Raw genomic sequence first — 72,089 nt, 5'->3', positions numbered from 1 at the left:
AAAGGCTATAATAACGCTATGCAGAGTGCAATTCAAAAACTTACTTAAGATTCAATGTAACGCCGCGCGTTACTAACAGGTTCAGGATTCAAACAAGAACGCTAAGGCACAATGTCGGAAATGACGAACATGAAGAGAGGCGAAAGGTGTAAACATGAAAAACGGACTCAACTAAGGATGAAAAAAAGGATGAAAAAAAGGGGTGTTTAGGCGCCATGATGGAATGGTGAAAATAAACCACCAAAGAAGGTACTAGAGGACGTTAATGGTAATGAAAGGGTAAAAGATGACAGAAAAATAAATGTAAAGAATCAAAAATGTAAAGACACACGCGGCAAGAGGACAATGTAGCATGATACAAACATTATAAATAGCAACTAAATTCACAACGATCATTTAACCCAAAAGGCTTTTGGGTCTGGAGACGATATATCCATTCCAGTTCTCTTTTCAAAAGGAGTTTGTTATTGTCAGTTCCCTCCTTTTTGTTGACAATTTCCAAAATGATGTATTGCAATTGTGCAATGGAGTGACGAGCTTCATCAAAGTGAATGGCAATGTTGGACTTCACATTTTTTAATCGAATGTTCGATTTGTGCTCATTTAAGCGAATCTTTATTTTTCTTTCGGTCTTCCCCACATATAGTTTACCACACGGGCATTTTAATGCGTAGATTAGATTTGAGGAGTCGCATGTAGCGTTGACTCGAAGTTTGATAACCTTGCCTTTCATGGGGTGATGGATGAAGTTACCTTTGATGATGGAATTACAGTGTCTACAGTTCAAACAAGGTTGTGTGCCTTTGTGTTGTTGACCTGAGGTTGTAGGATTGGTCAATATTTCTTTGATGTTTCGACTTCGGGTGTGGGCAAACAAAGGTACAGATCTGAACATTTCCTCAAAGTCTGGTTCAATCTGAAGAATGGGCCAATGTTTCAGTATGATCTTTTTATAGACCTTGCTTACAGTTGAATGTTTAGAAACCAGGACGTTGCGTGGTTGTGCTGAGATCGGTTTTTTGGACAGAGCTTCTTGTCTAGTAATTTGTGCCACACGAGATTGTGCCTCATTGAGAACCTGTAAGGGGTAACCTCTGTCCAGAAATCGTTTATGCATTTCATTCATGCGAATTTCCATAGTGTGTTCATCAGAAACGATGCGTTTGACTCTCATAAGTTGAGAAAACGGCAAATGTCTTTTGAGTGACTCTTGATGATGACTTTTATAGTGTAGGGTGTTGTTGCGATCAGTCTTTTTCCTATAAAGATCAGTGATGAGCCCATTGATGGTGATTTTTATGTTGACGTCTAAAAATGTAATTTCCGAGTCGCTGATCTCCCATGTTAGTTTGATTCGATCATCCTTGGAATTGAGTTGACAAAGGAATTGTTCAAGAGAATCTTTGGAATCCATCCAGATGAAAAATAGGTCGTCGATATACCTGACGTACATTTTTATTTTTCCTTGATTGATATGGTCACCATATATGTGTGTTTTTTCAAAGTTTTCCATATAAATGTTGGCATATGAAGGGGCCGCACAATTTCCCATTGCCATTCCAGAAAGCTGTAGGAACCACTCATTATGAACTTGAAAGTAACTATGGTATAGGGTATATACCATCAATTCCATGAGGAAAGCTTGCATGGGACCGTCAATGTCACTGGTAAGTAAAGCTTGTTCAATAGCTTCGATGCCTCCCTGGTGAGGGATGGATGTATACAAGGAGCTGACATCAGCAGTGCACATTATATACTTGTTGTCATGGTCTATTTGAATGTTAGATAATTTGGTTAAAAACTCAGTAGTATCCTTGATGTAACTATGAGCTTTGATAACGATGGGTTGCAAATATTTATCAATTAGTTTCCCTGAGGCTTCGTGAATTGAACCTTTGGTGGACACAATAGGCCGAAAAGGTGGATTGTTAAGATCTTTGTGAATTTTAGGGCTCATTTGTAAAGTCGGGCTCCTTGGGTGCTGTGGTAAAAGAAAGTTCTTGGTGCGTTCCTGTATGACATTGTTTTGAAAGGCTTTCATGACGATGTCTTGAAGAGTGATATAAAATTCTCTTGTGGGATTGTTATCCAGTTGCATATACAAGGAAGCATCACGTATGTGTTCTTGTAGTCGCCGAGTGTACATGGAATTGTCAAGAATGACAAGAGCCCCTCCCTTGTCAGCTTTCATGCATTTAATTTCCTTATTGTTAGCCAATGATTGAAGGACATCACGATCTTTAGTTGTGAGGTTTGGGCGCCGGTTGTGGCGCTGGAAATTGATTTTTGACACGTCGTTGCGAACCAATTTTTCAAATAAATCAATTGACTTATGGCTGCAGGGGGCTTGAAATGTGCTTGCAGGTCTCAATCCTTTTAGTTCATCCGGTTTGTTGTCGATGGTAGGTGGTAAAACCTTTTCGAAAAAGTAACGTAACCTGAGTTTCCTTACAAATTTGAAGGTGCTAACCTCGAGTTCCAGTAAATTGGTGTCAGTGGTAGGGATGAACGATGTACCTTTTTCTAGTAGATTCATCTGATGTGGAGTAATGGTAGTGCTCGAAATGTTAATAACTAAGTGTTCTTTTTCGGTTTGGGATCTTTCGTTGTTGCCTTGCTCCGAGTGGTTGGAGCGGTTGAATCTTTTTCTTTTGCTCTGGCTCCTCCTGAGTCTTCGACGTTGTCCGTGTCTACCTCTAAAAAATGAACCGCAGAGGTTTGAATTTGTGAGGTGGCAGATGTGCTTGCAAGTTCATGGATTGGTCTAGGAGGTAAAGTGCTGCGGGGCGGTCGAGTTGAAGTGTCGCTACCAGAAGATGATGTATCAGTCTGTGTGTTGGTTGGTCGATTGCGTCGTCGTTGGGCGTACACGTCTGCCCACGAGTAAACCTCGTCAAGCTTGTAATCAAGCGTATCACGGCGAAAATTACGAATCTTCCGCTCGTTGATTTCTTTCTGGTGTTTGTCTAATGTGAGTTTTAAGTCAGCCAATGTGTTTGAAAGTTCTTCTGGGGTTAACATTTCTTTAAGTTCTTGATCAATTTCTTTAATTTCTTTTCAAGTTCTTTTAGAATGTCTGAGAGTTCTTCAACAATTAACAGGATGAGATCCAGGCTGCATTTATTCAATATTCTTTCCCATTTGTCTTTAAATGTTTTCGAATTCTTGCATAATGAGGGTTTCAAGGCGATCCGTAAAGCGCGAGGGATTCTGAGTGCCCTGTGATATTTAAGTAGTGTGCTCGCATGGAGCTTTTGGTTGATGTGTCTCTTCGATAGGTATAATAATTGCTTTATACATTGTTCCTTGTTGCGTGTGGTAGAAGATGGAGTGATGTCTTCCTCAATTAAAGCATAAATGCGTTGACGTTCCTCTTCGTCATACGCAAGAGTGTGTGCTCGGGCTTCAGTGCTACGGCTGATTTCTTCAAATTGCATTTTAAGGCGTGCAGTCGCTCAAGGCGGAGCGTTGTAGATAATAAATGGTGTGAAGCGATGCACAGCAGTGTTGTAAAACAGTTATAACGGTTGGAGAAAGTCTTGGGTGCACACGTGGGTAGTGTCTCCGTCCGAAACACATAAGGAAATAATCAAAAGGTTGTGTATGCATGGACCATGCTACTACATCCCCACAGGTGGCACACCGGGTAAAGAATGCTTCAATGACAGATTATCCATATAGTTGAATTTATTCAGGCGAGGATTAATCCTCAAAAACAAGTTGATATTTAATTCATATCAATTATGTATTCATATTCAATCAAATTCATTTTTCGAATGAGGAACAATCAAGAAATGCGACTCCAATGCATTTCGGGCGGAGCCCTTTATCAAGGAGTGCTGTAAAGAAGGAGACGGGTAACCATCAGGTCGAGTGTCATGAAAAAACTAAAGCAAAACAGCGCGTTAGGCTTAAATCATATGTGGGGACCAAGAAGAGGTTAACGATTAAGGTGCCGATCAAAGGGTGAAAAAATATCTAGGTAACGTGACTCATGGCTAAAGGCTAAATGCGGGGTCATGAACTAATGGTGCACTCGCAGCAAACAAAGTGCTCTTAGCTTTATCGGACGTGAAAGGCTATAATAACGCTATGCAGAGTGCAGTTCAAAAACTTACTTAAGATTCAATGTAACGCCGCGCGTTACTAACAGGTTCAGGATTCAAACAAGAACGCTAAGGCACAATGTCGGAAATGACGAACATGAAGAGAGGCGAAAGGTGTAAACATGAAAAACGGACTCAACTAAGGATGAAAAAAAGGATGAAAAAAAGGATGAAAAAAAGGGGTGTTTAGGCGCCATGATGGAATGGTGAAAATAAACTACCAAAGAAGGTACTAGAGGACGTTAATGGTAATGAAAGGGTAAAAGATGACAGAAAAATAAATGTAAAGAATCAAAAATGTAAAGACACACGCGGCAAGAGGACAATGTAGCATGATACAAACATTATAAATAGCAACTAAATTCACAACGAAATGCATTGGAGTCGCATTTCTTGATTGTTCCTCATTCGAAAAATGAATTTGATTGAATATGAATACATAATTGATATGAATTAAATATCAACTTGTTTTTGAGGATTAACCCTCGCCTGAATAAATTCAACTATATGGATAATCTGTCATTGAAGCATTCTTTACCCGGTGTGCCACCTGTGGGGATGTAGTAGCATTGTCCATGCATACACAACCTTTTGATTATTTCCTTATGTGTTTCGGACGGAGACACTACCCACGTGTGCACCCAAGACTTTCTCCAACCGTTATAACTGTTTTACAACACTGCTGTGCATCGCTTCACACCATTTATTATCTACAACGCTCCGCCTTGATCGACTGCACGCCTTAAAATGCAATTTGAAGAAATCAGCCGTAGCACTGAAGCCCGAGCACACACTCTTGCGTATGACGAAGAGGAACGTCAACGCATTTATGCTTTAATTGAGGAAGACATCACTCCATCTTCTACCACACGCAACAAGGAACAATGTATAAAGCAATTATTATACCTATCGAAGAGACACATCAACCAAAAGCTCCATGCGAGCACACTACTTAAATATCACAGGGCACTCAAAATCCCTCGCGGTTTACGGATCGCCTTGAAACCCTCATTATGCAAGAATTCGAAAACATTTAAAGACAAATGGGAAAGAATATTGAATAAATGCAGCCTGGATCTCATCCTGTTAATTGTTGAAGAACTCTCAGACATTCTAAAAGAACTTGAACAAGAAATTAAAGAAATTGATCAAGAACTTAAAGAAATGTTAACCCCAGAAGAACTTTCAAACACATTGGCTGACTTAAAAATCACATTAGACAAACACTAGAAAGAAATCAACGAGCGGAAGATTCGTAAATTTCGCCGTGACACGCTTGATTACAAGCTTGACGAGGTTTACTCGTGGGCAGACGTGTACGCCCAACGACGACGCAATCGACCAACCAACACACAGACTGATACATCATCTTCTGGTAGCGACACTTCAACTCGACCGCCCCGCAGCACTTTACCTCCTAGACCAATCCATGAACTTGCAAGCACATCTGCCACCTCACAAATTCAAACCTCTGCGGTTCATTTTTTAGAGGTAGACACGGACAACGTCGAAGACTCAGGAGGAGCCAGAGCAAAAGAAAAAGATTCAACCGCTCCAACCACTCGGAGCAAGGCAACAACGAAAGATCCCAAACCGAAAAAGAACACTTAGTTATTAACATTTCGAGCACTACCATTACTCCACATCAGATGAATCTACTAGAAAAAGGTACATCGTTCATCCCTACCACTGACACCAATTTACTGGAACTCGAGGTTAGCACCTTCAAATTTGTAAGGAAACTCAGGTTACGTTACTTTTTCGAAAAGGTTTTACCACCTACCATCGACAACAAACCGGATGAACTAAAAGGATTGAGACCTGCAAGCACATTTCAAGCCCCCTGCAGCCATAAGTCAATTGATTTATTTGAAAAATTGGTTCGCAACGACGTGTCAAAAATCAATTTCCAGCGCCACAACCGGCGCCCAAACCTCACAACTAAAGATCGTGATGTCCTTCAATCTTTGGCTAACAATAAGGAAATTAAATGCATGAAAGCTGACAAGGGAGGGGCTCTTGTCATTCTTGACAATTCCATGTACACTCGGCGACTACAAGAACACATACGTGATGCTTCCTTGTATATGCAACTGGATAACAATCCCACAAGAGAATTTTATATCACTCTTCAAGACATCGTCATGAAAGCCTTTCAAAACAATGTCATATAGGAACGCACCAAGAACTTTCTTTTACCACAGCACCCAAGGAGCCGACTTTACAAATGAGCCCTAAAATTCACAAAGATCTTAACAATCCACCTTTTCGGCCTATTGTGTCCACCAAAGGTTCAATTCACGAAGCCTCAGGGAAACTAATTGATAAATATTTGCAACCCATCGTTATCAAAGCTCATAGTTACATCAAGGATACTACTGAGTTTTTAACCAAATTATCTAACATTCAAATAGACCATGACAACAAGTATATAATGTGCACTGCTGATGTCAGCTCCTTGTATACATCCATCCCTCACCAGGGAGGCATCGAAGCTATTGAACAAGCTTTACTTACCAGTGACATTGACGGTCCCATGCAAGCTTTCCTCATGGAATTGATGGTATATACCCTATACCATAGTTACTTTCAAGTTCATAATGAGTGGTTCCTACAGCTTTCTGGAATGGCAATGGGAAATTGTGCGGCCCCTTCATATGCCAACGGTTATATGGAAAACTTTGAAAAAACACACATATATGGTGACCATATCAATCAAGGAAAAATAAAAATGTACGTCAGGTATATCGACGACCTATTTTTCATCTGGATGGATTCCAAAGATTCTCTTGAACAATTCCTTTGTCAACTCAATTCCAAGGATGATCGAATCAAACTAACATGGGAGATCAGCGACTCGCAAAGTACATTTTTAGACGTCAACATAAAAATCACCATCAATGGGCTCATCACTGATCTTTATAGGAAAAAGACTGATCGCAACAACACCCTACACTATAAAAGTCATCATCAAGAGTCACTCAAAAGACATTTGCCGTTTTCTCAACTTATGAGAGTCAAACGCATCGTTTCTGATGAACACACTATGGAAATTCGCATGAATGAAATGCATAAACGATTTCTGGACAGAGGTTACCCCTTACAGGTTCTCAATGAGGCACAATCTCGTGTGGCACAAATTACTAGACAAGAAGCTCTGTCCAAAAAACCGATCTCAGCACAACCACGCAACGTCCTGGTTTCTAAACATTCAACTGTAAGCAAGGTCTATAAAAAGATCATACTGAAACATTGGCCCATTCTTCAGATTGAACCAGACTTTGAGGAAATGTTCAGATCTGTACCTTTGTTTGCCCACACCCGAAGTCGAAACATCAAAGAAATATTGACCAATCCTACAACCTCAGGTCAACAACACAAAGGCACACAACCTTGTTTGAACTGTAGACACTGTAATTCCATCATCAAAGGTAACTTCATCCATCACCCCATGAAAGGCAAGGTTATCAAACTTCGAGTCAACGCTACATGCGACTCCTCAAATCTAATCTACGCATTAAAATGCCCGTGTGGTAAACTATATGTGGGGAAGAACGAAAGAAAAATAAAGATTCGCTTAAATGAGCACAAATCGAACATTCGATTAAAAAATGTGAAGTCCAACATTGCCATTCACTTTGATGAAGCTCGTCACTCCATTGCACAATTGCAATACATCATTTTGGAAATTGTCAACAAAAAGGAGGGAACTGACAATAACAAACTCCTTTTGAAAAGAGAACTGGAATGGATATATCGTCTCCAGACCCAAAAGCCTTTTGGGTTAAATGATCGTTGTGAATTTAGTTGCTATTTATAATGTTTGTATCATGCTACATTGTCCTCTTGCCGCGTGTGTCTTTACATTTTTGATTCTTTACATTTATTTTTCTGTCATCTTTTACCCTTTCATTACCATTAACGTCCTCTAGTACCTTCTTTGGTGGTTTATTTTCACCATTCCATCATGGCGCCTAAACACCCCTTTTTTTCATCCTTTTTTTCATCCTTAGTTGAGTCCATTTTTCATGTTTACACCTTTCGCCTCTCTTCATGTTCGTCATTTCCGACATTGTGCCTTAGCGTTCTTGTTTGAATCCTGAACCTGTTAGTAACGCGCGGCGTTACATTGAATCTTAAGTAAGTTTTTGAATTGCACTCTGCATAGCGTTATTATGGCCTTTCACGTCCGATAAAGCTAAGAGCACTTTGTTTGCTGCGAGTGCACCATTAGTTCATGACCCCGCATTTAGCCTTTAGCCATGAGTCACGTTACCTAGATATTTTTTCACCCTTTGATCGGCACCTTAATCGTTAACCTCTTCTTGGTCCCCACATATGATTTAAGCCTAACGCGCTGTTTTGCTTTAGTTTTTTCATGACACTCGACCTGATGGTTACCCGTCTCCTTCTTTACAGCACTCCTTGATAAAGGGCTCCGCCCGAAACGCATTGGAGTCGCATTTCTTGATTGTTCCTCATTCGAAAAATGAATTTGATTGAATATGAATACATAATTGATATGAATTAAATATCAACTTGTTTTTGAGGATTAACCCTCGCCTGAATAAATTCAACTATATGGATAATCTGTCATTGAAGCATTCTTTACCCGGTGTGCCACCTGTGGGGATGTAACAACAAGGGACCCCAATTAGTCTGCTCGGGACCTCGGGGAACAATTTTCTAAAACAACAGTGGTCCCATGCAAGGATAAAATGCAGTAACAATAAATATAGACGCGAATCCAATCTATATTTTAGAGTGACATGTCCAGCCGGACAGAGGTCATTCAAGTTTACTCAATAAACAAGTATCCAGCATATAACAAGAATACCTTCCACAATGCCCCTGTGAGGTACACAAGCAGCACGCCAGGGAATACTTCCATGAACGCCGTTTCAGGCTTACCCTGGCGCCGTCCGGTTGCGACTGAGTAACACGGACCTTGGCAGCCTTCATTCGAGGCATGCTGTACCGGACCATACTGAGCATCGACTCGCATGGGCCCAATTGTGTACTGCCTCGGCAATTTGAGGTTTAGTGCTATAAGGCAAATAATTTGTTTTTGTCCTGATGATGGTTCTAATTATTCTTTAAGGGAACCGAAACGCCGTCGACTTGCTCATGCACCATATACAAACATATTTGATTGTGAAATTAATGTAATGGTGTAATTTGATATTTTCTGTGCATTGAATGTGTAAGCAGAAAAACGTTGTTTTGCCTTTAAACTTTCACTACCACTTCTTCACCTGTACTTACCCCGCTAGTGTTGGGCACAGGCTTGTGTACCTCACAGGGGCATTGTGGAAGGTATTCTTGTTATATGCTGGATACTTGTTTATTGAGTAAACTTGAATGACCTCTGTCCGGCTGGACATGTCACTCTAAAATATAGATTGGATTCGCGTCTATATTTATTGTTACTGCATTTTATCCTTGCATGGGACCACTGTTGTTTTAGAAAACCTGTGGGGATGTAGTAGCATGGTCCATGCATACACAACCTTTTGATTATTTCCTTATGTGTTTCGGACAGAGACACTACCCACGTGTGCACCCAAGACTTTCTCCAACCGTTATAACTGTTTTACAACACTGCTGTGCATTGCTTCACACCATTTATCGTATAAATAATGTTGACATCATTTCAGATTTACATTGGCTACACTCCATGTTGTGATCAGCTGCTTTTACTAGCTTATTAAAAGAGACTGATTTACTGTCTGGCAAAGTTAAATATATAAATCTTTCTGAGTCTACACTAGTAGTACTTGATACCCTACAGTTCTCGCAGTCATGCTGCCATTGATAAGAAAGGCCAAACAGGTGATCTACATCTACACCTTCATCTTGCAATACATCAAGCATATACATTAAAAACTCCTGACAATCTTGCTGAATATTTTGAGAGAATTGCGTTTGACCTGAACATTTGTCTAACAGATTTCGAATTTCAGACACACTTTCTATTTTTGTTCTATCAGTGCTACATTTCTCTAACACAGAATTCAACAAACTGCAAAATCTTTGATCCGAATTGACCACAATCTCTTCTTTTAAAGTTTCTAGAGAAAAGACAACATTAACCACAACATTAGCATAGCAGTTGACACCAGAACTATTTTCAAATTGAAAACCAACAACATCTTCAACAGAATCCATTTTTTTTCTGCTTATAATTTTGGGTTCATCGACTTTTCGTCTTTTTGCTACAACCTCCCTACTATTGGTCACATTTCTTCGTTTCCGGCCTACCACACGTTTCTCAAACAAAGGATATTGAGGCAAATGTGGCGCATACTCTCTTCTTAACCTATTGTATTCCTTAACACAATCTAGATCCGCACAAATGTTTGTGACATCACACTCAATCAAGTACAATCCCGATAAAGTTCTGACTCGTGACAATGCCACATATGCCATACCTTCCTTGAACACAGAACTGCCAATATTCACCAATGCACTGTCTACACTTAAACCTTGCGATTTATGGATTGTCACCGCATATGCCAAGCAAACAGGAAACTGCTTACGGCGAACATATAGGTCTTTTACAAGCAAAAACCTAGCAGAGCAACGACCAATTAGCTGTACTTCCTCAATGCCATCAAATTTAATTTTTAAAAATTCAATTCCATCTCTATTTCTGTATTTCTCAAAATCAACAACATTACCCATTGATCCATTTACCAGACCTCTTTCAACATGTAAATTCCTTCTTAAAATTATACGGCAATTTAAGCACACATTCAGAGTCTTTTCAAAACCAGCAGTTTTAGATATAGTCTTCTCTAATGAATCCAATTTAGATTTCAAATTCTCAGACAAAATAATTGTTGCTCCCATATGCTCTATTCTGTCAATAGCTTCCAGTTTCACAATCTCTTGATTTTCTAAATTCAACATTTTGTTGTTAAAGATGGCACATTCTGCAAGAGTTGGCATCAAACATATTCCAGATTTCTTCTCAGTAATTTTCGAAAAAATATTCTCAGGCACAACGTCTTCTTCTGGATACAAATTTGATAGTAATCGTGCATGTAAAGCTTCTTTCCCATGCTCGGTCACTTTTACAATTCTAACATCTTGTAGAATATTCTTATAATCTTCATCCTTCGCTTGACGCATATTTTCACTCAGTTCAGCATAATTGAAGTTTAACCATATATTAACGTTGCCAATGCTCCCTAGGCACTTCCTGGTATCTTCATGCGTGAGCATTTTTAACACAGGTTGTCCTTTCACTGGTGTCAGCTGCAGAAGATCACCGAAAACAATGATGTGTTTGCCACCAAATAACACATCATACTCTGTTTTGAGAACTTCTTGCATTCTCAAATGCACAAAGGCATGCATGACATTGGAAACCATGCTTACTTCGTCAATGATAAGAAGTTTCATTTTCCTCAAGACTCTTGAAACTTCACAACAAGCATCTCCAGATAACTTGTGGTATTGTAATTTGTTATCATGCTCCACTGGCAGCATCAGTAGACGATGCAAAGTAATACCTTTAATGTTATGTGCTGCCAGTCCAGTTGGAGCGGTGACAACACAAGACAGCGATGACTCAGTCCTTTTCTGCAAATAACATGAAATTGCTTTAATGAGGAAACTTTTTCCAGTTCCCGCTTCTCCACTCACGTACAGTCGGACAGGCTTCAACGACGTACATGAGCACTCTTTCTTCTCATGACTTAATCCATGATCTATGTTGGTAACTTCGTCATATATTTTCGTCTGCTCAACGTTGTGTTGTCTTTCCAAGTCTTCTAAGTTAACCACATCCTCCTGAGCATGTGCCATGGCTCTTTCCACGTCAATCATGGCAGTGGCAGCTTTATTTTCGAAAACTGGTCCTCCTAGTGGATCCTGACTCAATGAAACAGAACTCTGACTGTCCTGAGAACTGTCTCTAGCAATCTCGGCTGCAATCGTTGCTTCCTGCTCGATTTCCGCATTCAACATTTCTAGATATTTGGGAAAAACAGGACATTCTATGGTGTCCTTGGCGGCATTGAAAGAGTCTTCGTAACAGAGGAAATCTCCAAGCAGTTCCTTTTCTGCACTCCAAGGCTTGAAAAGTTGCAAAAGTGCTAAATAGAAAAACTCTTTTCTTTCAGGAGATTCGCCACTCAATTTTCGATGGTTTACCAAGTGGCATTTTCTTTGCTTGACCAGACATCCCTCACTTCCAATTACAGCATACACTCCTTTATCAATATCTTCTTTGATGTTCCTCTTGAATATGTAATTTTGTAGAACCTCATATAGACAAACATTCTCGAGGTGACTGCTTCTATTTGGATAATATGTATCCAACATGTTGGTCTTCAAAATATCTGTACTGTTTGGCTCCTTTTCCGCCAAATACTCAATTTCCCGTACAGGTTTCAGAACTCGATTACGCGTTGCAGCAAGACCAAGACTCGCCCAAATGATACTCCTGGATTTGGCATAGAGACTTGCTGAAGACAACCGGTCAGAACATTCGTAAGCTCCGATTTCTCGATGCGACACATCTTCAGACTGAAACTGTAGAACTTCTTACTGAGGCTCTTTTCATGGGAAATGTCCTCCCACATATCCTTCAATTCTGTCTTTTCTTTTTTGGTGATGTAAGATGTCACATACCGAGCCACAGCCATACAGTTATCAGCCACAAACTGTATATCCATGTTAGCATTCCACATGGACAAAATCACAGGGTTGTAGTCGTTGATGTACTTGGACTCTTCGTTCCTTTTCAAATTGTAGGTATTTTTGGGTGATTTCTTCATCACATTATGTCGCAGCGAAGACATCAAACTGTTCACTCTTCCTTTAGAAATCACCGGTCGTGGAAAGGCGAAATGACATTTTGTGTTGAACTTGTCCTTGTTTCTGAATTTACGACGACAGTACTTTCCACAACGATGGCTTTGGAAGCGTAAAACTTGTTCTCTTAGGCTTTTGTCTTCCTTTGCCTTTGGAACAGCACATGTAGAATACTGTTCTATGAAACTCATCACTAAGTCATCCGGATCTGTTCCAAATTTGGGTGCATCTTTGATCCACAGCAGCATATGTATATGAGGAGCACCTCTTGCTTGGTACTCCTTTCTCCAGAAGAAATCCAACACCTCTCCAAGAGGTGGATTTTTCTTGTTCATGATGAAAGACATCATAGCTTCAAATCTATGATTGAAGTACCTGCATACATTCACTGGATCCAAAGAGCACAGTTCTCCGGGTGTCTTGAATTCGATATTTTCAATGTTTCCATTTGCCTCTCGTAGAAATTCAAGTAAGTCTTCCCAGCCATACTTGCCACAGCTGAGAGTGAGGAACCATGTGGGAGTTCCTAAGTTCCTCAGCATACATTTTAAATCACTATGACGACAGTACCAGTACTCATTAGTACCACGCTGACACGCCATGAGATTAATCAGGTGAGAATCCAAAATACTGTCTTGCACATTGACTTTATCCATAAAGTCCCTTGCCGAGATATTTTGCATGTGTACACCACTTTTCAAGATGTGGTTCACTGCATATGACAGTCCAGACAGATCGCTTTCAAACAGTAGATGAAACAAATAGGGAATGCATTGACGAAACCTAGGATCTTCTGCATACAATCGTAAAGTCCGCTATTCAGAAGCAGGAATTTGATCAGGTCGCTCATCATATCTTCCTCCTTGACCTGTTGGAAATAGCTGTGGGAAACACTGAGCTTCCAAACTTTCCTCCCAAACACTAATGGGACTTCCTTTGGCTTGTTTCATTTGAAACAACTCAATAGCATTCCCCATGACTTCCTTGGAATGCAAAGGATGAACACTATAATGTTCATATATTTCTTCATTTTTAGAGGCTTCTACTTTCTCAATTTGACCAGCACACAAATCGCTATCCTCTTCTTCACTTACTTCCTCTTCTGCAACATATACATTCTTGTAGTACTTATTGTTTTTCTTCAAATACAATGTTGCCTTTTTGACTTTCCTCACATCCACTAAATCTTGCCAGATTTTCTTACTCTTTGTCGGAACCCCATTAACTAAGATAACCAGAGGTTCCTCTTCCACTTTCTCTACTCCAATTGTATTAATGTTTTTCTTCAAATCTAGAGGCAAATAAACAACTCTTCCCTTTAATCCTCTCTGTAAATCTGATGGAGGCAATTTCCCTGTCTTTGGCTCCATTCGTACAATAGCCTGAAAGGGATGGATACTTTGAATCAAAATAGATTCATAAGTATTTAAATCCTTCAATTCAGAAGGAATCTCAACCAATTCCAGATTATTATGAACCGCTCTAGCAGGCATCCGGTTTTGATTTAATTTGTTACAACAATAAGTACACACATGTTGATCCGATCCCAAATCAAAACAATTTTCTACCATCAAGTATGTTGCAAAATCCTTCCATTCACTATTATTTTCCCTTTCACTTTTCGCATATAAATCCACTAACTTAGTCTGATTCTTATAATAAGTGCATCGACAACACACACAAGTGAAATTAGGCCTCTCACTTGATTTCACCTGAAACGTGGCAATTTCTTTCTGAAAATTATCTGTACTGGAAACCTGTACACTATCTTCCACATTACCTTCTTCTTCTGGGTCAATTTCAACATTCTCCTCTTTACTTGCAAAGTAACAAAACTCAATTTCTTCACAAATATTCTTCACATCTACTTCAGAACCATGCATACGAGCAGTGCATAATTGTTTAAGCATAATTGCTGGACTCTTAGCATAATACAACATTCTAACTAATTTCCTCACTTTATTATGATGCACTGCTAGCATCCTGAAATGATGAAAAACACTCTGGCATACTCTCCTGGAAAGACAAGCCAGTGAATGACCATGCAAACCTGTCACTTCTCTCACTCTGCAAGGATCTAATTCTTGCAACAACTTCATTTTCTGTTTTAAAGTTTTCTTATTAAATGTCCGTACAAAATCACAAAGCAAATTGATAGAATCCTGTCGCACACTGCAAATACTACTACACTTCCAGGTATACACTGGTCCCTTAGGACGTCTTCCTAAAACCTCATTACCTAACACCTCTTCTGCCTCTGTTGTCACAAGTTTTTCTTTTTCAACTGGACAACCATCTTTCACCTCATAAGCTCGACCACTGGTGTCAACTGCATGCACCAAATCATTATCCTGGAAATAACTCTCCTCATTAAAAAATGCCTCACAACTTGAACTATGCATCCATTCTCCTGAAAAAACTTCACAAAAATTACTACGATTAACTGTTCTCTTCCATCTACTATTTGTTTTGAAATCATAAATTGCCTTGTTTAGTTTCCTAATTCTATTGATTATCAAAATAAATAACTTTCGGTTAATTTCGAATGCCTGATCAATAATTTTCTCAACTTTTTTTTTTCTCTTATAAAAAACCACTTTCTGTTGACCTTTCTTAATATTTTTTAACAAATTGCCAATTATCCTGTTGCGGAACATTCGTCTACGAATGTCCCTAAACTGATTTTTCCTTCTACTACCATGCACAGAGTTATCTCCTGCTCTAGCAGTAACATTTTTGATTGGCCTTTCCTTTCCGTTTAAATTGGCTCTCTTTTTCTGGACTAAAACATATTCTGTAGTAATACTTTTTTTTCTACAAATGTTTCTTAGGAATGATTTTGTTGTCTTACCCGGAGCTTTCTTGGTGACTTGACGAGTTTTTATTGTAGAGGACTGCTGCAAGCATTTAGTAATCTGCTGTCTTTGACGTTTTGTAGTCTTTCGGCTTCTTTCTTTAGATGGCATATTGTACTTTTGAAATGATCTGCAGTTGAATCTGTGGTAAAATATAATAAAAAATGTTATTAACCACTATTACCAAACAGTAAATCAATAACAGTCGTCAAAAAATTAACACACTACTTGTCAATTTTACATACAATAATTTTTAGTGCATTGGCAAATTTAGTACTCACAAATAGTAGCAAAGAAATAGAATGCTTCTACATTTGACCTTTCCTCTTTTATATGTGAATCTGAACTAATTTTTATCAGCATATTTCCCTATTTTATTAAAGACACTTCACACAAGCTGTTTTTGAAGATGTGTTTAATTTTAAATTAAACGGTTAACATGGTTACTTTTCATTTCCAGTAACTTTTAAAAATAACTGTTTATAGTTCCATAGGCTCAAGCAGGTCAGCTTCCCACCCTATGTCATATAATTCTGACAAATCGGCATCCTCATCATGTTCTTCATCATCCTCAGTATTTAAATCATCCAAGGGATCTACTTCCACTGATGTTTCAATCACAATTTCAATGATAATATCGAGATCAACAGATTGCTCATTATCACTCATGCTTGATGTTGTCGTTATCTTTAAAGAAAGAGAACAACAATGAGATGTTGCAGAGTAAGACACAAATCTCAGAGACTATAATTGTAAAATTGTTTAACAAGAGTAACATTTTGCAGATATTATTTAACCATGTCCAGCGATGCCGAGGAGGTGAGGCCTATGTCCAATTTTTCAATGAACAGGACTCATCTCTTCTTAACCTTGGATAAGCCTCACCAACACTGTGTCCCCTGCTAATACTTAAATTTGAAGGAGCAGATTTATGTTAACTGGTGCATCCCCAGGGATGCACCAGTTAACGTGCGCCACTGCTCTGCCACCCATGATGTGCCGCATTTACAATGTAAATGTAAATGTAGTATACTTGTAAAGCGCACAGCTGCCCCAGCAACGGGGCGTCCCGGCGCTGTATAACTCTGGGGAACCCGTCCTGGCTTTCCCTGTGGGATGGTCCCTTGCTGGGAGTCCCCAAGGTGGAGCCAGGCATCCCCGGAATTGGTGGGGCCGTTGTGGAGATTAGGCAAGCTAATGCCCAGAGTTGCCGAGTGGAACCCCTGATTAGAGTAAGCACCGAAGCGAGAATTATCAAGTCCGCAGCCCAAGGTCCACGACCCTGCCGCGTCGGGAATTGAACCCTGGTCCCAGGCTGACTTCTGCTCTCAGGCCTGCCGCCTCTAACCAGTGAGCCACACTACAATGGAGAGCACCATTGAGCAAAAACAGCACAGATGCGTCACGCATCTGTTCCACAAAAACGGCGCATTGCAGGAATCACATCGTAAGCGCGACATATCTACTGCAATGCACAGGGGCAAGCCACACATTGCATGGTGCATCACTCCTTATGCCTGTTTCAAACAGGCGTAAGGATTTGATTCAGCAATGCCATAAATGTGACTCAGTGAAATCTTCTTAATTTTACTGTGTTAGTTTTACAGGGCTTTCATGCAAATGACTGCCCACCCTACAACAAAACGCTCACATGAAATCTGACGCAGGTTTCATGTGGCACAGGACTTGACAGCATGACACATCTGCCTAGATGCATCAAGTTGTAAATATGTCGCAACATAGCAAATCTTTTGCACCGCCGCTGCGTCACAAAAGTGACGCACAGCGGCGCAAAAGAGGCACACGGCTATCATAAATCTGTCCCTAACATTTTAAATGATTGATTCAGGATGACGATAAGGTGTGGCCTATCCAGAGGTTTGTTTGAGGTGAGGCCTACTCAGGGTTGCAGATGAAATTTAGGCTTGTTGAAGAGTACAGAGGAGATAATACATGTGCAGGCCTACCAAGGAAGTGAATCATGTCCACTGCACTCTTGAACAAAGGTCAGACCTCTTCTGTGTCCGTGAACAGGCCTAAACCTCATCTGCACAATGTGTTTCGTAATGTTAGGAAACACAGGTGATGTAATTGAAAAATGTGGAATTTCTTTTCCTCATTTCACAATCACATCACCTGTGTTTCCTTTGCTTAGGTATCTCATTGTGCAGATGGAGTCTAGCATATCAAAGAGTACGCAGAAGTTGAGCACTGTATGCAACAATTTTGACATTTACAGAAGATTCAGCTTCTCCATGCCCCCTACACAGTCCTAAATGTTTACAGTTTAAACTGACGGTATCTTGTTGGAGATGAAGTGAGGCCTATCTTGCAACATGGTGCATCTTTTGCATCACTGCTGCATCACAAAAGTGACGCAACAGCGGCACAAAAGAGGCACACGACCATCATAAATCTGCCCCTAACATTTTAAATGATTGATTCAGGATGACGATAAGGTGTGGACTATCCAGAGGTTTGTTTGATGTGAGGCCTACTCAGGGTTGCAGATGAAATTTAGGCTTGTTGAAGAGTACAGAGGAGATAATACATGTGCAGGCCTACCAATGAAGTGAGTCATGTCCACTTCACTCTTGAACAAAGGCCAGACCTCTTCTGTGTCCCTGGACAGGCCTAAACCTCAACTGCACAATGTGATTCATAATGTTAGGAAACACAGGTGATGTAATTGAAAAATGTGGAATTTATTTTCCTCATTTCAGAATCACATAACCTGTGTTTCCTTTGCTTAGCTATCTCATTGTGCAGATGGAAACTAACATATCAAAGACTACGCAGAAGTTGAGCACTGTATGCAACAATTTTGACATTTACAGAAGATTCAGCTTCTCCATGCCCCCTACACAGTCCTAAATGTGTACAGTTTAAACTGACGGTATCTTGTTGGAGATGAAGTGAGGCCTGTCTTGCAACATGGTGCATCTTTTGCATCACTGCTGCATCACAAAAGTGACGCAACAGCGGCACAAAAGAGGCGCACGGCCATCATAAATCTGCCCCTAACATTTTAAATGATTGATTCAGGATGACGATAATGTGTGGCCTATCCAGAGGTTTGTTTGAGGTGAGGCCTACTCAGTGTTGCAGATGAAATTTAGGCTTGTTGAAGAGTACAGAGGAGATAATGCATGTGCAGGCCTACCAATGAAGTGAGTCATGTCCACTACACTCTTGAACAAAGGCCAGACCTCTTCTGTGTCCGTGGACAGGCCTAAACCTCAACTGCACAATGTGATTCATAATGTTAGGAAACACAGGTGATGTAATTGAAAAATGTGGAATTTATTTTCCTCATTTCAGAATCACATAACCTGTGTTTCCTTTGCTTAGGTATCTCATTGTGCAGATGGAAACTAACATATCAAAGACTACGCAGAAGTGGAGCACTGTATGCAACAATTTTGACATTTACAGAAGATTCAGCTTCTCCATGCCCCCTACACAGTCCTAAATGTTTACAGTTTAAACTGACGGTATCTTGTTGGAGATGAAGTGAGGCCTGTCTTGCAACATGGTGCATCTTTTGCATCACTGCTGCATCACAAAAGTGACGAAACAGCGGCACAAAAGAGGCGCACGGCCAACATAAATCTGCCCCTAACATTTTAAATGATTGATTCAGGATGACGATAAGGTGTGGCCTATCCAGAGGTTTGTTTGAGGTGAGGCCTACTCAGTGTTGCAGATGAAATTTAGGCTTGTTGAAGAGTACAGAGGAGATAATACATATGCAGGCCTACCAATGAAGTGAATCATGTCCACTGCACTCTTGAACAAAGGTCAGACCTCTTCTGTGTCCGTGGACAGGCCTAAACATCATCTGCACAATGTGATTCGTAAAGTTAGGAAACACAGGTATGTAATTGAAAAATGTGGAATTTCTTTTCCTCATTTCACAATCACATCACCTGTGTTTCCTTTGCTTAGGTATCTCATTGTGCAGATGGAGTCTAGCATATCAAAGAGTACGCAGAAGTTGAGCACTGTATACAACAATTTTGACATTTACAGAAGATTCAGCTTCTCCATGCCCCCTACACAGTCCTAAATGTTTACAGTTTAAACTGACGGTATCTTGTTGGAGATGAAGTGAGGTCTATCTTGCAACATGGTGCATCTTTTGCATCACTGCTGCATCACAAAAGTGACGCAACAGCGGCGCAAAAGAGGCGCACGGCCATCATAAATCTGCCCCTAACATTTTAAATGATTTATTCAGGATGACGATAAGGTGTGGACTATCCAGAGGTTTGTTTGATGTGAGGGCTACTCAGGGTTGCAGATGACATTTAGGCTTGTTGAAGAGTACAGAGGAGATAATACATGTGCAGGCCTACCAATGAAGTGAGTAATGTCCACTTCACTCTTGAACAAAGGCCAGACCTCTTCTGTGTCCCTGGACAGGCCTAAACCTCAACTGCACAATGTGATTCATAATGTTAGGAAACACAGGTGATGTAATTGAAAAATGTGGAATTTATTTTCCTCATTTCAGAATCACATAACCTGTGTTTCCTTTGCTTAGGTATCTCATTGTGCAGATGGAAACTAACATATCAAAGACTACGCAGAAGTTGAGCACTGTATGCAACAATTTTGACATTTACAGAAGATTCAGCTTCTCCATGCCCCCTACACAGTCCTAAATGTTTACAGTTTAAACTGACGGTATCTTGTTGGAGATGAAGTGAGGCCTGTCTTGCAACATGGTGCATCTTTTGCATCACTGCTGCATCACAAAAGTGACGCAACAGCGGCACAAAAGAGGCGCACGGCCATCATAAATCTGCCCCTAACATTTTAAATGATTGATTCAGGATGACGATTAAGGTGTGGCCTATCCAGAGGTTTGTTTGAGGTGAGGCCTACTCAGGGTTGCAGATGAAATTTAGGCTTGTTGAAGAGTACAGAGGAGATAATACATGTGCAGGCCTACCAATGAAGTGAGTCATGTCCACTTCACTCTTGAACAAAGGCCAGACCTCTTCTGTGTCCCTGGACAGGCCTAAACCTCAACTGCACAATGTGATTCATAATGTTAGGAAACACAGGTGATGTAATTGAAAAATGTGGAATTTATTTTCCTCATTTCAGAATCACATAACATGTGTTTCCTTTGCTTAGGTATCTCATTGTGCAGATGGAAACTAACATATCAAAGACTACGCAGAAGTTGAGCACTGTATGCAACAATTTTGACATTTACAGAAGATTCAGCTTCTCCATGCCCCCTGCACAGTCCTAAATGTTTACAGTTTAAACAGACGGTATCTTGTTGGAGATGAAGTGAGGCCTGTCTTGCAACATGGTGCATCTTTTGCATCACTGCTGCATCACAAAAGTGATGCAACAGCGGCACAAAAGAGGCGCACGGCCATCATAAATCTGCCCCTAACATTTTAAATGATTGATTCAGGATGACGATAAGGTGTGGCCTATCCAGAGGTTTGTTTGAGGTGAGGCCTACTCAGTGTTGCAGATGAAATTTAGGCTTGTTGAAGAGTACAGAGCAGATAATACATGTGCAGGCCTACCAATGAAGTGAGTCATGTCCACTACACTCTTGAACAAAGGCCAGACCTCCTCTATCTCCATGGACAGTCCTAAACCTCATCTGCAATATGTGATTCGTAATGTTAGGAAACACAGGTGATGTAGTTGAAAAACGTGCAAATATTTATGCTCAATTCACAATCACATCACCTGTGTTTCCTCAGCTTAGTTATCTCATTGAGCAGATTTAGTCTAGCATATCCAAGAGTACGCAGAGGATGAGGACTGTATGCAACAGAGCAATGTACATTACTCACCTCCTTTGACACTTACAGAAGCCTCAGTTTAATATTTCTCAGTTCAATATTTATTTAAAGAAGCAGACACCAATATGACCTTCTCATAACTGTGAAAAGCGTGTTTTAAAAAAACAAAAAACGATTTTCTGGTCATAATTTGAAAACACAACACAGGTCCTATGTAGAAGCACATCCTATCAGTACTTAAATTAGCCAAGCACACATGGGGGCGTATTTACAAGGACCTTACACCACGGGGAAATAACTTAAATTAAAATGGGGAAAATAACATCAAAGGGACTCAAAGGCCTTTTAAATATGCCCCAAGCAGCCTATGAAACTCTAGCAGTACATATCAAGAAACTTAAATGACTTCAATAAACGTTTTTAAACACATCAAGTAAAGCAGTTATTCAACTACATTCAAGGGGAAGTGACTTAAAATGCCCTAACACACATTAAAGCGTATTTTGAAGGCCCTTGCACCATTTTTCCATCACTTTTAACATGGCTATGTAACTCAAAGAAACAAAATCTAAATTTGCCAAGCACACATGGGGGCGTATTTACAAGGACCTTGCACCACGGGGAAATGACTTAAATTAAAATGGGGAAAATAACATCAAAGGGACTCAAAGGCCTTGTAAATATGCCCCAAGCAGCCTATGAAACTCTAGCAGTACATATCAAGAAACTTAAATTACTTCAATAAACGTTTTTAAACACATCAAGTAAAGCAGTTATTCAACTACATTCAAGGGGAAGTGACTTAAAATGCCCTAACACACATGAAAGCGTATTTTGAAGGCCCTTGCACCATTTTTCCATCACTTTTAACATGGCTATGTAACTCAAAGAAACAAAATCTAAATTTGCCAAGCACACATGGGGGTGTATTTACAAGGACCTTGCACCACGGGGAAATGACTTAAATTAAAATGGGGAAAATAACATCAAAGGGACTCAAAGGCCTTGTAAATATGCCCCAAGCAGCCTATGAAACTTTAGCAGTACATATCAAGAAACTTAAATGACTTCAATAAACGTTTTTAAACACATCAAGTAAAGCAGTTATTCAACTACATTCATGGGGAAGTGACTTAAAATGCCCTAACACACATGAAAGCGTATTTTGAAGGCCCTTAAACCATTTTTGCATCACTTTTAACACAGCTATGTAACTCAAAGAAACAAAATCTAAATTTGCCAAGCACACATGGGGGCGTATTTACAAGGACCTTGCACCACGGGGAAATGTCTTAAATTAAAATGGGAAAAATAACATCAAAGGGACTCAAAGGCCTTGTAAATATGCCCCAAGCAACCTATGAAACAAAGCAACATTTTAAATACACAACTTTCTTCATAATTTTTTCCCTAAAGCATACTATTCTCTATCTAAATTAAATGAATCTTTTCTCACCTTAGCAAATACTTTTTGAGTTTCAAAACAGTCTCAGACACACACCAATTTGTCTTCAGCAGAGCAAAAGGTATGCACTCCAGAGGCTGCAACCAACAATGGCACAGAAATGCTGTAATTCATCACACATATCTCTCATGTCACCCAATCAAAACTCTTCCCTCACTTTTTTCAAATCAACACCCTTCCCCCTTCTGCCCCTTCTGCCTTTTTTCCATAGCAACCACCTCCTGAAAGACCTCTCATGTTTGCAAGTTCACACAACAATGTTTCAATTGAACTCTGAACTCTCAGTACACCTGCGTATCCAGTGCAATCTTTCATAAAATGATTTTTTCTTGACCATTCAAATTACATCTTTCAAAGAACTCATCCATGCACCCTAACTTTCTGTTTTCAGCAATCAAAATCCACCAATCACTGCTACTGATTAATTACCACAGAAACTCCACAGTTTTTTTCATTACATACTCCTACTGTTCCAACTGCCATTTCATTCCCACACTTCATCTGACTGCAGCAGAACCTCCTCTCACCATGTTTTCTGTCTGGATTGTTGGACATAGTTATATCCACTGGGCTCAAAGGTATGCTGATAACAGAAATTTACACAACCTCAATTTACAAAATGTGGAAATCAACTGGATTGGCCACAGAGGATTAAGATGTCACCAATTGATACCATTGGTGAAAACCTTTTTGCATTTGCCAAAACCTGACCTGTTAATTGTGCACTGTGGAGGAAATGACTTGGGCACTTTGACTGGGGTAGGTCTGGAAATGCTTTTAAAAGACACCTTTGACCAATTGATGGCACTTTTTCCTCAAACTGCCTTGGTATATTCAAATATATGCCAAAGACAGAAATGGAGGTGGTCCAACCAATTTTGTCCACAAATTGAGAAATCGAGGAAGCATGTAAATAGGTCTGTTTCAGCTTACATGAGAGACCATGGAATGGGCTCCATCTACAACAATAACTTGCCTTACTACATGCAAGATTCTACAGAAGAGATGGAGTTCACTTCTCAGATGAGGGGAACAGAATTTTCATCCTGAATTTAAGACTGTGCATTGGTACCTACTTGTAGGTACCTAAATCAGCCACAGGACCCAAAAGCTCTTTTCAGAGCTACCCTACATCTGATCACTCACAATTATTATTTTACTCTAACTTTTTTCACTAATTTTCACCAAAGTATGCTCCCTGGAGCGCTACCCGGGAAGGCGCACCGGACGCTAACCGTGCAAATTTTTTAAAAAAAGGGGTTTTTTCGCACATATGGGCCTCCTCAGCCACCCTCAGAAAACCTAGGGGGTCAGGATACGTCTACCGTGCCCCCTTCTACCCATTCTCAACATTATTTGCCCTCCATCTTGTATCTCAAATCTACCGAAACACAAAATGGAGGACTCCCGTAACGCTGCCGGTTCGCGTACCGGGGCGTGCACCGGGAAGCGCTCGCTCAAAAAAGGTGGGAAAGTAATATACAGAAAAACCACTGGAGACACTTTCACCAAATATAGATTAGCTCATACTACATACCAATCCCTACCATTTTCACAAATTTGGTTGGAATTCCATTTAGCCATTTAGCCTGTAGACCTCTCTAAATACCCTGAGGTAAATTACTTCACAAAACACATCTGAATTGTTGGAATTGACAACCAATTAAAATGTTACTTTCATTTTCTACTTTTTTTACCTGACATTTGATTGGTTATGTACCTGAATATATATAAAGAAAGAGAGAGAAACACAGCCATTTTGACTACTACTTCCTGAAGTACATTGCAAGAGCATTTTCACTGACAACTTAAACTTGTTTTTAAAAGGTAAGATGTTATTTTGTAAATTTGAAAGGAGAACTATGTCATGCACTTTAAATTAATTTGGGAAAACATTTTTAGATAGTTATATACTGTCCCTCTGTAAGAGTTAGACATTGAGAAAGGCTTGTTTATTATAATTATGGATTGATTTAGGTTTCTGTGGTATAATTATGAATTTATTAGGCTTCTTCACAGGCACTTTTTAATAGTACTACTTCACGCCTGAAACCATACAGTGCCCATAGATTACTTCTCTGTTATAAACTCACAAGTACCTGTCTGAACTTAAACCCAACAGTGCCCTATCTCTACTGATATATTTATTTTTTATGCAAATTACAGCAAGAAAATGGAAGGAGAGCAGAATATTTCCTTCAAAATTGTTCTGGAGAACAACACAGAAAAAGATATTGAGGACAATGATGACTCAGATTTCATGGATGAATCACGGGACCATGAATTAGTTCAATGTGTAGATGCAGTGGATTCGCTGATTGAAAATGAGGACATTTCCGACAATGTGTTGTTAAATGTTCTGTTAAATTTGGAAAAAGAATCACAAAAATAAATGTATATTTAATAAAAAAAAAAAAAAATGAACAATCAATAAACATACAATATTTAAAAAGTCTATCATTCTTTTTTCCTTATAGTACGCTCCCCAGACCGCTTCCTGGTGCGCGTACCGGGCGCTCCCCACCCAAAAAAAAAGGTTTTTTTTTTCCCCCCCCCCCGCGGGGCCCTTTTAAAGCCTCCACATCAAACCTAGGGGGTCAGGGAGGATCTGCTATGCCCCCTTATGGTCATTTACCCCTTTGTTTTGGCCTCCTCTTGTCTCTCGATCCTCCCGAGAGACAAGATGGCGGCCGCTCTGGACTGTTTAGAATGTTGACAGACACCGGAGAGCCAATCAGCTTCGCTTCGCGAAGTTCCGTTACGCGTCTGGTACGCGAACCGGGGCGCTGCCCGGAGCGCGCTTACAGATATATATATTTTTTTGAACGTTAATTTCTCAAAATCCACTGGAGCACATATATTGAGACCTAGCAAAGGCACATCGGGCTACCAGTCCCTACAATTTTGCCAAGTTTCGGGAAATCCATTCAGCCATTCGAGCTAAAAGTGAGTCCAACCGCCCTATGGAAAATTGCATGGGAAAAACACGTTTAGGGACCAACCTTTTTTCTCAGCCCCCCCTTGACGAAACCCCCCCAAATTTTCAGGGGCTGCTCAGAAACAAAATGTTCAATTTTCCTGAAAATTTCAGCCAATTCCGTCCTCAAACGCCAAAGTTATTCGACATAGAATTTTAAAAAATCCCATAGAGAAAAAATCCTAACTATATATACCTACTGGCGACCGCCAGTAGGTAATATATATATATATATATATATACAAGACTGAGTACGCGGTGTATGTGCTGGAGTGTCCGTGTGGCCTGCGTTATGTGGGCAGCACCAAGCTGCCAGTGCATAAGAAGATACTCCAGCACTTAAGAGCCATTACCAATGGCGACACCGCGTACCCAGTGGCTAGGCATTTTGAGGCGACTCACAATAAGAACCCCACCATTTTGAAGTACTTTGCCATCAATACTGTTCCTCCACTTAGAAGAGGTGGTGACCGTGAGGCACAACTGCGTAGATTGGAAACAAGACATATTATTTTACTCGATTGCAAGGTACCAAACGGAATGAATTCAAGCGAAGATTATTCTACTTGTTTGTAGTTGTTCCTGAGCATTCATTTGTATATATACATTGACTGTTGTTTGCTCTTCCAATCGTAATGCTGTTTTTTAATAACTTTTTTACGTATAATTTTTATGCACTGTAAGATTTACACTTAGTGGTTTTTAGCGTGTATGAAATTATTAATTTACGGAAATTTGCACAGTCAATTGCACATGATTGCTATTTTGCACATTGAATTTAGCCCACTTGGGCTGTATTTTTGAGTATTTGTGGTATATCGGACACATTGTTTGGACATAGAATGTCTGGTATTAACTTAGATATATGTCCATACTCAGCTATTTTTGAGGGTTTTAGCAGTATTTAATTGAATATTTATATTTTATAGGTATTTATTTTTAGTACTGTATAATCAATCATTCCCTGAATTATGCTCGTGTATTTATCGTATTTTACATATATTTATGAAGTCCATATATCGCATGGTTCAGATTCCGCATGAAGTAAGACGATATGGAAAAGTGTGGCTCACCAATTAGAGCGGCAGACCCTGAGGCATAGGTCTGGCCCGGGACCAGGGTTCAATTCCCGACGCGGCAGGGTCTTGGGCTCAATGTCCACGGACTCGATAATTCTCGCCTAGGTGCCTACTCTAATCACGGGTCCCACTCTGCAACTCTGGGCAATAGCTTGCTTAATCTCCACAACGGCCCTGAAAGCGCTAGGATGCCTGGCCTCACCTTGGGGGTGCCCAGTAAGGGGCATCTCACAGGGAAAGCCAGGAAGGGTTCCACAGCGGTATACAGCGCCAGGATGCCTGAAAGGTGATAGTGCGCTTTACAAGTATACATACATTTACATACATAGTATGTCTTTTGGTTTATGAATTCTTTCTGGCATGCTAGCACTTTAAAAATGTCACACCGCCTTCTCAGCGATGTCATGTGATCAAGGCCCTTTGCGGGCTGAAACGCGTAATGGCGGATTTGGTGTTGGGCTTTCAATAAACAAAATTTGCACCAGTTGCGGGTTCGTCTCGTCTTGTTCGACAAGCAGTTGAAGACGTTGTATGCCTCATATATATATATATATATATATATATATATATATATATACATATCAACAAACAAATACCAATATCCACGCTCTCAGAAAAACGCCACTTCACGCCAGAAAGTAAATCCAAGGGTGGTCTGGAAAGGATCAGAGAAGGATGCCAGAATTTTTATTGACCTCCTCAATATCAATGATAAGGACATTGTACTGATGAATAACATCAGCAAGGTAATGGCAGAGTACCTGGATGTCAGGATTGACATCCAGGACGGGCATATCTTGACATCCCTTCACAGGAAGGCCACCGCCGGCAACAGTATTCTCCATGCCCTCAGCAGTCACCCTAAAACTGTGAAGTGAAGTATTCCATTTGAAGAGCTGTTGAGGGCACGGAGAAACTGCAACACAGATGAGGCCTATCAACGTGAAAGCACAGTTATGCTTTCACGTTTTAAGAGCAGAGGATATCCGGCATGGGTGTTAAACAAAGCCAAAGCTAGAGCTGATACTATCTCTAGAGACACTACACTGGAGAATAAACCATCTGATGATGATGACAACAATGAAGATACCGCACGTCTCATTCTAACCTATAACACTGAGTCACATCAGGTACACAAAATACTGGGTAAGAACTGGGACATCCTTAAAAGCGACAACGTCATAGGTGAAACCATTCCGAATAGACCCAGCATCACGTACAGGAAAGGGAAAAATATCAGAGACCTTTCTGTACGTAGTGATATTACTATCTATCCTACTAACCAGGGACTGGGTCTTAAGGTTTTTTTTCCATGTGGCCATTGCAAGGCCTGTAAAAACAGCACACATGTTAAGAAAATCAAATACAATGGAGTAGAAAGGGAGATTACTCAATTTCTTACATGTAGTACCATGTTCGTTGTCTATGTTATAGTATGTCCTTGCATGCTTTGGTACATTGGCGGAACGACGGCTCATGCTAAAAAGCGCATGTTGGAACACTATCGTGCCATTGTACACAAAGATGAAAAGTACCCTGTGGCGAAACATTTCTATGATGTGCACTTCTCCAACCCTGCACTACTGAGCTATTTCAGTCTGGAGCAGATTGGGAGAAACCCCAGGGGCGGAAATAGAGTGCTAAAACCTAGACAGATTGAATCTAAATATATCATCAATTTCCAGTCTAAGGTACCAGGGGGGCTGAACCAGGATGAAGAACTGTCAGTCCACCTTAAAGAGAACTAATACACTGGTTCCATGCCACGTTCATTCCAATTCATTGGCCAACTGTCTATCTCCCTACATGGTGGGGATCAACAGATTTATGAACACTTTCTAAGGAGGCTGCTTTCTCCACTGTGAATAGCATCTCCTCATGTTTTTTCTATATGCTGTAATTAGTTTATTCATAGTGTGTACATATTATGATATGGTTTTTAACATTGTAATTTACATTTAACTTTTGTATGTTTTGTTTGACGGGAGCACAGATGGGGAACAGGGCCATGTCACTTCACTTTTCTACACGACCCTATTCAGTCCTCATCCTTTTCGTCACTTTTTGCACTGGGCACGGTTTATAAGGGCACCAGTTTCAGATACGGGAGAAGACAGGATTCCAACAGGTCCGGCCTACCAGGACCCTGTCCCTGAACCCGACGTTGTAAGGTATTTTACCTGTTAACTGGACTACACCACACTGGGACATTCCCCCCTTTAGCCCTGGCATCACACCTATACAGCTGTCATGATATTTAATCTCCACTGCCAGATATCCATTCGCAATCTGACAACATGTCTATGCCACCCAGTGGTTTTTATGACTACAATATACGAGTAATCTACTCATCATATATCCACTATTCTTAGTATTTGATTATGGTCAGCTGCAATTTGAATTATAGGCCATCACCATGGGGACTGTGGTCTTTACAACCCTTGAACTTGGACAGGTTCTTATTTCTCATTTCTTATGTGGTGAAACCATTTGATTTGTTTGGCTGTATTATGATGTGTATTTAACATCTTCACCATTCCAAGATGTCTGCCGTTCTTACGTAGGGACATTTGTTCTTTGTTTATGTTTATAGGATATTCACTATTGCCTGTATCTTTATTAACAAGTTGTGCACACACACTCACTTACGTAAACAAGGCTTGTTACAAGCCGAAACATGTTGTAGGTGTGATTAAACAACCTTGGATTTACTTGCTGGCGTGGAGTGGCGTTTTTCTGAGAGCGTGGATATTGGTATTTGCTGATTGAAGTACCGGCGTGCTCGGCCGGAGTACTCGCCACCTCCCACGGGGCCATCTGCAGCCTTTTCGGAGCATAATTGGGAAGGATATATATATACACATGAGAATGTACAACCCATTATTAAGAACAAAAATCTTTACAATTCATTTTGCACTTAGGAGGAAGGATAGATGGTATGACCAATACAATAATAAAGTGCATAGTCTCAGTTATTACCAAAATAGATCAAATACGGCAATCATAGTATCATAGTACAATCAGCTGATACAATAATAAAGTGCATAGTCTCAGTTATTTCGGAGATAGATCAGATACGGCAATATATAATAGTACAATCCGCTGGGCCGTAGTTGCGCATAATGATGAATAGCATATTCTCAATCATACCCATAAAAATCCATTTGAATACGTCACATAAAAAGGTACAAACCACTTTCAAAACCAGCATACTTTAAAATTCATGTAGCACTTAGCAGCAGAGTGGAGTGGTGTGGCTCACTGGTTAGAGGCGGCAGACCCGGAAGCAGAAGTCGGCTCGGGACCAGGGTTTGATTCCCGACGCGGCAGGGTCGTGGACCAGGGTCAGCGGACTCGACAATTCTCGCCTCGGTGCCCACTCTAACCAGGGGTCCCACTCGGCAACTCTGGGCATTAGCTTGCCTAATCTCCACACGGCCCCCTCAACGCCGGGGATGCCTGGCTCCACCTTGGGGATTCCCAGCAGGGACCATCCCACAGGGAAAGCCAGGACGGGTTCCCCAGCGGTATACAGCGCCAGGACGCTGGCTGGCAACAGTGCGCTTTACAAGTATACACATTACATTATTACATTAGAGATAGATGCAATGACCAATACATTAAAAAAAGTGCAAAATCTCAGGTATTACCAAAATAGATCAGATATGGCAATATATAATAGTACGAACAGATCATACATTAATAGAGTGCATAGTCTGGCTCAGTTATATCAAAATAGATATTCATATAGATCATATTGATAAAAAAATGTCTTACATTCCATGTAATATAACATTAGCAGGATACATTAAAGAGCCTAGGTTAGACAAAAAGAAAATAGCCTTGGTCCTCTACACCTTAGGTTGCACATAATATTACCAACAAGAACATAAACCCGACCCTTCAAGGAGGTTTAACATAGAGTATATATATTTCAGTGAAAATTCAGATCAAATTTTATGTCAAAAGTGTTAGAAATGGGATTTCTGGTTGGCTAAGGCTTTCACCAAAGCCAGGCAGAAACCTCCACTCTAGTTAGGGCAAGGAAGTTACACTCCAAAGATAACCCCTGCTCTCCCCTTTGGCAATGTGACACGAGCAGTAAGGCTGATCCCGGAGGCAATGTGTAAAGCATTTGCGCACGCACCCACCAGCAACAACATCCCAGGCCCCCCACAAAAGGAACTCCACACAAGGTTATATATAAAAATAGCCTTTGTATTACCATAAACACATTAGATCATAATCACATAATTACACTGTGCCAAATGGCACTGGGCAGTATTTACAGGGGATTATATACACCGGACAGGGCCACGTGGACCACTGTCAGGAATAGCACTTAGTAGAAATAGCACCTAGAACATAGGATAATTGTAGCACCAAATAACACTTGTAGAACACAACCAGTAACCACTGGTAACAGGTAGGTACACTCTATGCAATCCTAACCACCTTAGACATATATCACGCAGGGAAACATGAACTCACTAGCATAACTATACTAGGCAAAACAACCTCCTAAGCATATTAACATATTTAGAGGTATAGGCATAAAGGCATTGCATATTATGCATAAATCACATTCGGCAAGTAATCACCTTTACGCAAAAATCACATAAGGCATAACCATGTACCCCAAGCAAGGGCACAACACATGAACTGTCCCCAGGCCAGTTTGGCTTCTCAGGGGGCTGAAACGCTCTTTGTCCAAAATGTCAGGGCTGGGCTGCGCAGGCAGCCAAAGAAGACTGCGCAAGGGTTTAAGGGCCTAAACGATGCAGCGGCCCACTAAGTGCTGGGCAGCTGGGGAAACTGAGCCTGGCACCAGCGTACCTCCTGGCTCTCCTCTGGGCTCTTAGAGCAGCAACAGTGCCCAAAACAATGTGGGAGCCTCGTGTGCTCTGAAACAACTGTGCCTCAAACACGTCGGAGCCTCGTTGGCTCGAGAACAAGTATGCAGCCGCACAACGTTGGAGGCTCTCGGGCTCTAGATACAGAATGCCCCCGCAATCGTTGGAGTCTCATGGGCTCTGACTTCAACGATGCCCCCGCGTGCGTGGGAGCCACGTGGGCTCTAAAACGCCAGGAAATGCCCCCAATGAAGCGCATGGGCTCCTAAAACAATGGAGGACCCCGGGATAAATTATAATATAAAGCTAGGTAGGCACCCGCTAGGCACACCATGCAGGGTGGGCACCTGCCCACGATTTTAAAAAGTACTGCAAATAAGCGGGGTGGGCACCCATGCCGAAGATAAAGAAAGGGAGGGATCTCCACGCAGGGAATCCCTCGAGAAAGGGATCACCACTCCAGCGGCGCAATGCGCTATTTTTAGAAGGGGGAGGCCAGCGCTTCCCAGGCGCTGGCAGGCAGAAAATCCAAACGTCCAGGGAAAAGTATTTTTAGGAAGGTAGGCAGGGGGGGCAAAGGCTGGGACCATGGGCCAGCTCACAGGGCCCTCCAGGTAGGGAGGCAGTCACTAGTGGCGGTTCCTCATGGCGCCCAGCAGCAGCAGGCCCCCCTCAAGTCAAGAACAGAGAGAAAACCTTTTCATGGGGTCACAGCCCCTCTTTTATACACATATTCCCTTTGTCTCAGGCTGCAGGGTAAGGAAAAACCAGGTGCAACTGGTTTTGGAGCTCTCTGTTGTGCTCATCCCCTCTCCCCATTCACAGGACAGTCTAGGGGCATCAGACGCACCACAGGGGGTGGAGCCACCATTGTGTAGGGAAGGCCCAGCCCTATTCAGGTCCCAGGTGCACTCCTCCCTGCCATCAACATGCAGATCTCTCCATTCACCACCGGGGCAGACCCATCCTGACTCCTGGAGCCAGGCACACCAGCCAGCTCCAGCCAATCACAAGCCAGACAGTCAATTCATCTTTATTACACAGACATACCAACTTCTAGAAGTGGCACTTCCACACTAGACACAGTAAATCCGCACACATCATGGAGCAGCATTTACTCTCATGAGTTCGCACATACCAAACTCGCCCCTGCACTCCCCACACATCAGGAACTACCATGGACACATACATTCCCCATGCATTCCTATGGGAGGGCAGGCCTATCTCACAACATGCACTCAGAGTGCGCACACACTTTACACTGGGACACAGTGTTAAAGTGCGCAGAAGCCAAAAACAACCAACACCAAGTCACATATCAAAGCAAAAAGTTTAGGGGTGAACCTGCCAGAAGGACCAAGTCCAACAGTTACGTTTCACAGTACATTGTAGTTCCTCCAAGCACAGTTCACATGTCAAGAGTTACAGATATCTGAAAAGAAACACAGCATTTTCACAAGTTCTCAACTCAGTTTGTTTTACCTTACATGTTCCCCCAGATGTAGTAAGGTTGTCCCTACTCCATTTCAGTATAAAGCTAATATGTTCCAGGTTGTAACTTTTCACTTGCACTCGGGGGTCCCTAGATAATGCACAGCTTATTAAAAAAAAAAACAATCTAAACAAAAGGGAAAACATAAACAATACAACTGTACCGTGGTGATATGAATAATTGGTCCAGGTGGGTTGGGAGATACGTTGGGAAAGGGATCATGTTACTGGGCCGTAGAGCATCTGGGACCCTTCCTCCACATCTCCAGGAAGTCCTGCGACCACCCCCTCCGAGGGCTTCCCCAGGCGTCTTCGAGTCCATTCGCAGAGGGGGTCAAAGGGGGAGCCCAAGGCGCTAAGTCTGAAAGAGGTGAAGAGCCCGCAATCTCGGTACACATGCAAACAAGGGTAGACCCTCTGATAGGTAACTCACCAGGGGGCTCCAGACATAATCGAAGCCCCCCCATGAGTTTTCAACAATGTCTGTCATTCGCTAATACCCGCCAAAGTCGAGCATGCCACTGGGTAAGGGAAAGGGCTTCTGATTTTTTCCAGGCTGTGGCTATTGCCATCTTTCCCGCTCCCAGACACAGACACATGTTGGATTGGTGCCCTTGGGTTTGATACTTTAGTATTGGGTCTCTCACACCCAGGAGCGTATGCTCCAAGTGTTCAGAATTGGGTATCCCAGAATAGTTTTAATTTGGGGGAGAATTTCTTTCCAAAAGGGTTGAATAGAGGGGCAATCTCACCAAATATGGCAGACGACTCCTATCAACCCACAGCCCCTCCAACGTTTATCTGAAGTGTTAGGGGAAATTGTGTGCAGTTTCTGGGGTTGTAGGTACCATTCATTCATGATTTTGTAGTGGGCTTCCCATCAAAACAGGGAATGGTTATATTTAGTGATATCTTTGTACAGGGAGGTCCATTGTTTGTTGTCCAAGGAAGAGTGGAGTAGGGTATCCCAAATTCGTGGGGTCATGTGGAGCCCGCTATTGATAAGAGGGAGTAAAGGAATGAAATGCAACCCTTTGATGTAGTGCCCATTTGCATATATTTTTCAATAGGTAGGAGGTCCCTGGTCATAGCCGGACGCACCTGGGGTTGCTGCACCCAGTGCTTTAGCTGAAGATAATGGATTTTTTTCTGTGGGCAGCAAGTTATAGAGGACGACACATTCCATGAAGGTAAGCAATTCTCCCTTCTTAAAGAGTTCAGACAGCCTGAGGCATCCACCCTCTCTCCATGTGAAAAAGGGACCTTCCACGAGAGCCGGTGGAAAAGCCGGAATAAAGTGGATGGGGCTTTAAGGGGAAGGACAGGGTGTCAGAAGTAGAGACTTGGTTACACTATCCCATACCCGAAGTGTGGTGGCCGTGGGGGTGCTGATATATGTGTTAGGCGGTCTGTCTTACTTCCATTTCCAAGGTTGATCCCATATCGTTCTGCCCGTTATTTGCCGGTCCACGTGGAGCCAGTGTTTTTTCAGATTCTCTCAGGGCCATTCAGCCATAACCTGGAGTTGGGCCACTTTGTACTAGCCATTAAAATCTGGAAGGGCCAGTCCTCCCTCCATTCTTGGCTGGCTTAGTAATCGATGACATAAGCGGGCTCTTTGGTTTTGCCATATGAATTTAGTTGTCATCTTGTTCAGTTCAGAGAACAGGTCCTTGTCCACCTCAATGGGAAGACCCTGGAATAGATAAAGGAGGCGCAGTAAAACATTAATCTTGATGGCATTTATTCTGCCTATCCAAGATATGAATGCTGAACCCCATTTTTTAAAGTCTAATTTAAGTTGTTGTAGGAGGGGGGGAGTTAGCTGTGTAACGATTTCTCTGCAGATACAGGTGAAGGGGGCGTCACCTCAAATTCCGCCATCGTCTCTCTGGCTACAGTTAAGTTAAGGAGGGATGATTTAGATAAATTCACCTTGAATCCTACTGCTCTTTCGAAGAGGGTGAGTTCAGATTCTATGTCGGAAAGAGAAGTCAGCAGGTCAATGACTGGCAAGAGGACATCAGCTGCAAAGAGTGACATTTTATGCTCATTTTGGCCGAACCTGATCCACCAAATGTTGGTGTCCACCTGTATTCTCGCTGCCAACGGTTCAATGCAAAGGGCGAAGAGCATGGGGAAAAAGGGCAGCGCTGTCTCTTCCCTCAAGAGAGCTGAAGGAGTCCAAAATCTCCCCATTCACCAGGATTCGGGATATCGGGGCCTGATAGTTGGCCTGCACCTTTCTATAGAAGAGTCATAGAATCCGAACCGACGTAGAGTAAGATATAGGAAGGCCCAATCGACGCGGTCGATGGTCTTTTCCACTTCTAAGGAGGCAGGGCCGCTGGGATGTGTAATTTCTCTTCCTTCTCTATTAAGTGAAGTATCCTGCAGAGGTTATCGTGGGTCTGTCGCCCTTTCATAAAGCCCGATTGGTCGGGTGGATTAATGCGGGTAGTATGTTTTCCAGGCGAGTCGCCAGTATCTTAGAGTAAAGTTTGGCGTCTAGGTTCAAGAGGGCTATAGGCCAATTTGAGGATCATTGCTGGAGGTCCTTCCCTGCTTTGGGTATTCTGGTAATGAAAGCCTCCCCTATAGTGGAGGATACTCGGCGTATTGCGCTTATTTAATTGAAGAGGTCTGCTAAGTGGGAGGTTAATTCAGGCCCAAATGTTTGGTAAAAGAGGGCATTCAGCCCGTCAGGTCCAGGGGCTTTCTGGAGTCTGAGGGTATCTATTCTTTGGACCTCCTCAGTGGAGATTGGTTTGCTGTGTTCAACGTTGGTGGCGTAGGACACCTATGGCAGCTTTAGGGGATCTAAGTACTTAATTTGATCTTCTCCTAGTAGGATATCCGCAGTGTAAAGTGAGCTGTAGAAGTCTCTGAAGGCTCTTGTTTTCCCACTTTCGCTAATGTGGGTGATGCTTGTGTCGTCAATAATTTGTTTTATGTACTCTTTCTCCTGCTTTGCTCTAAGTTGGCGTGTCAGGAGTGTGCCTATTTTGTTTCCCCCCTCATAACCTCGGGCTTGGAGACGAAGGATGTTTTTTTCGGCTCTGTTAGTGTAAATGGCCCGTAATGTCCCCCCTTAATGTGGTTATTTTCCGCAGGGACTGTGCAAAATGAGAGTCTTTATGTGGTCTTTCTTCCTTGTGTAGGTCCCTCTCTAAGATCAGTCTCTCTTCAGTCTGCTGTTTCTTTAGTGTGGTGGCTAGTGCTATGCATTTCCCCCTTATAACTGCCTTAAGGGTGTCCCAATTATTTGCATGGAAGGTATCTGGGATCGGTAATAGTAAAGAATTCTTTGATCGCATCCCATAGTTCATCCCGAAGTATCCTATCCCTGCCAAGGGAGTTGGGGAAGTACCATCTTGCATGTTTCGTGTGCGGGCCGGCCAATTGAGTGAAATCTCTAATGGGGCATGATCCAAAAGAATTTCCTGTGGAAGCGGGTTCAAAAACGTTCCTGGGAAAGCGCCTAACTAATGAAGATGAGAAAAAAGAGTAATCCCGGGATGAAGGGTTCTGGGTTCTCCACACGTCTACCAGGCCCAAGCATTGCAGGAAGGCCATTAATGATTCGCTGAAGACCCCTCCAACTGATCTGTGGGTGTGAGTCATATCAACTGATGGATCCCTAGTAAAATTATGTTGCCTTTGAGGAATCCCTCTAGTGTCGCTAGACACTTGAGTAGGAATTCCAGTTTTCCTGTGTTGGGCGCATAGACAGTGGGATTGGTGCATGGTCGGCCCCTCAAGTCACACATGACTATAACAAATCTCCCCGCTCTATCAGTCTTAGTGTCGTGGGGGTGTAAGTGAACCAAATTGTGGACGAGAAGGGCAACCCCATTCTGTTTCGTGGTAGTTGAGGAGCGAAAGATTAAGGGGTATGTTTTATGTTTCAGGCAAAGATTATCACCTTTTTACGTGAGTTTCTTGCAACGCTACTATCCCAATAATTTCCACAAGCATTGCCTCTTATTGGGGGAGTTAAGACCCCTCACATTGCAGGACATGTAATTAACTGCCATACCTCGTGTGATATCCCATGATTCTACGCAGGATTGGCAACCCTAAATCTATCTCAATTGCCTCCCTCCACTTCCCGTCCTTCCATCCCCCCATCATAACATTCGTGAGACTTACATTGTGAGAAACCACGGTAATACACATTAACAACAAATAGAAACAATACACTGTAGCTGAGAGACTCCCAAGAAAATAGAGGAACCTTACAAATATTAGCTCCGGGGACCAGCCCATTTCCGCTTCCAGAGTCCCAGTAGTGTACCCTATGGGGCACAGGCAACCCTAAAGCCCCCAACACCAAAAGTAGAAGAACATCAACTTCTCCCACAACTGGAGAAGTGTGGCTCACTGGTTAGAAGAGGCAGACCCTGAAGCAGAGGTCAGACCCGGGACCAGGGTTCAATTCCCGACGCGGCAGGGTCTTGAGCCCAAATATCCACGGACTCGATAATTCTCGTTTCGGTGCCTACTCGAATCACGGGTTCACACTCTGCAGCTCTGGGCATTAGCTGCTTAATCTCCACTACGGCCCCCCCGCGGCGGGATGCCTAGCTTTCACCTTTGGGATGCCCAGTATGGGTATCTGACAGGGAAAAAGCCAGGACGGGTTCCCAAGGCAAGCGCCGAGATGCCTACGGGTAATCGAGCGCTATATAAGAACGCATAATAATAATAATAATAATAATAAGATTATTTATAGGACCTTTAGTCCCTTTTAGCTCCTGCTTGTGTCTAAAGCATTTAGGTGTGCGCAGAGTCCACCCCTATGAAGAGAGTGTTTCCCCACCTTCCTTCTCCTACTTTACTCTATCACGTTCAGAGAAAACCATGGGGAGCACCTCAGGACCTCCTAAGACTCATGCTAAGGGGCCAGCGTCACTACATTTCACAGTGTTCGGGTGCGTGTAGAGTACACTCGGCTGAAGTTTTCTCCCCCCACTTTGCTTTACCTTGCCATATTTAGGGAGAACCCAGGGTAATACCCCGTGATAATTTTGAGTCTTGTGCCGGGGGCTGAGAGCACAGCAAATGTCACCCCTTTGTCTTTGTGCCACCTTTCCTGGGCGTGCGCCAGGGCCCAGGTTAGCGTCGTTCTGTCTGTTGGTTCATGTTGTCTTCTCTGGGGACGCTGCTCTTCGTGGTGAAGTGTTCTTGAGGCCAAGCAGATCCACCGCTACCTCTAACTCTGTGAAGTGGAAATGCTTGTTGCTGAACAGAAAGGCTATGCCAAAGGGGTAAGTCCATCTGTATTTTATTTGGTTTCCCTCAAAGCATCTGTGACGGGCGAAATTGTTGTCTGTGGGACAGGGTTGCTTGGCCACGTCCTGGCAGAGAGAGCATGTCATGCCCTGAAAGGTGACCTTGTCGCTGCTACTAGCCTTTTGGAGGACCATCTCTTTGACTTTGAAAGAGCTAAACTTAGTGAGAATGTCTCTGGGTCACTTTTTGTCATTCTGCAGTCGTGGATCAACCCGATGGACCTGTTCCAGCTGGACTTCTGGACTGCCATCACCCAAGAGCATGGAGAAAAGACCCACCATGAATGCTTCTAGATCGGGTCCTTCACTTTCCTCTTCCAAGCCTCTCACCTGTATGATCCTCGGGTCTTCACATTTGAGGGTAGTGGCGCAAAGTTGGTTGTGCAAAGTAGCTGACCTCTCATCCAGGGGGGCCAACCGCTCCCCTAATTCTCAGCACTTCATTTCTAGATCAAGTGTGCGAGTTCCCACCAAGTCCGCATCGGCTTGTAGTGCCACCAATGTTGTGCCCATCTCCGTTATGAATGCATTGAATGAGGCATTTATGTCAGATTTGATGTCATCCTGGAGTTCTTTTTTAAAATCTCTCAGCGACACCATCAGCTCTTCTCTAGTGAGGGCCATTGCGCTCCCTCTTTGTTCGTCGCTATCTTTTCCCACGGGGGAATCCGATGGGGCAAAGTAATTTGAGATTCTATTGTCTTGAGCTTGCTTTAGAGGCATAGGGATGTGGTCCTCGGACCGTACGGAACCACCCTCTGTTCAGTTAAGTGCAGAGCTAGCAAGGGGGCCCACCTATGTGCTGAGGGTTGTCTCTAGGGAGTCGAAATGGTTCCGTTTCCCTGGACCCCCGGTGTTTGCCCCTGGTTGCTTATACTGGGGTGGAAGCTCTTCTCTCCTCTCTGGGTCCCGCTGCTTCGCAAACCCCACTGTTGTTTGTTACAAATCGCCCAGGGCGTCGTACCCCGGACCTCGTGTTCTCTGCTCAGCAGTCCAACTGAGTATTTCTGGTGAGGATTGGAGTTAGTTGGGTGACATATTGAGGTCAGGCACCACCAGCAGGGCCCGGGCCCAAACTCCTGTGATGCTAGAGTGGTTTTCCACTGGGGGGGGGCAGGTTTCCCTCGCTTTCCTCCGCTGTATTGTAGGCCTCCTACCTTAGTGCCTACTGCAGCAGGAACTTTGTATTTGGCTTCTCAGTAGGGGAGTGCATGGCCCGGTTCTCTGGTGGTGAGTCGCATCACCGCCCTGCTTGTTCCTTTTTTATGGCCAGAGGAAGGGGGGACGTGCTCTGTGCATCGCAGCATGCATCGGCTGCCTTGACGGTGCCAAGCGCCCCAAGCTTGTGTCTAACCTTGCTTTATACAGCAGTAGCTGCCTTCTTGGGAGCAGCTCCGCCTCGCGTGGTTGATCATGTTGGAGCAGGTCTCCCTGTGCAGCTCCTGCATGCTACTGTTGTCAGGTGGGTGGGAGACTTATACCGTATGAAGTGGCGCATCTCAGCTGCTATTGTGGGGCCGAGAGTGCCACGTCTGCAGTCCTTCTTACTTTGCAGTCTCGGCCCGCTGCCATATTGGGAGCCGCTCCGCGCTGCGGATTCGCCTTCCGTCTGGGGCAAAAGGTACCAATGAGCGAGGGCTTTCAAACTTCACAGTGCCCTCCTGATGCCGCACATCTTACACCATCAGGTTGTGTGCTTTAAGTGACTTTTCCAGTGTTATGGCGGGCAAATCTCCTGGGTTCGGAGCAGATTTATGTCCGTGCAGCCATGTTGGTGGACAACGCCCCCAGATCAGATTTTAAAGGACCAGAAGAGCAAAACAGTGGGTTCAATCACCCACTCCGAGGGGGCATCAGAGAATCACTGTGATTGACTTCTATACCAACAGATGGTCTCCATAACTAATGCTCTCAATCCAGTCAGACAGTGGAGACCATAGCAAAGCTCCAAGTTTTCGCACCTTCCGGCCTTTAAATTCATAAAGGCTCCTTTCCATATTATACATTGCTAAAAACCATGTTCTCCATTCTGAAAAGGTTGGAGGGTCAGGACTCAGCCATCTAAAGTTATGCCTATGTGGGCTGGTGCCATGGCTACAAATTCAAAATTTGAATGCTCTTTTCAATGTCGGGACCTTCATCATCCCTAACAGCATCCTCTGGGGAGTGATCTCAGTCTCAACCTTCAGAATCGTGCTAATAAAGGCCCCGATTTCCTTTTCCCAAGAGCTTATCTCTTGTCATGTGCCAAACAAATGTATAGTTTCAGCATGAGCTGCTTCACGTCGCTAGTATTTAGCATCGGGTTTCCTACCCCATCTACATAGCTTAGCTAGAGTGTAGTATAAATCAGATACAGATTTGAAATGCTGGCTCTTTGATCCTGAGGCTAGCAGGATCTTGTTACGGACCTCCAATGATCTTTGTAATATTGGCTCATCTTCCACCCTTTTTACCCAGTTATCATTCTAAGCCTCTAGATTGTAGGGCAGAGCTTGTAATATTAGATGTTAAATTTGCCCGATCCTAGCTCTGCCATCAATAGCTTCTATAATAGGGATTTTGCTGTGCAAAACTTAGGGCCTGATTACGATGAGGGAAGGCCCACCACCAACAGCCTGTCAGTGGCAGGCCCTCCGCCATCGTACTGCACTTTACCACCCACCATAATATGATGGTAGAGGGAAGTGTGGCGGTAGAAAAGACCGACCGCCATGGTTCCTATAGGAGGTCCTTTTCCAACCGCCTGTTGGAGCACTCACATTGCCCAGCTTTGCTGCAGTGCTCGACAGGCACTGCTGTTGGAATTATGATATCCCTTTCCGCAGGTCTTTTTGCGGTGGTCACACTGCCATGAAAAGAGAGGCGGAAACGGATTTGTCGACTTGTAGTGGGCCCCCTTCATCCCTGGGCCTGGGGCAAGGGCGATGGGGGGCAATTATAGTGCCCCCTACATATCCCTGCACCATGTGGCAAGCACAGCATGGTGCCTGCTACGTAGGGCAGGGATATGCAAGTGTCTTTTTTTGCATTGCGGTGGGGCTGCTGACCCCATCCCTGCCACAATGCAACCGCCATGGTGGTGGTCGCAGAGTAATTTGCATTGTGGGGAAGCTGCCTTATAGGTGGCCGGTCCAAAATCCGAAACTATGGCGGACGGACTGAAGTCCGTTGCCATCGTAATGAGCCCTTTAGTTCTTATTCATTTTACTAACAAAATCTCCGATCAGTAAATATTAAAAAAATTCACCTTTGTTTGTCCGTACTTTTCCTGCATTTCAGAGATCACTGAGTTTATATACTACTCTGCTCCCATCTTTTACCCATATTCGCTCCTAACTGCTGCCTTTAATGAGTAGCAGTGCCTCCATTTATTGCCAGAAAGTCTAATATCCATTTATGCATCTGGTCAAAATACTGTGCCTTGAAAATTAATTTTTTATCAAACGTCTAGGCCCCCCTTGACTATACCCACAACGGGAGCTCTAAAACCAATGGTTTATGATCTGATAAGACCCTGTGATATCTCTAAACACCTGACCTCCGAGAGCTGCGAAGACCAATAAATAATCCAAGCAGACCAACTTCTTATGGGGGGAGGAGAAGAACGTAAAAATGATCTGGTGTTTTAACTCTGTCCCAAGCATCTATAAACCCATGATCTTTTATTAGCCGTTGAACTGCTCTATACACCAGTGGCTTCCTGCCAGTATACAGTTTATATCAGCCAGCATTCCCTCTCACTTCTATACAGATATTGAGATTGCCACAGAAAATAAGGGAGCTGGCCAGGATGAAAGCTCCAAAACGTAATAGTCCATGACGGCAGCCTCATCTAAGCCATAAACTGAGCATAGAGTAGATTTCTCACATCCCACTTGGCACTCCAGAATTACCCATATCCCATGTTTATCTGTAGATCTCTGGATTACCAGACATCAATTTTTATTAGCAATTATTGCCACCCCCTGGATGTCAAGCCTTGTGTTGTACAATAAGGAGCACATATCTCAGGTGCCTCAATAATTTCTTTTCCCCCAAGCGACATGCGTCTCGTGGATACAGATAATGACAGGCCTCATAGACCTGAAACCTAATGCCATTCTCCCACTTTTAGCTCTTTCATTTAACATATATTAATAGTGCATATATTCAGCTATTAATTAACATCCTGTAAGCTAGTTGTTACTGCAGTTATAAACACACTTATTGTCTCATTATAGTTAGTGATCATATTGAGCATTGGGGATAACTATATATGAACTCCAAACCAATTAAACGAAAAGATGCCTTTTAGTATGGACCTGCAACTATGACTGCTGTAACAAATTATTGGTTCACTGACACAACATCAATATAAAAAATATCAATGTTAAAAATATTGAGTAAAAAATATAGATGTATGAAATATTGACTTTTATATCAAAATAAAATAATATATATTAAATATTCAATATAATGTTAAGAGCATAAAATGAATTCAATATATATTTTAATAAAATATAACACATACACTTAATAAAAAATAATCACACAAACATAAAAATATATACATATATATTTACTTTAAAACAATTCATAAACTATTATTTTTAATTTATGTTAAAAGTTTTAAATGATATGAAAAATAAAAATATATATTAATGATTTAAAATATAAAAAAACTAAAATCTATAACAACTAATAAAAAATAGTTAAACTTAATTTTCACAATAAAATCAGAGCAACAGTAGGGAAAGTGCTTGATAGCAGAGGGGTAAAACTTACTATTCCCACTCCAGTGAGTGCAACAGTTGGGAAAGTGTTGGATAGTGGAGGGGTAAAAATTACTATTCCAACTCTAGTGAGTGTAACAGTTGGGAAAGTGCTGTATAGTGGAGAGGTAAACATTACTATTCCCACTCCAGCAAGTGCAACACTAGGGAAAGTGTTGGATAGCAGAGAGACATAAATTCCTATTTACACTCAAACAGTTAAAAAAAATATGTAGATCAAAAAGTTTTTCAAAAATCATAAAAATAAACAAGCAATATTCAAAAAACTGAAAAATTAAATATAATAAATATATAAAAAGAAAACATATTATAATATTAATTACACATAACAAAAACTTACAAATTCTATATAAAATAAAAGAATAAATAAATGAAATAAAAGAATGAACTAGAAAATATTTAAAAACAAAATAATAAATTAATACATAAATGTTTTTATTGTATTTCCTACCATATAACACCACACCAAAAACAAATCACTTCAACACACACTTTAACACTATAATATCCACAGTACACACCTAAATTAAACTATAAAATAAAACACGATAAAAACGTATTTTTAAATTAAAAACTATTACTATTAACAACTAATAATAAAGTAATTGAAATGTGTTTAATAACCACCATTTACCCCTTTAAAAGTAAATATCAAATAATTAACATTAATTAATAACTATATGTTAATTAATTAAACACAAATTATTTTCTCACCTTTACTCCTTTAAACACCACAACACACACCTAAAACGTAATTACACAATTACAATAATAGGATTTTCCTTAATGTAATTATTACCAAATAACAAAAAAAAATAAAAAATAAATAACCTACTTAACATCCTTTACCGATATAAACTCCAAAACACACACCTAAAAGAATTACACAAATACCATTATTAATTACCAAATAATTAATTAAAATTAATTTACAAAAACGTATTAATTCATTAATTAAAAGTAAATTACTTACCACCCTTTACAACTATAAACACCACAACACACACCTAAAATGAATTACACAATTACCATCATTAATTATTAATTAACAACCAATTATTAGATAATGAATCAAAAAAAATTACTTCCCACCCTTTACACCTGTAAACACCACAACACACATCTAAAATGTATAACATAATTTCCATAATGAACTACCAATTAATTAATACAATTACCTACAAACCAATTAATAATTAATAATTAATAGATTACACATTTAAAATGATATCATCTCAATTAAACAAATATTAATAAATAAAAAATGATACATTTATTATTTAACTAAATTATTTCCCAGCCTATTCCCCTATAAACCCACAACCTGCTACAGAACTAAAAATGCAAAATCCAAATAAAAAGAATTAATAACTACAAAAAATGTAACACATATATAAAAAAAATACAATCAATTCTTATAAAAAAAAACATACATCACATACATATAAAAGATACACTAAAATACATAACATTAATTAAAACAATATTTTTAACAACTATTTTGCAAATGATATTAAACACTTCAATATTTATAAAATCGTTATTACTTACTTTAAGCCGATATTCTTGACCACAATATTTTTGCTGTCGATTTTCTGAACCACAATATTTATTACTCAATATTTGTTCCACTCGTTATTTTGTTCTCTATATCCTGGCTGCACACCTAATACTTAAGCTCCAATTACTCCCCTGTCCCACCCCTTTCACCCTCGGCCAACTCCTTTCCCTCTTACCCCACCCTATCCACCATCCCCCTATCCCCCTCAACCACCCATTTGAAGCAATTAGACCAGCCAGGTCTTTTGATGGTTGTGTGCCCTTCGTCTCAACACTTGCCAATGTAACTGAAACAAAACATTATTAACCTTTCCGACAAAAGAAATAAAAAAGGAAGAAATTATTATTTTTTGTATATCACCCTCTTTGTCCCCAAACAAGAAAGCAGTAAATATAGTTATGGTTGAGCAGCATGATAAACGGCAAAGGCTAGATTCAAAGGAAGACAATGTTGATGACCTAAAAGGGAAATACACCAAAGGGCAACAAATAAGGAAGTGACTGAGCATATTACGGCTATGATAAAGTTCTGAGAAAGACCCTAATAGGGAACAAAAGTTTCTTTGTGATGTACATGGCTCCACAGGCTGACGCTTTATCTTTCTATGAAGCAGTAAAGAGTATGGTACTAAAAGACAGGAATAATTTGGAGAAGTTGTCTTTTCCTACATTTCTTATAAAAAACACCATCAATTGGGACAATTTGATGACAGTTTTCCTCAGGTTCTAAGAGTAACTACCATATTTGCCAGTACTCTTTCTTGGCATTACAGGAATCTTCTCTTCTGGATGCTGCAGAAAGAAATGTAAAGAGTGGCTTTGAAAGAGGAAATAAGGCATCACATTTTACATTTAGGGATAACAATTAGAAAGCATATGCCTTGCAAATGATGTTGAAGAACTTTCATATTTTGTTTAATTGTTTGCAGGAGGGTAATAAACCCATGGAAGTCCCATTCCCTATCAGATACCGTTTTTAACTCTTTATGGTCAACAGCATCAGCAGAGGCATCAATAGCTGTTAGGAGTTAACTGTGGCTCAATCCCTGGAAGGTGGAGCAGTCACAAAGGTCTTTAATTCATCATCTTCCATTCTTGGGGGATTAATTCATCATCTTCCATTCTTGGGGGATCGGTTCTTTGGTAGGCAATAAGTTGAGATAGTGAAAAAAGTCAGCTGAGCTATTTGTATGAAGAAGGTCTGTTCCTGCCTGGAATCAATGGGATTTATAATACATTGTCAGAAATCCAGTTGACTAAGACATTCATTAGGACATTCATAGATACCCAAAAAAGGCATGTGTTTCTACCGGAGGACAGAATTCAATCATTTTTATTTTTTTTTAGAACCTTTATTGTTACTTCAAGGAAATACAAGCAGGGGCCTACAACCACCCCGGCCGGCCGCTAGTCAAGTCGCAAGTACAGCAAATCAATGCAGAAAAATACAGCAGCCCGAAAATCGGGGTCTAATAAGTGTCCAGGATATAACTTGTATTCAAGCGTACTGTGCAAGATTCAGGATTCGAGAAGGTTCATTTTACAATAAAGAAAAACTCAAAATCAATGCCATACGGTCATACATGGTCCCACAATAGCAAGCATGAAGCAGGAAATCCGCAAACAGTGCAAATACGTTTGAAGTATTGGGGGTAAGGCATACGAGCAGGATAAATGTAAAAACAAACACGTTGCGTAGCAAAGCTGCACCCCACCCCTCAAAACGAAACATACTGTAGGAAACATGAAAAAAGACGACACCAAAAAGGAAGAAAGACAAAGGGCCATAGAAACAAAGAAAGGACAAATTAACAAACCCCATCCTCCTACCCCCCACCCTGCATCCCTGCAGAAGGCTACGGCCTATCCCCCCCAGCAGCGTGCCTGTTGCCCGAAATGAGAGACCCGAAATATAGAAAAAGAGAAAAAAGAAGAAAAAGAGGAAAAATGTGGGGAAGGGCCATCGATCCGGCCCCTCCCCACCACCGCGCGCAGTAAACATCCTAAAAGCAAGATCAGAATAGCCATGGAAAACATTAATCACCGATAGCACAATCAATAACATCCCCGCCGAGTGTCCCCAAATCACCGTCAGCCAACAATAAGTTCCACCATGTCCTAGACGGTCTCACCCCTGGCCTTTTCTATCAGCAGTACCAACATACGTCCACATATCAATCGGCATACAGAGCAGCGTGGAGGGTCCAAGTGGCCCGGGCGGACCGGGCAGAGCTGTTACTCCACGGGACTTCAGCCACCAAAACCCAGCCGAATATGTATGGCGGAAATCCGTCTGTGTCAGCATCGACCCCGAAAACATCCTCCAGTCCGAACACAGTCTCACCAGCCAGAAGAGAGTCACACCATCCGGTAAGCGCTGAAACGCTGCCGGGGCAGCCCAAACCATAGATCGACGTTGTTTCCCCAGCCACCGATTAGATATGTGCCCCGACGAGTCACTCACATGTACAACAGATCTGTCCAAAGCGATCTCATGAACCGGGTCTTCCAGCGTCTCCACGAACATAGGCGTAGCTGGAGCACTCCTCACTGACGCAGAGGCGGGCACATCGGCGCTTCCTTGAGATCGAACTATGCCCGTGTGGAACGGTGGGACAACAATGGCGGCCATCCTTCTTCCCAGGTCCCGGGCGTCCCGGATCAGGGTCGTATGCAGGGTTGTTAGCGCAGCCAGTATATCTCTGGACGTGGGCTCTGTCTCGTGTCGCCAGACCCCAGGACTCTCCCGTACAGCAGCTTCTCTGCCTGGATGTGGTCTGCGTAAGAGGGTGCCATCCGCCATCTTAGCTGATCCGGCCTCGTCCTTCTCCACCTCACCTCGGGATCGGGCCCCACACCAGGGCGCAACAGGATTCACCACGAGGACCCCGAAAGTCAAGGCAGGCTTCTTAGCGAAGGGTCACCAAAAGGCTAAACAAAATCTCCGCCGCTCCCTGGGAGCCGCCCGCCGATTCCGGGAGAAGTCATTAGTCATGCCCGGACACAACACCGGAAAGGGGGCCACGTATCGTGCACTCCCCTCGACCCTGCTTTACCGCACATCCCACAAGGCACTCCGCTAGATGGACTGGGTCGGCACTGTCGCCGTCGGCCCAACAGATCTCCGGCCGACTCCTCACCTCCACCAGAGGCCGCTGTTGTCGCAGTCGCGGCCGGCTACTCTCCTCACTCGACACCCCGGTCTCAGCTCTGTTAAGGTCGCAAATCAGTCGGGGACATTTCCTCGGGTCTGCCACGCGTAAAAGCCTCAGGAGCAAACGGTCAGCGAAAGTTGTCCTTCGCCTACTTACATATGCCGTGACGGCTCAGGATAGTTGCCAGGATGTATGCGCGGGGTGAGAAGGCTCACGGAGCCGAGCGTCTATGCAGCCATCTCGGTCGCCAGCCTGGCTCCTCCCCCCAATTCAATAATTTTTGACTCATGTCACAGATATTGTTGGTGCAGACAGCAACAGTTAGACATTGATTGAAGATTCAGGGAATAATATTGGTGACAAAGTCAGTTGCTTTTTGGGAGCTTCACCACCTGAAACCCATAGTATCTCACATGCGGAATCATTGGCTACCATTGAGACAGGCGTGCAAGAAACTCAACCCTATGTGCAGTGCTGGCTAGATGAGCCAAATATAAGAATAGGAATATATTTGCATTATCCAAGCCCTCACATATTAACATAGGGTGCTAGTGACTTTGGGTGGGGTGCCACTTTCAAGGAGTTAGAAGGAAAGGGAAATTGGTTAGTACTAGAAAGGTAATGTAAAGAGAGAAGGGTCCTGTGCTACAAGATAACTTGCCCCAGGACAGGGATAATATAGGTAAATTATAGAAAAGTCTAAGGCAGTTATTATTAAACACAGAAAGATAAAAGAAACACACTACGACAGGCTGAGAGACAGGTAGAAACAAAATGTAAAATTATGTTTTATTATTACAGTAAATTAGAGAGATTACTGTATCTATGTTATATGCTTTTCTCAAAAATACACAATCATTATATATAGTTTCCAATTGAATAAACACAGTTCACTCTTGTATCTATCTAACACATCCTCATCCATACATTTGAGTCTCTCATACATACTGATAAGAATAACATCAATTATGGTCATATATCGTACAGAAGAATAGTTGTTCTAATATTACAATGATCTTTACACAATTGTGGCCTAGCCATTTCATCACGTGTTTCGGTGTTTGCTAACTTTAGGACTCCTAAACTGAGAAAAATCCTAACTCTAAGACTTTTGGGTTTTGGTATTCACAGAAGGCATTTAGGAGTCCTAAAGTTAGGAGTCCTAACTTTACCACTCCTAAACTGAGAAAAATCCTAACTTTAAGACTATTGGTATTCACAGAAGGCATTTAGGAGTCCTAAAGATAGGAGTCCTAACTTCTGTGAATACCGAAATGAGTAAGTGCCTTCTGTGAATACCAAAATGGTAGTAAGTAAGGGTGGGCGTAAAATCCGTTTCGCGGGCGAATTTGCGGATTTTCCGCGATTTCGCGATCCGCGAATCAGCGGGGACGAATTTTCAGCCAAGCAAGGGTTACAGCAGCAGGTGCAAAAGTTGTACCTAATTTCTTTGTAACCTTTTACAAAAGGGTTACAAAGAAATTAACTTCAACTTGAGCACCTGCTGCTAAGTGCTTCCTGGTGCCTCGTTGCCTACTTGCAACTATTCTCTGACCCTGCTCTGACCCTTGAAGCAGGGTCAGAGAATAGTTACACGTAGGCAACGAGGCACCTGTCCCAGGAATTAAACCTCATCAGGAAGCACTTACAGATATAAAAAACAGGAAGAAGGGAGAGGATGGCAAATACACCCATTTTGAGTTGTCAGGAGGGGATAAACTAAAAGAGACCTTTACAGCACAATTTTCATATGCATTTTGCTAAAAATAAAAAGATGTATGTTCTGTAGGGGCAACTCAGGAATCTGGCCCTTCAGAGATCCGGCCTCTCTTTCTTTCTCTCGTTCTCTCTCTCCCTCTCTTTCTCTCTCTTTCTCTCTATCTATCTCTCTCTTCCTCTCCTTTCTTGCTCTATTTATCTCTTTCTCTCTCTCTTTCAAGTTCTTCCTCTTTCTCTGCTTATCTCTTTCTTTCTCCGTTCTCTCTCTCTTTCTCTCTATCTCCCTCTCTTTTTCTCTCTCTCTCACATCCTCTCTTTCTCGCTCTCTCTTTCTCTCTCTTTCTTTCTCTCTCACTCTCCCTCTTTCTCTCTCTCTTTCTCTTTCTTTCTCTCATCCTCTCTCTCTCTCTCCTTTCTGTGTGTCTTTCTCTCTTTCCATGTCTCTCTCTCTCTTTTACTTTCTTGCTCTTTCTCTGTCTCTTTCTTTCTTTCTCTCTCGTTCTCTCTTTCTCTCTCCCTCTCTTTCTCCCTCTCGATCCCTCTCTCCTCTTCTCTCTCCCTCTCTCTCTCTCCCTTTCTCCCTCTCTTTCTCTCTTTCACTTTCTTGCTCTTTCGCTGTCTCTCTCTTTCTTTCTCTCTCATTCTCTCTCTCCCTGTTTGTTTGTTTGTTTCTTTCTTTCTTTCTGTCTTTCTCTCCCCTCTCTCTCTTACTCTCTCTTTCTTTTTCTCTCCCTCTCTTTCCCATTCTCTCCCTTTCACTTTCTTGCTCTTTCGCTGTCTGTCTCTCTCTTTCTTTCTTTCTCTCTCTCTTTCTTTCTTTCTTTTTTCTTTCTTTCTTTCTTTCTTTCTTTCTTTCTTTCTTTCTTTCTTTCTTTCTTTCTTTCTTTCTTTCTCTCTCTCTCTCTCTCTCTCTCTCTCTCCCTCCCTCTCTCTCTCTATCTCTCTCTCTTTCTCTCTTTTGAAACATTGCAAAGATCTCGTAGATGACAAAGTACAAACAAGCATTTGCAATGCAATAGGTCTCGCATGTTTTGTATTTACGTGACTTAGCTGTATTGATATTACAAATTACAATGGCTTTTAATTGTTTTAAATAATTAATACTTAAATAAAAGTGATTTTAATTTATAATGGCAATAGCTTAAACTTTTGTAAATAACTTTTGTGAAGATTATGTTCAGTGTATTTTATTGTGTCGAAAATCCAAGAACAGAAGTGAAATATTAACATCTTTTTGTGACATTTGTAACGAAGTTTGAAACATTGAGAGAACATATTTGAACCAGTTGTTGTTGAATGGTTGCGCAGATTGATGCTGGGATGGCGCGGAGTGGTGCTGTGGTGGTGCTGAGTGGTGCTGTGGTGATGCTGAGTGGTGCTGTGGTGGTGCTGAGTGATACTGGGATGGTGCTGAGTGATGCTGGGGTGGTGTTGAGTGGTGCTGTGGTGGTGTTGAGTGATGCTGTGGTGGTGCTGAGTGATGCTGTGGTGGTGCTGAGTGGTGCTGTTGTGGTGCTAAGTGAAAATGTGGTGGCGCTGAGTGATGCTGTGGTGGTGCTGAGTGATGCTGTGGTGGCGCTGAGTGGTGCTGTGGTGGTGCTGATTGGTGCTGTGGTGGTGCTGAGTGATGCTGTGGTTGTGCTGAGTGGTGCTGTGGTGGTGCTGAGTGATGCTGTGGTGGTGCTGAGTGATTCTGTGGTGGTGCTGAGTGATAATGTGGTGGTGCTGAGTGATGCTATGGTGGTGCTGAGTGGTGCTGTGGTGGTACTGAGTGATGCTGTGGTGGTGCTGAGTGGTGCTGTGGTGGTGCTGAGTGTTAATGTGGTGGTGCTGAGTGATAATGTGGTGGAGCTGAGTGATGCTGGGGTAGCGCTGAGTGATGATGTGGTGATGCAGAGGGCAGAAAGGCACAAAAAGCAGTCTAACAAAGGGCAGAAGGGCAGAAAAACAAGGGAAAAACGAGTCTAACAGAGGGCAGAAGGGCACAAAAACCAGTCTAACAGAGGACAGAAGGGCAGAAAAACAAGGGAAAAACGAGTCTAACAGAGGGCAGAAGGGCACAAAAAACGAGTCTAACGGGGCAGAAAGGCACAAAAACGAGTCTAACAGAGGGCAGAAGGGCACAAAAAACGAGTCTAACAGAGGGTAGAAACGCACAAAAACAAGGGAATAACAGAGGGCAGAATGGCACAAAAACGAGTATAACAGAGGGCAGAAGGGCAGAAAAACAAGGGAAAAATAAGTCTAACAGAGGGCACAAGGGCACACAAAACGAGACTAACAGGGGGCAGAAGGGCAGAAAAACAAGGGAAAAACGAGTCTAACAGAGGGCAGAAGGGCACAAAAACAAGGGAAAAACGAGTCTAACAGAGGGCAGAAGGGCACAAAAAACAAGTCTAACAGGGGGCAGAATGAATCTCGCCCTGCATGTTTGTCCACGAAGATGCCACCTTTTTGTGCAATACCTCTACTCAACTGGAGTACTTTTTACTGTCTAATCAGTAAGTGCTCCCTCATTGGCTAAATGTATAGGGGCAGATTTACAATAACTGGCGCATCCCCAGGGATGCGCCTGTTATTGTGCGCCGCAGCTCCGCCACCCATGGTGCGCCGCATTTACAATGCGGCGCACCATGTGGCAAAAAGGGCACAGATGCGTCACGCATCTGTGCCGTAAAAGCAGCGCATTGCTGGAGCTGCGTCGCGCTTGCGACGCAGCTCCAACAATGCTCTGGGGGGGGGCCTATCTCCCCAATGCTGCATCAAGCAGGCGCAGGGTTTTGATGCAGCATTGGCCTAAAAGTGACTGAGTGAAATCTTGTAGATTTCACTCAGCCACTTTTAGGAGGCTGAGTCGGAACGCCTCCTGATGGCGCAGGGCTTTACAACGTGACGCATGTCACAGAGAGATGCGTCACGTTGGTAATACCCAGCACCATGGCGCATCTTTTGTGCTGCCGCTGCGTCACAAAAGGTCTCGGTAGAGGGTGGCAGTGGTGAACCAGAGGGTGGCAGTGATGAACCAGAGGGTGACAGTGATGAACCAGAGGGTGGCAGGGGTAAACCAGAGGGTGACAGTGCTGAACCAGAGGGTGGCAGTGCTGAACCGGAGGGTGGCATGGGTGAACCAGAGGGTGGCAGGGGTGAACCAGAGGGTGACAGTGCTGAGCCAGAGGGTGGCAGTGCTGAACCAGAGGGTGGCAGGGGTGAACCAGAGGGTGGCAGTGATGAACCAGAGGGTGCTGTGATGAACCAGAGGGTGCCAGTGGTAAACCAGAGGGTGGCAGTGGTGAACCAGAGAGTGGCAGTGGTGAACCAGAGGGTGGCAGTGCTTAACCAGAGGGTGACAGTGGTTAACCAGAGGGTGGCAGTGGTGAACCAGAGGTGCTGTGATGAACCAGAGGGTGGCAGTGGTTAACCAGAGGGTGGCAGTGGTGAACCAGAGGTGCTGTGATGAACCAGAGGGTGGCAGCCGTGAACCAGAGGGTGGCAGTGGTGAACCAGAGGGTGACAGTGCTGAACCAGAGGGTGGTAGTGGTGAACCAGAAGGTGGCAGCTCCGCCACCCATGGTGCGCCGCATTTACAATGCGGCGCACCATGTGGCAAAAAGGGCACAGATGCGTCACGCATCTGTGCCGTAAAAGCAGCGCATTGCTGGAGCTGCGTCGCGCTTGCAACGCAGCTCCAGCAATCCTCTGGGGGGGCCCTATCTCCACAATGCTGCATCAAGCCTTGCGCCTGCTTCAAGCAGGCGCAGGGTTTTGACGCAGCATTGGCCTAAAAGTGACTGAGTGAAATCTTGTAGATTTCACTCAGCCACTTTTAGGAGGCTGAGTCGGAACGCCTCCTGATGGCGCAGGGCTTTACAACGTGATGCATGTCACAGAGAGATGCGTCACGTTGGTAATACCCAGCACCATGGCGCATCTTTTGTGCTGCCGCTGCGTCACAAAAGGTCTCGGTAGAGGGTGGCAGTGGTGAACCAGAGGGTGGCAGTGATGAACCAGAGGGCGACAGTGATGAATCAGGGGGTGGCAGGGGTAAACCAGAGGGTGACAGTGCTGAATCAGAGGGTGGCAGTGCTGAACCGGAGGGCGGCAGGGGTGAACCAGAGGGTGGCAGGGGTGAACCAGAGGGTGACAGTGCTGAACCAGAGGGTGGCAGTGCTGAACCAGAGGGTGGCAGGGGTGAACCAGAGGGTGGCAGTGATGAACCAGATGGTGGCAGGGGTGAACCAGAGGGTGGCAGTGGGGAACCAGAGGGTGGCATGGATGAACCAGAGGGTGGCAGTGGTGAACCAGAGAGTGGCAGTGGTGAACCAGAGGGTGGCAGTTCTGAACCAGAGTGTGACAGTGGTTAACCAGAGGGTGGCAGTGGTGAACCAGAGGTGCTGTGATGAACCAGAGGGTGGCAGTCGTGAACCAGAGGGTTGCAATGGTGAACCAGAGGGTGACAGTGCTGAACCAGAGGGTGGCAGTGGTGAACCAGAGGGTGGCAGGGGTGAACCAGAGGGTGGCAGGGGTGAACCACAGGGTGGCAGTGGTGAACCACAGGGTGGCAGTGCTGAACCAGAGGGTGCTGTGATGAACCAGAGGGTGGCAGTGGTAAACCAGAGGGTGGCAGGGGTGAACCAGAGGGTGGCAGTGGTGAACCAGAGGATGGCAGAGCTGAACCAGAGGGTGACAGTGGTTAACCAGAGGGTGGCAGTGGTGAACCAGAGGTGCTGTCATGATCCAGAGGGTGGCAGTCGTGAACCAGAGGGTGGCAGTGGTGAACCAGAGTGTGACAGTGCTGAACCAGAGGGTGGTAGTGGTGAACCAGAAGGTGGCAGGGGTGAACCAGAGGGTGGCAGGGGTGAACCAGAGGGTGGCAGTGCTGAACCAGAGGGTGGCAGTGGTGAACCAGAGGGTGGCAGGGGTGAACCAGAGGGTGGCAGTGGTGAACCAGAGACTGGCAGTGGTGAACCAGCGGGGGGCAGTGCTGAACCAGAGGGTGACAGCGGTTAACCAGAGGGTGGCAGTGGTGAACCAGAGGTGCTGTGATGAACCAGAGGGTGGCAGTCGTGAACCAGAGGGTGGCAGTGGTGAACCAGAGGGTGACAGTGCTGAACCAGAGGGTGGCAGGGGTGAACCAGAGGGTGGCAGTGGTGAACCAGAGGGTGGCAGTGCTGAACCAGAGGGTGACAGTGGTTAACCAGAGGGTGGCAGTGGTGAACCAGAGGTGCTGTGATGAACCAGAGGGTGGCAGTGGTGAACCAGAGGGTGGCAGTGGTGAACCAGAGGGTGACAGTGCTGAACCAGAGGGTGGCAGGGGTGAACCAGAGAGTGGCAGTGCTGAACCAGAGGGTGGCAGTGGTGAACCAGAGGGTGGCAGGGGTGAACCAGAGGGTGGCAGTGGTGAACCAGAGGGTGGCAGTGATGAACCAGAGGGTGGCAGTGGTGAACCAGAGGGTGCTGTGCCCATACACGACTGCATGGGTAACTTTGCCATGCAAGCGGCCCGCAAACATGCAAAAAGCCCAGCGAACACGCAAAAAACCCCGCGAACACGCAAAAAACCCCGCGAACACGCAAAAAAACTAAAATTCGCACGAATTCACGGATTGCAAATTCGATTTCGCGCGAATTCGCGGAACGCAAATTCGCAAATTTCGCCCATACTTAGTAGTAAGTTTAGGATTTTGTCTTAAGTTAGTTCTGTGAATCGCGCCCTGTATTTGTATATGGCATTGTAAGAAAATGCCTGTTTTTGCATGACCACCCCCATTTAATGGACTGGTGGGTTTTGTAATCTGCCCTGAGACTCTGCTAACCAGGCCCAGGCGCAGATGTTCTGACCCCTAACAATATGACTCCAAGTTTCAATTGGCTGACCTCCTGTTAAGTTACAGGAACACAAAATATGCAAGAAGCCCACTTTCCTGAAAGATCCAAGCTGACCTGTTTCAACTGGACCCTACTTGTTGTGTCTGTTGGAGTGAGTATTGACCCCCAATTACTGTTTCTGGAACCCTTTGTAGGTATCAAAGTGTACTACTCCTAACTAATCCTAAACTCCGGGTCTTAAAAACGTTTTGCAAAATTTCTTCCTGGAGGACTGTGTTGGGACGAGGACAAACCTGCCCTCTCATACTCATAGCCTGTGGGCCACGATTTACCATAACTCCCACTACATTCTTTGCAGCAGCAGCAAATCTGATATAATTTGTGGAGGACTACCATCTGTGCCAACTAAATCCAGTTTAGCGTTTAGCAGTACCTCTCAGCTATCAAGTGGAAAATTCACAGTCCCTAAATTAAACTGAAAGTAATAATATATATATATACATAAAATTATAAATAATGTATTGATTTCTAAATCGCCTCAAGACTTTGTTTGGGCCATTTTTGATTCTTACACAATCTTTTTTATTCAAATTTTTACACATTTTAAAATGTCTAAAGGAGCATGGAGCTGGATCTGGCTATCTTGACAACACTCACAGTGGTGGAGAGGAAGGCCCTATGCAAAGAAAGAATATTCAAGCTGAGCCACAATTTCTAGAAGGTGAATTTTAAGAGCGTCCTCAGGGCCTCCGATGAAGCCCCCAAAAACAGATCCCCTCTGAGGAAAAGGCAACTCAAGAATATGAAGGAGAAGGAGACAAACTGACTCAACATGGACTTTTAGTGCACCATCCAGGGCTAAATGTTAGGTGGGCTTTGTCAGCATATGCCGCTCTGTGCTGGCCCTCTGCCAGCTGGTGCTCAGTGAAAGGCAATCGGCCTTTGACTACAATCACAGCTTGGCCTTGAAGGAAGAAGGCCAAGCTTGGATTGATATATAGTGAAAATGATGGCAGCAATGATAAGGTATCCATAGGGGGACACACAACCCTAGCTTTCAAATGGTATTTTACCTAGCTTTGTCATGGCGGACAACACTACTAATTGATTTGCCTGCTAGAAAGGTCATTAAGCATGTGCAAGGTGAGTTAGCAACACTGTGGATCCTTACTGTTGAAGTTAGTCCCAACACTGGGGAGGAATAGGCCCCTGACCCTAGAAGAGGGTGTAGCTAACTTCTATAAATAAATGAAGATTGCCCTGGTAGAAAAGTGTGGGCTCACACCTGAGGAATACCAGAAGAAACACACAAAGATACAAAAGAATTGTTAGTTGACTTTGTAGAACTCACAATGAAGGATGGTTACAAGACAATGCAGTCACTACTTATGATCGGTTATACAATTTTCATCGTCAAAGAGCACATTTTGAATAATTCTCATTCAGAGTATCTAGTGTATTCCAAGTTGTCTAACCCCAGAGAGCTGAGTAGACCAGCGGATAAATGAGTATGCACCCATGTATCAAAATGCCCCTGGGAAAAATTCTAAAAATGGGGAGAAATAAGGTTAAGAAGAAGGAGTTCTCACAAGGGCGTCAAAAGTCTACCCAAGAGGTAGAGTCACATGCTTATCCAAAACCAAGTGGGGAGGGTACACAGGAGAAGAAACATTTTGACCCTGTGAAGGCTGGGATGTGCCTGGACTATCACCATTTAAGACAAAAGAAGGGAGACTCAGGTGGGCAATGCCACCAGATTTCAAGTGTAGGAATTGGGATGGAATATGCCCATGAGAAACCAGGGGTTGGATTGAAGTCGCCTTAGCCTCCCTGGGATCAAGGGGGTTGTTAAAGCACTGGCCGCCTTACTTCTCAACATGATGACATACAGGAAATGGCCAATCATCAACGTGTTTTAACAAACCTATTATTTTAGATTGAGGTCTTGAGTTTATTCACTTATGGTGACAATGATTGACACATTTTTTATGTAATATAATGTGATTTAGCCTCTATAATGTCAACTTTAGTGAATTAAAATCTAGATCCTTGTTGAGATTTGAAGTAACTGTGCTAAAAAATGAACTTTCTTTAGGGGTCTACTACCTTGGAGGCATACTAAATCTACCGTGTTAAACCTCTTTTATAATGAAGATTTGATATTGAAAAAGACAGAGCCTGGTAACAGTCTACTTAAGCATATCTAACTAACTGTGGGCATATATAGGAAGAGATTAGAAAGGAGTAATGAGTGTCCTTTAACATTATAGATATTATGAAAACCATTATCCAACCTCAACCATCAGTCGTAGTGACCTTAAAACTGAGTGCGGCTGCACCGGTGAGTTTCTTTTTTAAAAACAAAATTAAAAAATGGCACTCAGTGTGGTTTGGATTGAGTGTGTCTGCTTACCTTGGTGAATGTGAGTAACGAAGTTGGTTTCATAATTAATTCCTTTTGTGTGGATAGTTGAAGCACTTATAAACTGAGAGGTATATGATAAAGCAATTTGGACTAATTGAAATGAGATAGTATTGTAAAGGAATTGTATTGAAAAACAAGCTTTAAACTGTAGTATACCCTAAAAGATGCTTAATGTCCATATAGTGACACACATCCTTATTTTGTTTTCCATTGGTACTATAGGTTTCACACAAGGTCGATATAAGATCATTTTTAATATAAGAGGTGAAAAAAGTTAATGTCCTGAATAAGGTGGTCCTATTGCGAATGTGCCACTGAAAAACGTCGACCCCCACAATATAAGTTGTGTTAAATTTGGAAGAGTCAGCATCAAGCTACAGATAGGGAATTTAGATCCATGCTCTATGCTATCTATGTACATAGCCGAATTAAGATGCAAAAGACATTGTGGATTGTCTCTGTATATTCTCCTTTTCAGCTGCGTTTTTAGATTATTGTATTTCGAATGCATATGAATTTATGTGCTTTTTAATAATGTGAATATTTTTCTTGTGTGTCATATAAATTTATACAAAAACACTTTTTTATTGAATATATTAATAATTTGACTAAAATAAGCAGTCGACTTATAAGTATCTTAATCATTGACGAGTACGAAATGTGTGGAATATAAGTAAGGTAGGTTGATGTGTGTGACTTGTTAATATAGGTCCCATCCAAAGGGAACATTTCTTTCAACTTGACAATCATCAACGTGAGCAAGGTAGAGGCTCTGATGGATACAGTAGCCAAATGACCACAGGGGCGTACCACCTGATTTTCCCAGAGCAGATCATCCCAGATGTCTTCCATTTGGTATTCAACACTGAGAAAGGGGTGAAATTTCATCCTATAGCACTGGCCACCTTCTGTAGGAAGGGGTTCCAAACAGACTTTTAGGAGAAGGGGTTATTGGCCTGAAGAAGACAGGTGTAAGTCTGCCATTCCAGTGGCGTGTCTGGTGGGAAACAACACTAACACCTTATTGCTACTTCTAAACACTATGCTAAAATTAGCAAAAGCAGAAAATAGAAAGCCTATGATTTGAGTTTCTTAAGCTAGATCACACAGCATACTGTTTTCTCATGAAGAAATAGCTGTTTAGCTATGTTCTATTACAGCCGCGACTTGGGAATGATAACCAGTGCCGCTCTCAGAGCAACACCCAACTAGGGCTGGTTTGTAGCAGAAAACTGCTTTGACCTCAGCCCGTATATTTCAGTTGTGAACTCTCTTTAATTAATGGTCAAATACCTGAGTTTTATAGTATCTAATCACTGATTTTATCTTATGTTTATACATGTGCTGCCACTAAAGTCCCAATAAGACAAAATAAGTATGGAGCTAAATTTATCATCTCATCTTAGCTTCATGTGTTATGTGTAACGTTTACGAGAGGTAGATGAGGGGATTCATAAGGGTCATAGTTGAATAATATGGCATTATGTGTTTATAAAGTAACACAAGTATAACACAAGGATGCACTGAGGAATGACATTGGGGACAGACTAGGAGATTGAAAGAGTCATCTCTCTGTCTTGAAGGAACTAGTCAAATAGGGAAACGTAGAACAGCTTCTGCGCATATTGAAGTAGTTGTTGAGCAGTGGAAATTTAAGGTCCTGTGGACATCGCCTGTTAAAATACAGCAAGAACACAACAAACAGACATCTTTGTAGCATGCAGCAAGCACATTAATAGTTGAACAATATGGCATATATTCCTAAAGACTTTAACAAATTAAGATACATGCCATATCAAAGTGCACTGCTCCTGACAAACATTTGGAATGTGGTTTGACGCTCTGGTAAATTTCTGGGACCTGCTATTCTATCAAACATTGGGTGATAGTGCAAACAGGCAGACGTAATATTCTTCCATACTTGTTATCTTTGATGTGAACATTTACTTTTGTAAAGCGCTCTGACTCAGATGCTCTATATAAACTTGTTATCTTTGATGTGAACATTTACTGTTGTAAAGCGCTCTGACTCAGATGCTCTATATAGACTTGTTATCTTTGATGTGAACATTTACTGTTGTAAAGCGCTCTGACTCAGATGCTCTATATAGACTTGTTATCTTTGATGTGAACATTTAATGTTGTAAAGTGCTCTGATACATTTTCTCAGAGTCCTCCTCTATCCTTTCATAAACTGAGCTGAGATGCCTGACAGTATGACAAAAAAATTGGAACCTTCGTGTCCTCAACTTTTGGGTTCAAAGAACTCTGGATTAGGCCTAATCTCAAATTCTTTCCCTCCAAAATTTCGGTTTAACTGATCACAGGTTGCTTGTTTGTCTTCCTTGTGAGACCATCAAAGCATAATTAAAAAGATGTAGAGAATTTTATAGTATGAACATTTTAATTACTATATTTTCCCCACTCTTGAGATCACACTGTGTGAAATTGTGTAGATTTTTTCTCAAAATAATGCAAAATGTTTGGGTAATTATGTGTAAATTATGCTCGGAATGTGAGAGCATCCCTGCTTTCTTTTCCTACCTGAATTAGTGGAGGTCTACCAAAGCCTTCGCTTGTGAGTGACAAGCCCAGGCACTGAGACATTACTATTTTTATTTTATATCCAGAAATTCTATGTACTCTTCCAATTTTCTCAAAATCTCAGGAATATACGAGTTTAAATCTTTACGTTTCACTAAAATGCTTGTGAACATGGTGTGTTTAATTTCATCGTTTTACAGGGTGACCTTTTTTTCTGCTTGTTGTCTCCAATGCATTACGGCACAGGTTCTAAAATAAGTGCGAACAGCGAAGCAAGCGTAGGTGCCCTAGCTAGTGCCTTGGTATATGTCTACATTACTTGTTCATTGTCCATTTCCTCCTCTCCTTCTTTGTGGCACAGTGCTCAATTGTTTACCATAAACCAGCTTGTGAATCTCTTACCACCCACCTTTACCTTCAATGTGTTTCTAACAGAGGCCAGATTTTGCCTGTGAAAAGCCTTATTGGCATGTAGAGAAACATGCACTGCCTCCCTAAGCTACCTTTTGGAAATGTCAACCATATATAACACTTTTTGGTGCAGTACTCCATTGTCTGTCTTTAATAAAGCCAGACCAGTCCAACGGTGTCAGTAAGTGCATCAGCAAATCCAACTGAATACCAAAAGCTAAATAAAGATCTTAAAATCCATGATCAGCAGAGATAAGGCCCAGTACAAGAAAATCAAAAACAGATTTTCATTGAGTTTGAGAATCAATTATATATTAGCATTAGTCATTAATAGGTGCTGTAAGTAGAGGAGTGTGGGGTTGGGGGGTGTACGGATGCACCCTAAAAATAAACTTACTTGACTTGGGAAGGTGAATAAACAAAGAAGATGCCTTTAAAGTTTGTTTTATCTAGTCACATTCATTCAGAGACATAGGACAAATGTCAGGCTATGCTTCTAACAAATTGCTGCTCATTCTATAAACATGTAGATTTGAGTTTACTTTTCTATCTCTGGCTGCAACAAAGGGCATTTTGTAAAGTGAACTATATAACAGTCATACAGGGAGTATGAAATAAAAAGCTGTAAGATGTCAGTTTTTTTTCCAAACACACAAAAATATTTAAATACTTGTAAATGAAAATTAAAAAATATTTCAAAACATAGGGGCTCATTACGATGTAGGGTGGAATCACTTCCCCCCGACTCGGTCATGGGACGGACCGACACCTGGTTGGCGATCCTAACTGCCCGTTAGGTTGCGACCGAACACTGTTCGGTCGCTTTCCTATATTTCACTATGGGAGCCTGCATTACTTCCGTAAACCAGCTGTCATGCATGATCCCATAGTGAAATGGGAGGTGCGGTTCATCCCTGCACTCCGTGGCAGGCTCCGCAAGGTTCCTGCCACAAGATGTAGTGATCAACCCTCAGCCTCCAACCAGAGGCCATGCACTAAAGGGGGGCCTGCTGGGGGCCTCGAACCCTGCATTTCGACCTGGTTTCCATGTCGGACAGGCCGTCATGGGAAACATGTCAGAAAGGATGATCGTGATCTCAAGGGCAGAAAGACCCGCCCTTGAGATTACAGGTCCTTTCCGACTGGCAGACACGCACTCCCATCCCGTTGGATGCCAGTTAGAATTACCGGCTGGTTTCCTTTCCGACCACCTCCATCATAATGAGGTGGTCGGAAAGGAAACCAAATGACCCATTATGATGCAGCTGTAAATATGTGCCGCATTGTAATTGGATAGCAGTTAGGAAAGTACAAATACAGCAAATTTTTTCAGTAATTCTGAAACGTGATGGAAAGAAACAGATAGATGCATCAAAATCAGATTTAGCAATTCCTAAATAGCGATTAATAAGGAATCGCTAGTTAGAAACCGCTATCCGCAAAGCATAAACCCGTTTGAGAAAATTAACCGAATCGGTAATAAACGTAAATGTGAATTGCGATTTCACAAAAGAGACGCGCAAATTCCGAAAAACACCTTTTGCAATTTCGCTTTTAGCGAACTCGCAAATTGCGAAATCGCAAATAGCGTGTCGCATTAGAAGCATGCTGATGGCATCACAACCAGGAAGTCATCTAGGCCATGCTTAATTCAGTGCCCAGAGGAAGTGTGAGGAGGAAGCAGAGTGCCACGCCCAGAAAGAGAAAATTGAAATTCAGTGAAAGGGAACTGGAAAACCTCATTGAGGAGGTGTTCAAGAGCCATGACAAGCTCTTTGGGAAACTTACACTGAAAGTGCCAGAGGCAGCAAAAACGCAGGATATGGCTGCGTATCAAAAGCAAGGTCAGTGCTGTGGGTGTCACACACAGCAGTATAGATGATCTCAAGAAGAGGGGGTATGACCTGCGTAGCAAGGAGCAAATTGCAGAAAGGCTGAAGGAGGCCAGGGGCACTGGAGGGGCCCATCTACAGCTCCAGACAACAAAACCCTGGAGGACCTGGAGGAGGCCACAATACAGCCTGAAGCAGTGGTGGGAGTGACCCAGCTGGACACATCCGGCACGGCTAGTACCACACAAGGTAAGATGCATGCAACCGTACGCTTCAAAGTACTGTTCAATTGTGCAAATACCCCCAGTCCAACCCCAGTGTACACGTCAAACTCTAGTCCACGTTTTCCCTCACACACCCAATGCATTATGGGAGTTGTAGGCATGTCAGTCAAGTGGGCCGTCAAACACAACAATAACCAGTAAAACACGCAAACTCTGTATGGCAGTCAATGATTGCAGTCAGTGATTTTATGTGAGCCAAGTATGCTTAATGTCACACAATGTTAATTAACACAAATTAACATTGCACTGTTTCACATCAGAGATGCAGCTGAAGGAGACTCTGAAGACAGTGAATGTCTACGCATCTCGGAGACTGCTGCAGAGACTGATGTGGAGATACCAGTTGCCCCAGTAAGCGCATCCTGCAGCCAGAAAATGCAGGGCACTAGTTCCATCACTGCAGCCCAGTGACCAGCCTGCCTCGAGTGAACACAACACCAACACCCCAGGCACAGGTCCAACGTGGACAGAGGCACAGTTCAAGGGCCCGCATTGCTGCTCAGGATGACCGGGCTCCAAATGTGTGGGGTGGCATGGAGTACCAGATTTTGTGGGTGCAGCACCTGCAAGCAAGACACATAGGGTCAATCCAGCTGCAAATATCAAAATTGGCCAAGAGCATCACCCTCATGACAGATAGTGTGCTGGAAGTAACCACACCGGTTGTGGAGGGAAATAGGCAGAACCAACACAAGCATGCAGGAGCTCACCAGGGTGATGCTTGAGATCCACAGCACACAGAGGAGAAGGCATCGGCAGTGCATGATGCGCATGGCAGCCTATCCCAGGTCTAACAACAACATCTGCAACACCACTGCACTGCTGTCACGTCGCTCCATGGCCATGCAATTTGATATGGGCACTTGGACAAGTGACCACTGCCGTGGAACAGATCCAGGCTGCTACTTTTGTTGGCAGCAACTTAACGGGAGAGGAGGGGAGTGAGGAGGCATCCAGCCTTAGCAGCCTGTCGGTGCCAGTGACCACTGCCAGGAGGCGCAGTACCAGCAGCAGAACACCTTCAGGGGGATGTAGCTTATGAAGACGAAAGGCGTTTGGGGGTGCATAGCTGGAAGTGCTAGACAGACATATCCTCCCTCATTTGCCCATGGTGATGTAACCATGGTCAAAACCATGATAGTGATTGAGTTCCAGGTCCTTGAATAGTTTCTTTTCCTGTTTTTTCTATGCAATCACTGTTCTATTTAGCACAATTTTCTGTGTGGCCACAATACTACATGGGCTCATGTTAGTAAATACTTTTCTGTTCAACATTTAAGTGTCTTACATATTACATACCTCAGAAATTATGTTGTGTGATGTCTGCACTTCTCCTTTACCTTTCTGCTGAGCTTGCCCCATGCACTTCTCGGAGTTGTGCGGGTGGTTGGTTATCCTCCTAAGACTCACTGTCGGACACCTCGATAGGTATACCTCTCCTGGTGGCAATATTGTGCAACATGGCACATGCAGCCACGATCCGGTCAGCAGGTCTCTGGACTGTACTGCAAAGCTACACCAGTCTTGTGTAGGATGCGAAAGTGACTTTTCAGTAGTTCAAATGTGCGTTCAATTACATTCCGTGTGCTGCATTGTACCTCTGTTCATGTGGTGTGGCTGGGTTGAGGTATGGCGTCAAAATGTAGTTCTGCACGGCGTATGCACTGTCACCTACAGGGTGGTAAGCAAAGGGTCAGCAACAGTTATGCATTGACATTCATTTGATTTATGTTTAGAATAAGTATATGTGTGTACCAAGTAGATGTCCTTCGCCAAATTCACCCCATAGCTGTGTGGATGCCACTGTGTCGAAATATATGTAGAAGTAATGGGTGCTTCCAGGGAATTGAGCCACAATGTCTGTTATTATATGTTTTGCATTGCACACTTCTTGCACATCGGTGATAGGATTTCCTGTCCGTCCCTGAAAGTGTATTCATTAGCTGCTATGGGACAAATGGTGACATGCGTACAATCTATGCAGCCGATCACATGAGGGAACTTTGCTACCTGGGAGAAGTCCAATTTTGTCTTGTTCATATCCTGTTGGGTTGTGGGGAAGGTGATTTGGGTGTGGATCCTAGACTTCGTGGCGTCAAGGAAGGTATTGAAGAAACGTGAAGGGGAGCTTTGTGATACCCCTCCAGCTACAGCTACTACCCCCTGGAAACTGCCTGAGGCAAGTAGGTGCAGGCAACATAGGACCTGCACATGTGCGGAGATAGCATGGGTCCTACGGCTCTGGCACTACATTAGGGGTTACAATTGTGCTTTTAGGAGTAGGATCATTGCACTGTATAGCCTGTACTTATTGTAGATTTCATCTTCTGTTTGTTCCAGCAATGTGATGCGCACTCTGAAAATGCGCTCCTGTATTCTCCTGCGCTGGGCAGCTCCATGGATTCTCATCCTCATCACATTCACGTGGAGCGCTGCCATTGTGAAAAGCTTCAGGGCCCTTCTGAGTCTATTTAAATAGGTATCTGAGTGGATGCACCTGTGGAAATCTTTTTTCTCCACTTTACCACCTGATTGTAATTCCCCTTATTCTGCACTTGCAAAACAGTGATTTTCCAGTGAATCGCTAATTGCAAGTTTACATGCATACCATTGCGACTCTTTATTAGCTATTCGCTATTTGTGGACGCTGTTAAGGGACTCACTCATAAGGATTCACATTATTGGTTCTTGCAAAATTTGCGAGTCCTTATTTTAGCGAATCAGTTTATTTTTCGGTAATTGGGTTCCTGCATTGGGAAGGGCAGAATTGCGCTCGCAAACATCTTTTTTTTGCGAAACACAATTTTTGCGAGGCATTTTTTGCATGATGCATGTGCCTGAAAGATTTTAATAGGATCAAAAGAAAAACAAGACCCTTTACTCTGAGATGTGCAATTGATAAATATTTGTTGAAATCAATTATCATGTGTTCTCTATAAAGTTTTAGCAATAATTTATTATTTATTTATTTATTTTTTGTGTACTTATAGAGCGCAGTCCTGTCGCCCAAAGGGCATCCTGGCGCTTGAACTTCAGGCGGTCGCACTTTCACTGCTCAAACATTTCTAGGAAAGAGGTGTGTTTTCAACGCTTTCCTAAACGGGAAATAGTCCCTATGGCTTCTCAAGGAGAGTGGCAGGGAATTCCAAAGTTTAGCCGCCGCAACACTAAATGAGCGGCCGCCCATCCTAACTCTCTGAAACCTCGGGACCACCAGCAAGTGTGCCGAAGAAGAGCGGAGGGGCCGCGATGCAGAGTACCAGGCGAACATATTCTGCAGAGGCACTGGACCCTGTTGATGTACCACCTTAAACACCAGGCACGCCGCTTTGTACAGGACACGCAGATGCACCGGTAACCAGTGTAGATCTCTTAGAGCTGTAGTGGACGAGCTAAAGTTAGGTCGGGAAAGAGCCAACTTGGCGGCCAAGTTCTGTACCCGTTGTAACTTCCCCACCAGATTTTTTGGGGCCTCCAGAAGTAGCGCATTACAGTAGTCTAAACAACTTAGTATGGTCCCGCGAACTAATTCCGGCCTGGCCTGGGCGGGGAGAAGGGGCAGAACTTTACGCAGCATGCGGAGCAGCATCATGCACGTAGAGATAGTTTTGTTAACGTGCATGTCAAGTTGTAAATTTGAGCCGAAGATCACCCCCAAGTTACGAGCTGATTCCGCGGCCAGCACTGGCTCAGAGAAAGTAGCAGGCCAGAAGTTCTCTGGAAGCAATAAAAAGGCATATCAGTGCAAATTATGTTGCTATTTCAATATTAAAAATGTGCTGTTTGTAAGTAACAGTGTGCTACCAAACCATGCCTAAGTTATATATTTGTGTGCTCCAAAATTCACCAATAGCTGCATCCACAGTCATACAATTTCGCAATCCTTCATGGTTTTTGTGATATAACAGTGATGACAGCTCCAAAATCCAAAAATTGTTCCAGTACCACTACAGTCATTTTACAAAAGCCCACTAAGATTGCATCCAGATTGGGGACCTTTGCTTGTTTGTGTTTGCCAATTGCTAACAACACCTCTTTCTTTGAAATAGTAACAATCTGTGCTTCTTTGTCAGGCACTGACAGTTGAGGTAGAGTTGTTGAATGTAGGTACCGCCATCTTTCTTGCTATCTCATTTGGTTGATTTAATCAGTGGCCGCTCCTCCGTTAAGGAGGAGGAGCATCGCCCCACTGCGTTGCAGCAGTGTAGGAAAGGAAAACCAAAATGAAAAAAACGTGAAGTTATTATCATTTTATTTTTTCCTACTGCAGCAGCATGGGGCAGGGCGGGGCTGCTCTGATCACAGAGCAGGGCAGGGGAGAAGTGGTGAGCACTCTTAAGTGACGCTTTAGCTGGCTGTCTCTGGCCGGCCAAACAGTCATGCACACTTACCATGTTCTCCATCCAGGCTACATTACAGCCTGGGTGGAGAACATGTCCAGGCCCCCTGTTGCCATCTGAGCACCGAATTACAACCCTCAGACCAATTACAACACTGCATTTCAGCGTTCTGTTTGGCTTAGGGGATCCTGGCTGCTTCCTGTTCGGCCTATGGAGGAGAGACAACATGGGACAGAGCAGCGAGGAGGTAAGTGTATTTTCCTTTTTTTACACTGCCTTACCCCCTAGTCCCCGCTCCGCCACCCCAGATCCATCCCGGCCACCACTGGGTTGAATAAAGATCTAAAAGAACTGCTGGAATCATTCTAGCTTTTGTTCTTCTCCCTCCAGTCAATCAATCAATCAATCAATCATAACATTTGTATAGCACACTACTCACCCGGAAGGGTCTCAAGGCGCTTGGGGGAAGGGGTCCGCTATTGCTCGAACAGCCAGGTCTTGAGTTGTTTCCTGAAGGCGAGATGGTCCTGGGTCAGCCGAAGGTGGATTGGGAGGGAGTTCCATGTCTTGGCCGCCAGGTAGGAGAAGGATCTACCTCCGGCGTTGGCTCTTCGGATGCGTGGTATGGCGGCGAGGCTTGTTGAACGTAGATGACGGGTGGGCATGTAGAAGGTCAGGCGGTCGTTGAGGTACTTGGGGCCCAGGTCGTGGAGAGACTTGTGTGCGTGGGTGAGGAGCCTGAACGTGATCCTCTTGCTGACGGGGAGCCAGTGCAGGTCCCTCAGGTGGCCGGAGATGTGGCTGCGTCGGGGGATGTCCAGGATGAGTCGGGCGGAGGCGTTCTGGATGCATTGGAGTCTTTTCTGTAGCTTGACTGTGGTTCCGGCATAGAGGGTGTTTCCGAGGTCCAGTCGGCTGGTGACGAGTGCCTGGGTGACTGTCTTCCTGGTTTCGGTCGGGATCCAATGGAAGATCTTGCGGAGCATGCGTAGGGTGTTGAAGCATGATGAGGAGACGGCGTTGACTTGTCTGGTCATCGAGAGGGAGGAGTCCAGGATGAAGCCCAGGTTGCGTGCGTGGTCTGTTGGTTTGGGAGTGGTGCCCAGGGCGGGGGGCCACCAGGAGTCGTTCCAGGCAGAGGGCGATGGTCCCAGGATGAGGACTTCCGTCTTGTCTGAGTTCAGTTTCAGTCGGCTGTTCTTCATCCATTCGGCGACGTCTTTCATCCCTTTGTGTAGGCTAGTTCTGGCGGTGTCGGGGTCTCTGGTGAGGGAGAGGATCAGCTGTGTGTCGTCGGCGTAGGAGATGATGTTGAGGTTGTGCTGGCGTGCGATGGCTGCAAGAGGTCTCATGTAGACGTTGAAGAGGGTGGGGCTGAGTGATGATCCTTGCGGTACGCCGCAGATGATTTTGGTGGCCTCGGATCGAAACGGGGGGAGGCGGACTCTCTGTGTTCTTCCTGCGAGGAACGAGATGATCCACTCCAGTGCCTTCTCTTGGATACCGATGTTGCTTAGGCGTTGAACTAGGGTGAGGTGGCAGACAGTGTCGAACGCTGCAGAGAGGTCCAGGAGGATGAGTGCCGCTGTTTCCCCGTTGTCGAGCAGGGCTCGGATGTCGTCGGTGGCTGCGATGAGGGCGGTCTCGGTGCTGTGGTTGGCTCTGAACCCGGACTGCGAGGGGTCGAGGGATCTGTTCATCTCGAGGAAGGCGGCAAGCTGTCTGTTGACGGTCTTCTCGCTGACTTTGGCAGGAAAAGGGAGGAGCGAGATGGGGCGGAAGTTCTTGAGGTCGGTGGGGTCCGCTGTTGGTTTCTTCAGTAGGGCGCTGAGCTCGGCATGCTTCCAGCTCTCCGGGAAGGTGGCGGTGTTGAAGGAAGTGTTGATGATGTCCCGGAGTTGGGGTGCGATGGTGGAGACGGCCTTGTTGAAGACGTGGTGGGGGCAGGGGGCAGTTGGAGATCCGGAGTGGATGGTGCTCATCGTGCGGGCTGTGTCTTCGGTGGTCACTGTGGTCCAGGTGCGGAGGGTGGCGGTGGAGGGCGTTGGTTTGACGGTAGGGTGCGTGGATGGTGCGTCGAAGCTGTTGTGGATGTCGGCGATCTTGCGGTGGAAGAACGAGGCGAGCGAGTCGCAGAGATCTTGTGAAGGAGTGATGTCGTTGTTGCCGGTGCTGGGGTTGGAGAACTCCTTGACGATGTTGAAAAGTTCCTTGCTGTCGTGGGCGTTGTTGTCCAGTCGTTCCTTCAGTGATTTCTTCTTGGTGGTGCGGATGAGCTGGTGGTGCTTGCGGGTGGCGTGTTTGAGGGCGGTCATGTTGTCTGTGGTCTGGTCGCGGAGCCAGGCTTTCTCGAGGGTACGGCAGTTCTTCTTGGAGTCCTTGAGTTCGTCGTTGAACCAGAAGGCCTTCTTGCTTCTGGGTCTGCTGGGAGGGTTCTTCAGTGGCGCGAGGTCGTCGGCGCAGGTGTGTGAAGTTGCGGGCTGCTTCTTGGGGCCCGTTGTGCTGGCGGATGGGTTCTGGCTGAGGGAGGTGGTGAGCTGCTCGGCGGTGATCTTGCTCCAGCTTCTGTGAGGAACCTGTTGCGGGTGGTGGTGGGTCGTGGTTTTTCTGAAGCTGAAGTGAACGCAGCTGTGGTCGGTCCAGTAAAGTCCGGTGGATTGGCTGAAGGTGATGTGCTTGCTGGAAGAGAAGACAGGGTCAAGCGTGTGGCTGGCGTAGTGGGTGGGGGTGTTGACCAGTTGCTTGAGTCCGAGGTTGGTGAGGTTGTCCAGCAGGGGGGCGGTGTTGCGGTCCTTGTTGTTCTCCAGGTGGAAGTTAAGGTCCCCTAGGAGGAGGTAGTCAGCGGAGGGGAGGACGTGCGGGCTGATGAAGTCCGTGATGTCGTCGCTGAATTGAGTTGGTGGTCCCGGGGGTCTGTAGACAAGGGTGCCTCTGAGCGTCGTCTTTGAGTCGCGTGTATCTGGAAGTGGAGGTGCTCTGCGGCGGCGAAGGTTTTGTTGGAGTCTGTCGTGATGCGGATGGTGTTCTTGTGTGCGATGGTGATGCCTCCTCCGGTCTGGTTGATGCGGTCCCTCCGGGTGATCTTGTATCCGTCTGGGATGGCGATGTCGGGTGCAGGGGAGGCGTTCATCCAGGTTTCCGTGAGGAAGGGGACGTCTGGTGAAGTTGTGTCGAGCAGGTTCCAGAGTTCGATGGCGATGGCGTGTCTGTGGATGGAGCGGGTGTTGAGCAGGATGCACTTAAGGTGGGTCTTGCTGGTGCTTGGCTTGGCGGGTGTGGTGCCGGTTCGGAGGCAGGTAAACTTGCAGGCCTTGCAGGTGAAGGGTCCGTGGATGCGTTTCGGGGTGGCCGGGCAGCAGGCGGGGTTCCGGCCGGCATTGAGTGCGTTGAGGACGGCGGCGTTGTAGGTCTGTTGGGTGGTCTCGCATCGGCGGGGGCCAGGTATCCTGGCACTGGGCGCGGTCCAGGCGCGGACGGGTGCAGACGGGCTTGCCTTTGGCATGCTTTCGGCGCACAATCGGCGCGCCCGCTGCGCGTGACCGCTGCGCGTTCGCGTGGGCGTCATAAGTGAGGAGCCGGGAGGGAGGAGCAGCTGGGTGGTGGGAGCGGGGCGGCGAATGGGCAGGAGGGGGCGGGGCCGCAGGGAGTCAGCGGCGGGAAAAGGAGGTCAGAGGGCGGCTCAGCGGCGGCTGGGTCGTCCTGGGAACGAGAAAACGAGGCAAAAAGAGGAGAAAAAAACGATGGGCAAAAACACATAAGGCAGGCAAAATCGAGGCAGAAGCAGTGGTGTGTGGGGGTGACCTCGCCTGGTTACAGGCTCAGCGGTTGCTCCCTGCACCTCTGCGCTGTCCCCTTAAGTGAGGAGCCGGGAGGGAGGAGCAGCTGGGTGGCGAGAGCGGGGCGGCGAATGGGCAGGAGGGTGGCGGGGCCGCAGGGAGTCAGCGGCGGGAAAAGGAGGTCAGAGGGCGGCTCATCGGCGGCTGGGTCGTCCTGGGAACGAGAAAACGAGGCAAAAAGAGGAGAAAAAACGATGGGCAAAAATACACAAGGCAGGCAAAATCGAGGCAGAAGCAGTGGTGTGTGGGGGCGACCTCGCCTGGTTACAGGCTCAGCAGTCATGCATCAGCTCATCTTTCAGTCCAGCAGTACACCTCTTAGCCTGATGTGCTGTGAGGTTTTGTTACCTCCTACAAACTGTTGCAAGTTGTGGTGTGTCCGCATTCATTCAGGTTTATCAGATTTGATTGTTTGGTTTGACTCTCTCAGTGCACTTACCTTGCAACACTGTTTTTGAGGGTTCATGTGTTTGTGCTTGGTATCGGCTATCTTCAACTAATCTGGTATCATTGAATTTAACACTTCTCATTATCTTCAACCTTGTTTCCAGTGTAATATGTAATATAATTTCCTCCGATAACTGTCTTCAGGGAATCCTACATACTATTATTACCCTAGTCATTCCTAGATCTTCTTTCATTGACTAACTCATCTTTTT

Source organism: Lissotriton helveticus, chromosome 3_2 (assembly GCF_964261635.1).
Source record: "Lissotriton helveticus chromosome 3_2, aLisHel1.1, whole genome shotgun sequence".
NCBI lineage: Eukaryota > Metazoa > Chordata > Amphibia > Caudata > Salamandridae > Lissotriton > Lissotriton helveticus.
Note: the sequence above shows the minus strand (reverse complement) of the source record.